This window comes from Muscardinus avellanarius (genome assembly GCF_963383645.1).
Source record: "Muscardinus avellanarius genome assembly, chromosome: 5".
Taxonomy (NCBI): Eukaryota; Metazoa; Chordata; class Mammalia; order Rodentia; family Gliridae; genus Muscardinus; species Muscardinus avellanarius.
This window is the reverse complement of record NC_137790.1, coordinates 124489369-124561457: the sequence shown is the minus strand read 5'-3', so window position 1 is coordinate 124561457 and position 72089 is coordinate 124489369.

Below are 72089 nucleotides of genomic sequence, written 5' to 3'. Positions count from 1 at the left end.
TTAGCACTACAAAAATAAATATATACATACATACAAACATACATACATACATACATACATACATACATACATACATAAAACCAGGGGAGGTGGCACACACTTGTAATCCCAGCATTTGGGAGGCTGAGACAGGAGGGTCGTGATTCACGGCCAGCCTCAGCTATTTAGTGAGGCCCTTTGCAAATCAGTGAGACACTATTTCATAACAAAGAAAGAAAAAATAGAGCTGAGGATGTAGTTCAGAGGTAGAACGCCCCTGAGTTCCATCTCCAGTGCCAAAAAATAAAAATAAAAATAAAAATAAATAAATAAATAAATAAATAGACTAAATGGCTTGGCTATTAAATATGAACCAGACTGGGTCTGTGGTCAGCCCAGCAATGATTCAATAAAATCAAGAATAGAGTAGCCACCAAGACAAGGAAGGAGGCCACTCTGGTTTGTGTTTGATCTCATCTGTCCTTTAAGTTTTCTTATGCTGAGATTTTGAGGTATTAATCCAACTATGGCATTCAGTGTTGGGGTCTTTGGAGGTGCATAGGATTAGAGGGGATCATCAGGGTGGAGACGCCATGACTGAATTGCTCCTGACTGCATAAGATGAAAGAGAGAGATCAGGAGAGATACGCATGTACATCCATGCTTCCTACCTCTTGCTATGTGATGCCCTGCACCATCTCAGGACTCTGCCAGCCCCAGAAATAGCCCCTTGACCTTGGGCCTCCAGAACCAGGATCCAAAGCAAACCTCTTTTCTTTGTAAGTAGCACACCTCAGGTGTTATGTTATAACGTGAAATGAAAGAGACCGATCCAGAACCCATGCATCAGGCCCATATCCTGTGTTTCCTTCAGCAAAGCTAACATAGCTACTGCTGTTGCTAAATCTGATTTTTAAACAACAGTATCCAACATTGAGTAAGGAGCCCACTTTTCACTCACTAACCCCTTATTATAGAGTAGCATCCTCTGAAGAAACCAAACCAGGCAACCACTTGGTAGCAAGTGGCTACACTGGACCACTCCCTCTTGAAAGAGCAATGGCTCACCCTTGCTAGGACTAAGAGTATGTGATCAACTGTCAGAATATTTCCAAAGAGATACCGTTGGATTGAGAGGGGAGGGATGAGAAAGCAACCATAGGATCCATTGATCCAAGCACACACCTGTACTGTCAGCAGTGGGATTGTTGCCAGGAGGCTAAGGAAGACACCAAGAAGTGGGATGTGAGATATAGGATTTATTGAGAAATGCTCATGGGGAAAGTCCAGTGATGATGGGCAGGATATGTGTACCTCGGTGATATATATTGCTTCCAGTACCTCTCCAGAATTTAATACCTCGTATCCCTTTTCTGGATCTGTCCTGGGGAGGTTGCCTGGATAAGCATGTCTCTGTCTGCCATGCTGTGATCTGTGCTGGTTTCCATAGGAAGGCTGGGTTTTATAGGTAGTTATGGTATCAGCATCAGTGTAGCTTGCTTGCACCCATTAAGTGGCCAGCATCCAAGAAGTAGCTGTCCTGGCATACATGCATAAGAACAGCTTTCTCCAGATAATATTACCTTGCCCTTATTCTCAGCATAGAGGGGAGAGTGCCAGTGTCCTTCAGGATAATATATATCTGGACATCCTGACCCAGACCAGGTTTCATTGGTCCCATTACCTGGCTAGGATTTGGGGACTAGAAATGGGCATTCAGGGACGTGGGATTTTATCATTTCTCCTTTTTTCAAGGATGACGCACTGCCACATAATGATAGCCTGTTAACATCCCAACTTGAGACATCTGCAATGTTGGAGCACTATTTCTCAAGATGTGAGCTACACTTTCAACTAATAGCCATTTCAAGGTGCATGTCCCAGATAGTCAAAATACAATGAATGACGAACCAAGGGTTGGCAGCACCAATGGATCTTCTCATCATCCCTCCTAGTGAACATCTTTGATAACAGGTGAACTCCTTCTTTCTAAATTTTTAAGTATTGTTAGATTAGAAAGTCTGTTCCCCACAATAGGAATGTTTCTTCTTGAAAATGCCCAAGTAAGGATTTATTGACTATAAAACTATATCTACCACCTGGCCATCTGGGATTCCTCATACTGATAGGTTAGGAAGCGAGAAAAACTTTGTATTATGTTGGTAAGCTAACTGACTAGGATTATGATAAACATCTAGGGAGGTGCTATACAAACGGCAAGAAGGTATGACCGGAATTTAGGAGATGTGCTGATGTAACTCTTCATATTCCTGTGCCTGGTGATTACTGTGAATGGACAACTGTAACAACCATGGTGTTATAGAAAAAAACCCACCAGATCTTGGATTTCCAAGGGATAGAACGTTGAGTTACCCATTGAGTAAGCAACCTAGGCCAGTAGTTCTGTCTGAGGGGAAACGGGATAAATACTGGGCTGTGGGGACTGAGATGATGAATAGAGATAACAGATCATGGCACAGGGACCAGTTGTGGACGTAGACAAAACAACAACTCCATCTTGGTATTTTCTTCCTATAATTGGTTAAGAATATTTAATCTTAGAAACAATAACTAACCTTTTTTTTTTCCTGGTGCTGGGGATTGAACCCAAGGGTATTCAATCTCTGGCTTACACCCCCAACCCTGTTTTTGCTTCTCCATTTATTTTTAATTTTGAAATAGGGTCTTTCTAAGTTGCTGAGGCTGACCTCAAACCTGCGACACTCTTGACTCAGTCTCTCAGGTGCTGAGATTTTAGGCCTGTGCTACCACACCTCAACTATCAACTGAAAGAATCGGTGAAAAATAGAGTGAAACTCAAGTGGAGTTTGAGTCTGAAGGGTGCAAGGGGTAGGCAATGGGAGATCCTGTCATTATACGGCCCTTTTTTCCCTCAGAGGCAACTGTTCTCATAGGGTTTCTTAGGCTCAAAGCATAGCCAGCCACAACACAGTGGAGGCTGGACTTGCAGGGAAATGAATGCTCCCAAGAGGAAATCTTGTCAAAAATAACTTGACAATATATGGAAGAATTTATCTCTAGGCTTTTACTTAACTCAAATGGTTTCTATATCTGCCTTTAGAACAGTACTACACTGTTTCAATTATTGTAGCTTTATATGGTTTGAAATCAGATAATATACATCTTCTAGCTTTGTTCTTCTTCGAGATTGTTTTGGGTATCTAGAGTCCATATTCCATATCAGGATAGATTTTTTTCTGAAAAATAAATAAATAAATGTATAATAGTTTCACCTAAAAAAAAAAGAAAAAATATTCTCTGGTAATAAAGAAAGCAAAAAGAAATATTGCAATGTTATCTTTAAGTCATCAAAAGCTTGGTATCAGACAAATGAAACTGTTATGTGAGATTATCATTGTTAATATTGGATAAATTGCTATAAAACTAGATGTCAACCACTAAGCCAAGCATGCGAAGGAGGGATGGGGAGGGAACGGGGTGGGGATTGGGTAGGGGCTAACTGGGTGATGTGTGCATGTATGTCTACAAAAGTATTTTCTTTATACCATTATGATGTATGAATACATTGCACCAATAAAAAATAAATTTTAAAAAAAGAAAAAAAAGAGTAGTCCTTTACTCCTGGTGGAGGACAGCTGAGGATGAATAACACAACTTTCTGGCCCCTGAAGTGGGACAGCTCTCAGGAATGAGTTATATGGTTTCTCAGGATGGAACTGTAGCCAACAGTAGCAGCACTCTGCCTATCAATGCATGTCTATTTCCTCTCTGACACACTTCCCTACTTTGCAGCCAATGGTTTTTTTGTGTGTGTCATTTGCTAAAAAACAATTTATTTTACTCAAATTTGTGTCACAGGTCTGTTTCTGTGCAAAGCCAACCTGAGACACTCTTGTGGAAAAAGAGGAGGGCTGCCAATGGGCATAAAAAATGCTGAAGGAAATATGCCAGCAAAGGCATTTTTCCCCCTTTGGGGAAGGAACAAGATAATAATTTCTACTAAGTTGGTCCTTAAATATAAAATTTTGTAGTTGATTATATAAGCATTACTTTTCAATATTTAGAGCAGTTAAAAGGGATATTGAGTAAGAAGATTTTCATGTAGTCTTTAATTAAAATTATCTATGCAAAGGAAAATACTAAATATGTTCACACTAAGAGAGTTCTCTTATGGAAAATAAAGCATGATTCAGTTACATATCTGATTTGCATCTTATTCTTTTATCAAATCAGGAAAATTAATGACTTGGATAATTGTTGATGAGGCATAAGTTATTGGCATTAATCACTGACATAATATGTTTCTAAGACTTGTTATAAACTTTTTTTTCAGGATTATCTACAGCCAACAGATTAGACATAAAACAATAGTGAAAATTGGACCCTATTAGCGACTGGTTAGAAAAGTCACTATTAATCACTCCTCATTCACAGATTTTTTTCAGGGAGCTTTTCACATTGGGACTATCTTTTAGAGGCTAATACTATTCTAGGAAACAAAGCTAGTTTTTTGAACTTGTAGAATTTGTCTAGGCTCAAGGTAAAAAAGGGGTACCCACACCTTGATCTCATATGCAAGTCTTATCCTAGTACATAGTATACCAGAAAGGAGGGACATGTGGAAGCACACACATGAATTCAAACAGAGGAAAAATGATGAACTTCAGAAATATTAGACATAAACGCAGGGCATGGTGACGCACACTTGTAATCCCCACGCTTGGGAGGCAGAAACAGGAGGATCGCGCTGCTTTGAAGCCAGCCACACTGGCTTAAGAGACTATTTCCAAATAAAAATATAAAAATAGGTCTGGGAGTGTAGCCCGGTGGTAGAAGGGCTTCCAGGAACCCCAGTACCACCTAAAAAAAATAAAAAAATAAAAGAAATATTAGACATAAAATAACTATGGAAGCAAATTAAGGAAAGCCAGTGTGTACATAATTACTCCACTGAAGAAAAGCACAAAATATTTGAGAATAACATAGAAAAGACAACTCTTCTGAAAATAAAAGTAATGGCTTATGTAGCTTGAAGGAACAAAATAAATCCCAGAATATTTTGATACATATATATAATACCAAAGCATACCCTGAGATTAAAAGGCATGGAGTGGGCAGTAGATTAGTCTGCTGGAGCCGTAACAAAATACCACAGATGGCTGGCCCTCACATACCTTTAACCCTGGTACTCGGGAGGCTGAGAGAGGACGATTTCTCAATGCTTCCAGTTTCTCACTATTTTTTTCCACGTAAAGGCTCCAGTCACCAGTCTGCTGGGGAGGAAGATCAGGGCAATAGAGCAAATTCTCTTCACAGTTCCTCCAAGACAGCAGCATATGAGTCAGTCTTGATTGTTGCTGGTGTTATTTTTCCATGGTTCCTAGAAAAGTTCTGAGATCCACTGTGAGGTCACTGGACTAAGTCATGTGTCTTCTCTAGATCAGTAATTGTTTATGAGAAAAATGTGATTCCTTGATGGTTTCAGCTGGTATTCAATACCCTGCTAAAGTACCCTGCATGTGGAGGTGCAGCCATGCTCAAACCTCAGAAATGAGTGTGGGAGAGATGTAAATCCTCATCCCCAAATCAGAGTTGCTGCTAAGTCAGCATCAAAAAGTAGGAAAAGGAGAAGGACAAATGACCGCTGTGTGGGGTCAGAGAGCTGACCTCCAGACAAGTAAACCCAGATTGTGAACATTCTTACACCTTTGTTCTCCACTCTAGCCCTGCCACTTTCTCTTTAGCATCAAATCAAAGCCACAGGTGATAGCTCACTCCCCTTCCTTGCATTTCAACACATGCACCTGCTCATTAATATTTGAACACTTAAAAATATACTCAGCAACTGATTTTCCAAACTAAGTAGAACGCATTTCATCGCATTTTTATTTATTTATTATTATTATTATTATTTGGGGTGGTACTGGGGTTCCTGGAAGTCCTTCTACCTCCGGGCTACACTCCCAGACCTATTTTATACTTTTTTATTTTTGGAAAAAGGGTCTCTTAAGCTAGCGCGGCTGGTTTTGTACCAGCGCGATCCTCCTGTCTCCACCTCCCAAGCACGGGGATTATAAGCGTGCACCACCACGCCCGGCTTTCATTGCATTTTTAAATAGCCATGTTAAGAAATGTTTGCCCTAAGTAGTTAACAGAACAGCCATAGGAAACAAATGCCCCCGATCCAATTAGTGTGCTTAACATTAAACACCGGTCACACAAGAAAACAACACTCAGCTCAACTTGTTATCTTAGAAGAAATGCAAAACCAAAGGGGTATTCAAAATGTCCCAATATGATGTAAAGAAAATCTATAAATATATGACCCCAAATAAGTCAGAGAATGTAACCATGTCCTTCAAGCAACACATAGTGCTATTGGTATCAATTTTCAAAGTTGATGTGGTTTTTCTCCACATGATTTTTAATTCAAATTATGAAACTCTGATCCCCCTCCTTTCCTTATCTTCCCAAGTGCATAAAACAGTTCCCTGTAAATAGATTTTAATTGCACTTAACCGCAAATTAATCCTTCCCTTTAGATATTCCGCATTGCCTCATCAAACCAGAAAATAATTCAAACCTGGCCCGCCTCTCATTGGAAGCCACATTTGAAGAACTTATTCCAAAGAGCAGGGAGGCCTCCAATAGGTGAGATTGAAGAAGGTAATTTAAATATGGTGAACATAAGAATAAATTCCCAGGCTCTGTGACTCTCTTTGTTGAAACTTATTCTTTTGGAAAATCATTTTCTTTAGCCATTGGACAACAAAATGCATTGTCAAGAAATTTTATAGCAATAATTATAAAAGATGTCCATTTGAACCCATTGAGGTCTCACTGATTTTATAACACCCAGCAGACCTCCCTGCAGGAGAACACTATATTTATGTGAGCAATATATGCGAGAATTGAGATCGTAAAATTAAATGACCACATAGAACTGTCATTTATATGATGAGCGCCTACATATGTGAAGGCTGGTTTATTTTGTAGCATCGGGTTGCGTTAAATGGTCCACTCTCGGAGAACGTTTTAATCACGCATTTCTTCACTCTTTCTGCAATATTACACTTGAAGGACTGGTAAGCAGTTTGCTATGAAATGCTAAATGGTTACTGGCACTGCTATTCTGACAGAGGAGCTCACTAAAATAGAAGTACAGTACATATTGTATGCAATTGTTTTATGAGACACATTATGGTTACTAGAATAACATTTCACCATTACCAACTGCTGAGCGAAAAGTCATTAAGATATTTGGCAAGCCAGCGCAATTTTTCAACCGAGCTATAGTACAAGACCTTAGAACAGTTTCCACAGAGAGGCTGGCTGTCGCACAAGAAGAAGAGAAAACAAGACTCAAGTCTTGTATGCTGTTTTATTTCTCATGGTTTATTTTCAGAGGCCAGTAAGGAAGTTGCAGGACAGGATCTCGCAAAAGTGTCAGAAAAAACTAAAATAAAAAAATAGGAATGCTTGTGTGAGATATATGCATATTTCTCATGTAAATATTTCCTGTAAAAGCATATGTTTGTGCATGGTGTTTTCTGTAAAAGATGAAACTTTAGTGATAAATCTTATGATGATGTTAATATGTTAAAACTTACTTTTCACCAAGGAATTGCCTTTGTCCAGAGATTAATTTGCATACTTTTAACAGTTAATTTTCTGATTTTCTTCTTAATAAAAATATTAATGAATAAGAAAGGAGTGAAGTTGGAGATATATCTGAGAATACTTAGTCCAAATAAAGGATAATATAAAAGGTAGCTATCTGTAAATACTTAAACATTTCCTGCTATGATTGTTGGTGGTAAAAAAGAAAGTTATGACAATTTTGTAAATGGTTTGCAAATACACATATACATACTTGTGTGTATAATATGTGTGTATATATATATGTGTGTGTGTGTGTGTGTGTTTGTATTATGCATATAGACATATATATGTATATATGTTTTTACAATATCTGAGGGATGTGTGTGTGTGTGTGTGTGTGTGTGCGTGCACGTGTGTATCTGGTGCTGGGGATTGAACTTGGAGGAATTCTACCTCTGAGCTATATCCCAGCCCTATTTATTTATTTATTTACTTATTTATCTATCTATTTGTTATTTTATTTTATTTTGAAACAGGGTCTCATTAAGTTGCAAAGGACCTCACTACATTGCTGAGGCTGGTCATGAACCTCCAGTCCTCCTGTCTCTACCTTCCAAGTACTAGGATTATAAGTGTGTGCCACCATGCCCAGCTTGCCTGAGTGTTTTGGTTGTTAAAGTTACAAAGCTTACAACTACTCTTTCCAATGCTTCTTTCTTAAAGTTACGTCTTTCCATCTCATTACATCTGTCAAAAAAAAAGCAACATTTACTAAAAACAAATATACCTTGGCCTTTGTCTAAAAATATCACATAAGTAGATCAAATTGCATTTAGTTAAATATATGACTAATATGTATGAATAATTTCAAAACCAAGACTCAACTATTTCATTCGAAGTGGTCTACTATCTACAAAGAGTTCCTAGTCAATAATTAGTTGAATGAATATTCAAAAAAGTAAACATCTTTTAAGAAATAATAGTGTCCAACTGATAAAGTTACACAGAAAACTGATTTCTATTCCTGTAAACTCAAAACATTTGTTTATGTGGAAAGTTGTACATATTGCAAAACTTATAAAAGAGAACAACACTTAGTCCTTTCAGGTTAAAACAAACAGTTGACGAACCAAATTTTTAATTCTTTGCTGGTTTGGTACATCTAGAAATACAAAAAGTACATATAAAACTTGTAGAATTGCCACGTTTAAATTGCTCATCATAGCCATGTCTTACTTCTTAAATTTATTTTTAGTTGACAAATAGAAGAATTCATTCTATGGGTTATTATGTGAAATTTTGATACATGTATGCATCATATAATGTTTAAGTCTGGTTAAACATATTTATCGTATCAAACACTTACCATTTATGTGTGGTAAAAACATTTAGAACCCTTTATTCTGTCCTTTGAAATATCCGGTACAGAATGTACAAATTTGCTTTGAAAGCGATAAAAAAAATCATTGAACATTAAAATGGTATCAGTAATAAATCCTGAAATAAAACTGAAATATCAGTTCATTCTTTTTATGTATAGTCCTCACACTGTGGAACTGCACAGAACTTCTTGTTCTAACTATGACTTAATACACATTGATCAACCTCTCCTTGTCCTTCTCTCCACCTGACTCCCCCATTTTCTAGTTAGACATTGTTCTAGGCTCTCTAGGCTCTCAACATAGAGAGCTGAGAGCAGAGATCTCAACATGCGGGTGCCAACATTGTGGTACTTGTTTTTTCTGTCCCTGTGTTATTTCGCTTAACATAAGGATCTCCAGTTCCATCCATGCCTCCTGTTAAAGGTATACAGATTAATACTTGAAATGTAAGTATTCCATTGTGCATACGGGCACATTTCCTTTATCCTTTCATCTGTTAGTGGACATTTAGACTATTTTTATTTCTTAACTGCTGTGCATAGTGCTGCAGTACACATGGATAGTGTATATCATTGATGTGCTGATTTTATTTCCTTTAGATATATACCCAGTAGCAGGATTGCTAGAACATGCAGTAGCTCTAATTTTAATTTTTTGAGAACTCTCCATAGTATTTCCCATGATGGTTATGCTAATTTACATTACTGCCCATACTTTTCAAGGATTTTTCTTTCTCCACATCCTAGTGAGCACTGGTTATCTTTAATCTTTCTGCAGGGAAAGTAGATATCTCACTGTGGTTTTCTTTTGCATTTCCCTTATGATTTGTAATGTTGAGTACCTTTTTATATTGCGGTTGGCTACTGCATTTCTTTTTTTATGTGGTACTGTGGATTTAACCCAGAGGCATTCTACCTCCAAGCTATACCTTCATCCCTATTTTTTTATTCTTTATTTTAAAAATAGGGTCTCACTAAGTTGTGGAGGGCCTCCCGATGTAGCTGAGGCTGGCCACAAACCTGCAATCCTCCTGTGTCAGCCTCCCAAATACTCGGATTATAAGCATGCAGCCACTATGCCCAGCTTCACTGTACATCTTATTTTGAGAAATGTTCACTTAGATCTATTGCCCTTTTTAAAAAATAAATAAAAATCGGGCTATTTGTTTTTAGTTTGTTTTTAATTTATTTATTGCTTTTGAGTTGTTTGAGTTACTTATGTATTCTGGATATCAACCTTTTGTCAAAGGTATAGTATGCTTATATTTTTTCCCATTCTGTAGGCTGACTCTTTACTTTTGATAGTTTAATTTTTTTGACATGCAGAAGCTTTTTGATTTCATATAATTTCACGTAATCTTGTTTATTTATTTTTGCTTTTGTTACCTGTCCAAAACCTTTTTGCCCATTTCAGTGTTCTGAAGCATTTTCTCTGTTTTATTTTAAGCACTTTCCCAATTTGTTACTTTTAAGTCTTCAATGCATTTTGGGTTGATCGTAATAACTGGTGAGATAGAGGCTTAATTTCATTCTTCTGCTTGTTGGTGCCAAATTTCCCAGCACCACTTATTAAAAAGACCTGTCCTTTCTCTAATATGTGCACTTAGAATTTTTATTGAAAATTACTCAGCTGTAGATATGTAAGTTTACATCCAGGCTCTCTGTTTTTTCTGTTCTGTTACTCTATATGACTGCAATTATGCCAATATCACACTGTTTTGATTATTATAGCTTTACAGTATATTTTGAAGTCAGATAGAAAACTTTCTCTTGCTTTTTTTCTTTTTCTCTCAAAATGGCTTTAGACATTCAGGGTTTGTTTTGTGATTTCCTGAAAATTTTAGGATTGTATTTTCTAGTTGTTTAAATGATGTCTTGGTATTTTAGTAGATACTGCATTCAATTTATCTATATGTTGCATTGTGTAGTAAGGGCATTCCAGCAGTATTGAATTCTTGATCCATGAATGCAACAGATCTTTTAATTTTTTGTCCTCTTCCATTTATCTCTTCCATTTATTCTTTTTTTATATATTTTTGTTTATACAGATCTGCCACATCGTTGGTTAAATTTATTCCCCAGATATTTTACCAGTTTTTAGTAGCTATAGGAAATGAAATTGCATTCTTGATTTCGATTTCAGATGTTAATGGTGTATCAAAAATCTATTTACTTTTGCATCTTTCCAGGATTTATTTACATCAAGCCCTCTATAACTTACTTTTCATATGCTAGTGTTTAATCTCCCCAGTTTCTGAAAATGAATGTCATTAAAGCAATTTTGACAGCACCAAGGTGACAGAAAAAGACACAGTTCTTGGCAGAGGTGATATTTGTAATATTTCCTCAGCTGAAAATAAAGCAAACCCTTACCTGTAGATCCTCCAAGAATCTCCTCCTTTTGACTCATGCACTTTGTTTCAAATATATAATTACAGCGCGTCATATATAGATAGTTTAAATATGATCCACTTAATTTAAAAATAACAAGTTTCAGCCCTGCCTGCACACTTGTAATCCCAGCATTTGGGAGGCTGAGACAGGAGGGTGGTGGTTCATGGACAACCTCAGCTGCTCAGTGAGGCCCTTTGCAAGTCAGTGAGACTCTGTTTCAAAATAAAGAATAAAAGCCAGACGTGGTGGCGCACGCTTGTAATCCCCGCACTTGGGAGGTGGAGACAGGAGGATAGGGCAGGTTCGTAGTCAGCCTTGCTGGCTTAAGAGACCCTGTTTCCAAATAAATTTAAAAAATATAAAATAGGTCTGGGAGTGTAGCCCGGAGGTAGAAGGGCTTCCAGGAACCCCAGTACCACCAAAATAAATAAATAAATAAATAAATAAATAAATAAATAAATAAATAAATAATAAAAAAATAGGGCTGGGGGTGAAGATCGGAGGTAGAATGCCTCTGGGATCCATCCCCTGTACTGCAAAAAAACAAAATGACAAGTTTCTTCCTTTGCCTACTCTGCCATTTATCATCACCACTGCATTTCTTCCCAGTTACAACCATGGGAGCCTTAACCGAGTCACTGAATTTCTGTGCCTAGAAACTTGGATCCTTAAGGGCAGGGAAGAATGAAGCATGATGGCCTTTGATCCTACTGCTCCCTTTCTATCACAGATGCAATTTAGGTTCACTCACATAGACATATGTACAGAATCTCAAACCTAACATACAGCCCATCCCAAGATCTTCTGTGAAAGCAAGAAGGAATCATCTCAACTGTAAAATGAAAGATCTAGGTCTCTCTTCTCTCTCTCTTTCTTCCTCTTTCTCTCTCTCTCTCTCTTCTCTTTCTCTCTCTCTCTCTTCCTCTCTCTCTCTCTCTCTTCTCTCTCTTTCTTCCTCTCTCCTCTCTCTCTCTCTCCCTCTCCCCCCTCTCTCTCTTCATCTCTCTCTCTCCCTCTCTCTAGTACCTCCTAGAATCACAAGTGGTACATATGGCAGGTTTTATTCAAATGAATGAATGAATGAATTTCAACACAGACAAATGAATAAATCAACAACTGAAATAAATAAATGAAACAAAGTTTTAATCACTGTCCCCTAATATATTTCCTATTTAAGGCATATGTCTTTAATTATCTAGTGGAAATTATGTAGTGGAAAATATGAGATTTTCATTATGCAGTTCCCATATATCCCTTATGTAGGTATTGAAGATATTATTCATGCTTGATAAGAAAAATATCAACATAGTGCAGAAAATCTTTTAAAATTAATCACAAAAGGCCGTCTTTGACAATGATTAAGGCTTTTTGAAATTTATTAATTTTAATGGAGGAGCCAGAATCCTAAAAATACTCAATAGCACCACATGGAAAAAAGATACCTAAGAAAATATTCATTTATTTTGAAGAGAGCTATAAAAACCTGACTATTAAACAAAATAACTTTATGTTTTTCAAAGTTTTCAAGGCTTGGGACCCTGGGGAAAGCATAATTAAATCATAAAAGTTGAATAAGTCAAAATATAAAATATTCAATTATTATTGCCTGTGGGGTTTGTTTGTAAATATTTTATCCATGGTTCGCACTTGGCTTCTTCTCCTTTCCATCTTTTAAGGGCTACCTGGGGAATAAACACACTCAGTTGCTTGACTTCCTTTTAGTTTCTTATAATTTATTAAATGATGTTTTTAGGTACATAAGTACTTTGGGTCTTCCTTCTTACTATCTTGTTGTTGTCCCTTTCACCCACAGAATTGCTGCAATTAGTCATCTAAACGGGATGCATAGGCCATCAGCCCATCCTTTGGGGTTTTGGCCACAACTGTTCCTGTCACAGTATTACATCACACCTACTGCTTTAAATGTCCCAATATGATATGACTCTGCTGTAACAGGGTAGATCTTGTTTCATTCACTATACAGAACCGCTCAGAAGTGGTTGTCTTTTATGTTAGCATTTCTAAAATAATAAGACAGGCACTATCACTCATCTTATTACTTTTCTATTCTGTACATTCCTATGAAATGTGAGTTCAAGGAGAATACTAAGGATTAATATGCATTATCTATGAATATACCTCTAAGGACAGAGACTATATTTCTTTTTTTGTTTGTGTGGTACTGAGGGTGGAACCCAGAGGCTTTCTACCTCCGGGCTATACTCCCAGACCTATTTTCTATTTTATTTGAAAACAGGGTCTCACTAAATTGCTGAGAGCCTCACTAAGTAGCTGAGGCTGGCTTTGAACCTACATGATCCTCCTGTCTCAGCCTCCCAAGTTTACAAGCGTGCACCACCATGCCGGGCTTCAGAGTCTATATTTCAATAAGTGGCCTGTATATTAGGTGTTTATTAAGACTGTATTGCTGTTTTTAAATCAACATCTGAGCAGTTGTTCACCAAAATGTCATGGTATCAGATGTATATTTTAAGATGAATAGAAACATTTCTGCATAGTAGTTGACATAAAATCTGAACATTGTTTTCTTTAATAATCAAGTAATATTTTAAAGGCCAATAAGAACCTGTTATTTTTTATAATTTGCTTTCAAATTCATATTTTTGATAACTTATTAACATATTTAACTTATTTAAGTAGGATGATAAGTAACAATTTTAATTTCACATTTTATTTTTCATATATTCATTTATTTTGGTTCTGGTGATACCATACTCGGCCTACATTTTATTGAGTATCCTTTTATATAAAGTAATCATTTTTATGACTGCCAGTAATCTTCTGAGTAGTTTCTCTGGATATGTGGAAATTCTCGCAATGAATATATCTTCCCCAAAGTGAAAAACAGAATACAAATTTTCTAAAGTTACCCCATTCACAGTATCAGACAAACTCATGCAAGATTCTTCTAGACATTGTTGACATAGTTCTAGGCACTGCACAGAACACTGGTTTTGTCAGTCAGTTAGAACAAAAATGTTCATCAAAATAAAATTCCCCCAGAAGAAGTGACATCTATGTTGTGATAGACATATTTGCAGAAAAATCGGATTCCCGGTCTTTGCTTCTCTCTAGTGGCTGTTGGCACCAGGGGGTTTCTTCGTTAGACCCTTGTTGCCTGAGTAAAAACAACATTCATGGAAACTGGTTTTGAACCTTTGACATTCTCTGTAACATGTAGTATCTTTTAATACTTTGAAAATTCTTTGAAATTATGAAAATTCTTTGAAAAGTATGAAAATACTTTGAAATTTTAATACTTTGAAAATTTAAAACTTTGAAAATTCTCTGTAACATGTAGTATCTTTTAATAAGTTAGTTTTCTGTTTAGACCAACCAGAGTAGATTTTAGTATTTATAACTACGAACTTTGATTGATATGTATAGTTAACTATATACATAAGAACACAAAAGGTTGGGGCACTTCTTTTCCTCTTATGATTGTAAGATTGGAAGAAAACTAAAGCAATATCCAGTAAACAAATCACATTCAATGGAAGCTTCTAAAACCCAAGATCTGATCAAATTTAATAAGGTATAAAATGGCTTGGTAAATCAGTGAATGGAGCATGACATAATTAAGAAATATTTCAAAAGTAATTGTGCAATTAGAAATAGCCACACATGATAAAATCTATTAGGATTTCAAATTACAGTTATTGAGGGGTACACTGAAAAACATATTTTTCTAAGTAGAGACTAGAATTCCTTGCTCAAAGATTAAATTAGTAAACCTGACATGGGGGTGGGGGAGAAATCATCTTAAAATATGAACAAGGTAAAAGTCTTGCAAAGGCCAATAAAATGTAAAATTATCTCAAGGAGCATGTTAGACCTTCTTCACTAAAAAAAAATGAATATTTGACAATCATTTAAATCATTGAAATGGTAAGCAAAAATGGCAAGAGAAAGTACTCTGGAGGCTAACTGAGTTATGAAATACTGTTTGATATGACAGGATAATAAAGTTGAAATACTAATCCAGTATGATCAATTTAATGATTTCTAATTTATACTCTGCACTTTTGTCATTCATTCACTAATGCTTGAAATACATAGCTAACTAACAAGATGGCTCTTGTTCAGCAGAACCACACTTGACACCAAAAGAGTAATGCAATTATCCCCAAAGCAATAGATGATTACCAAACTGATTTATGTGCTATCTCTAGGATACTTTTAAATTCATAGCCTATCACAGGAGTACAATACAACATTCAACTGAGAATTCAAAATTTAGCTCAAAACGAACATCCAGACCACAAACACAATTGCAAACAAGCAACTGAAAAAATGAAAAATATTTAACAGAGTAAATCAGAGTTAATTGAAAATTTATCCTCTCTGAAATAAGAATAAAATCAATATGCCTGCGTGGCTGTAAGGGAAATCACAGAAAGAGGAGACAAAAGTAAAAGCTGAGTTCTGAGTTTGAGCACTCACAGGATCTGATCCACTGTTCCGAACTGGATAAAGCAAGGCACGCATATTTTTTCTAATTAATCTAGTTGACGTTGGCTTCGCTGAAGTAGACTGTTGTTCAAGTATGGCGAGATGGAGAATCGACAGACATGTGATTTGAATACAAGGCACTTAAAATAACAATATGAAAAAATAGTTACCTGCTTGATGGACTGATAGAAATATCACATCTATTATGAGATACCATTCTCTAGATGTCTTCTTATACTTAATGATATGTTAATTTTTTTTAGTATTTAATTTAATATTTAATTCATTTATAGGGAGCTGCTATTGTGGCACTGTTCTCTCAACATTTGCACTCACAGACTCCTTCATTTCACCCTAAAATCATCTTTTAGCCCCCACCTCTTGGTGGTGGGTACACCACCGTCATCCGCAGAAGCTAGACCTAAAGGCCACTCTCTGGCTTTCTATTAAGCTGTATTACTGAGAAGGGTATACACAAGTGATAAAAGGTGCAGAATTTGGGGACCAACACTTTGAGCTCAAATGCCAGCTTCATTCAGAGTAAATGGGTAAGTCATTTAAATTCTGCATGCCTCAGCTTCCACGGATGCAAAGCAGGGCTGCATGAGTTGAGTTATTTTTTTTCTTCTGCACACGTTACCACCTGCCACACAGTATGCTTTAAATGTTTGCTACCATCAGTTGTTTATGTGCTCAAACTTGACTAATCCCAGTATCTACACAGATGAAGTTCCCTATAATTTTTCCCATTTGTAAAGACCAGATCAAAAGCTGCCATGTGCACAGTCAGTCACGCACAATCATGCAGAGAGCGTGGGCATATCAAAGTACGGAAACAACAGCATCCGCTAGCAGCTCCCAAAAGGAAGAAGTTGGAGCAGACTCAAGCACGAGCTCAGCGCATTTCCAACAGTCACCCAGTTTGGCCTGACATATATCTATTCCTTGAGATGCCATCCATGTCCCTAGTCTTTGCCACCACCCCACCCGGTATCAACAACTCCCCACCTAGCAGCAAACTCCTCCAGAGAGAAGGAAGAAACCTGGGAAAATTTTGTTTGTGCATCCAGGTCCTGGCCAATGTCTGAGCCATCAGGAGTCCTTGACACTTGAGCTTGGGCAAGGCTGTGGCTGGTGCTGGGCCACCACCGCCTGTGTAGAGATCCTTATTCTCCAAGCCTATGGTGTGGCCAGTGTCTGGGCCACCGCAAGTCTTTCTACTTATTGACATCCGGTCATGTATGGGTCCTGCCATGTGAGTGCATATTAAATACAAAGGTCAGTAGTCAGTGAGCCCCAGGGTCTGGCAAATGACCCAGGCACAGTCTATCCCCCAAATGACTCTGAGACCGTGGGAGACAATGAAACCCTCAGTCCTACACCCAAGGAGGGGGAGCGGGAATCAATCCACTTACTTGCCAGCCTGGGTTTTAGTGTTCTTAGACTTGGTCCTCTAGCAGAAGCACAGGTGCCTGGACTTTCTTGTCATCACAGTGGGTGGGGCCAGCCATGCTTTCCACTCCCCCTCATGGCTGAAACTCCCACTGTTCCAGTCCTCATGGGGAGGCTTGTGAAGTTCACACTCCCCCAAAGCCACCGCTGCCTCTTGTAGCTGTCTTTCACACAGTCAAGGCAATAGGGTGTGTCCTCAGGAACCCTGACTTGGGATGTTCTGGGTTTTCTAGACCCCAGAGCAGTTTACTTCTTAACTCTAGGATCCTTCCCAAGATGTGATCTTGTTACAGTGCTCTGAGAGATTGCTAAGTGATATAAATTGATGTAAATCATTTCTTCTTTAAAGCTGGTTTGTTGGGAAAGAGTCACATTCAGACCAAATCCCCAAATTGGACATCCATCTTATAAAAACAGTGCAGTTCTCTTGGCCTTAGGATTGCTGGTCCAGATTGGTTGCATCCTTTGGTTAACCTTACCTTGCACCATAAAGTAAAATTAAGGGAACCTTACTTGAAAAGGTAAGCTGAGGAGCCAAGGCTAAAATTGTGAGTTGCTTTGTACTTTTTTCTGATTTACCTTTCTGATTCTCCAGGCTGTTTGAGTTTCCTGTTAATATTTCCTTTTCTCTTTTTTGTGTTGGTTCTCAGACTGGTTCTTTGTCTCTTTCTCTCTTCAGAAATGTGGTTTCTCCTTTGTTACCCTGACTCTTCTCATTCCTAGTCACAAGAGGAGTGGTTTTATTTCGCCAGCTTGTTCTGCTCTTTCCTTATTAACACAAGAATGTCTACGTGGTGAACATACAAATGTCAAATGTTTATGTCATGAGATACAAAATTTACTATATATTACCAAACAAATCCCCACAGAATCTAAACTAGTCAACAGTCCTGCTGTTTCTCTTTCTCTAAAACTTGATATTATCCAATTGTTTTCTGGTTTTGCCAGCAATGGGATTAAAAAGTTCTCTTATATTTTTATTTGTATTCTCCTAATTACTGGTGCGAATGAACACCTTTCATTCCTGTATTGGTCTTTTGTTTCCCTGCGAGTTATCCATTTATATCCTGTGCATATCGTGCTTGGACAATTGATACTTCTGTTTGACTCCGGTGGGCTGCAATCTTCATTATGACTAGCTTTTCACTTGGTTTATGGCTTGTTTTGTGCAAAAAGTCTTCCTTATGTCATAGCAACTGTGCACAAATTTTTCTTATGGCTTATTCTTCTTGTGTTTAAAGTAAATGAATCATTCCTTATCTGAAGGTTTATAAAGATGTTATCCTATGCTTTCCTCAAAAGCCTTTACATGATCTAATTTAATTTTTTCAGATATACAACCAATTGTCCTAGCACAAAACATAAAGTGCCTTTATCCCCATTTATTTACAATGTCATATCTCTCACCTATTATTGTCATATACGAGTAGGTCATTTTCTGGGCTTTTTATTAACATTGATGCAAAAGACCCTATTTCTAAATAAGAGCATGTTCACAAGTACAAGGAATTAATATTTAAACATTTTTTGTGGGAAACAAAATTCAACCATCAACACTAGGCATATATTGCCATCAATTACATACTGAAGTTGGCATTTGATGCTACATATAATCACATGTATAATTATATATATATATATATTAAATGTTTATACATCCTTATATTCAAATACACACACAAATACATACAGAAATATATACACAGACATGGTTATGCATATGTTCCTAATTTTCTTGTACCATTTCATACTATGATATCATTTGCCCAGTACTTACCTTCATCTTTTAGTCCCACATATCATTGTCCTCTTGGTTGGAATTTAAGCTATAATCCCGACTGATTAGCCTAATGAAAAGAAGTCAGCAGAAAGAGCTCAGGTTTCTTATCCTAATATAAACAAAATTCCTTGACAATAGTAATGTCTCTATTTAACTTCTAAGTAATAGCAAACAAAAATAATATGGAGCTCTTTGGGATTAATAAGAGTCTACCTTATTATAATTTTTGGACATTTCTAATATTTTTGAGGTACTTGGAATGAAACCCAGGAACATTCTACCTCTGAGCAATATCCCCAGCCCTATTTTCTATTCTTTATTTTGAGACAAGGTCTCACAAAATTGTTAAGGGACTCACTAAATAGCTGAGGCTTTCTGTGGACTGCAGTCCTCCTGTCTCAATCTCTCAAGTACTGGAATTACAAGCATGCACCACCAAGCCTGATGACATTTCTAATTTTAAAAGCTCAGGTAGGCCGAGCGTGGTGACGCACGCTCGTAATTCCCGCGGTTGGGAGGCAGAGACAGGAGGATCGCGCAGGTTCGAAGCCAGCCTCGCTGGCTTAAGAGACCCTGTTTCCAAATAAAAATATAAAATAGGTCTGGGAGTTTAGCCCGGAGGTAGAAGGGTTTCCAGGAACCCCAGTACCAACAAAAAAAAAAAAAAGAAAGAAAGAAAAAAAGAAAAAAAGAAAAAAAAGAAAAAATTAAAAGCTCAGGTGTTTGGTACCAACTTAGAAGGAATGGGTCAAAAACTTACCTTGCCATGGCATGTCAAAAATTTCCAGTAAGTTAACAAACCAGGGAACACAGTTACTCTAGTATACCTGAAAGCAGGGCAAAATAACTGGGAAGCAGAACTATTGAAATCCATGGCTAAATATCCTAAAAATGCCTTAGGGAGCATAGCATATATATTTACTATAACAAAGTAGTTATTTATTAAATTAAAAATTCTACAGCATCAATACATATGCATGGAGTAACTAATGTTATATAAAACATTATACTAATTTTAGGTATATGACCTGTGTTAAAGGCTTCTTGTGTATATGTATGTGTGGCAAGTCCGGGAAGGAGATGCAAAGTGAATGTGTACATTTCCTCAATGACCATCAGATTAGTACATTGTTTTTCTTTTGTCCTTTGTGTCTCAGCCATGGGTTTGTTGATTTAACCGATAAACTGTTCATTTAATTAGTGATAGATAAAACGTCAAAAATCAACAGATATCAAGCTATATTGGTGCATCTTACTTGTTCCTAATGCTATTTTGTGGGTGTTTTTCAATATCCCTTTGTGTGGTGAATGTACAAACCCTCTCAGAAGACAAGACCTCCTTCTATTACCTCCTAATACCTGAGTCAACACAGGAGTGGTGGCCTATTTCAAGTCACCATTGATGGATGCTAGTCAATTTGCTTTCATTTTTACCATGACAAAAGTGCTATTTCTTTGCCTCACCTGCTGGACCACGCCAGCTGGAGAGGCACCAAATCTCTAAAAGTGCCAATTAAAATAAAAATAGCTAAATCTGGAATAAGTATCAAAGTGCAGCCTTGGAACAGTGTGATAATATATAAGTGATCATTATCAACACCTGCAGTCTACTTTGCTGTGCTTCTGATGACTCATTGACAATAATCTAGTGGTATCACAGGAGGCAGGGAAGGGAAAACAGAAGACTTCAACTTTCTTAGTGATAATTAAGCTCAATTTTTATCATTTATTTTTCTGAACTAATTCACTTGAATGATATGAATATTGAACCGCATCGATATCTATCTTCAAATCTTCTCATTCTTCAGCTGCTTCTCGATGATAATACCCTCTACGTGTAGTGGTTGAAAAGACTTTTAAGAAATCAAGTTACTAATTAAGTCAATCATTTTATCTCATCCTAAAAATGAGAAAAAATATGTCTAGCTGGGGACTGCACAGAGAGCGCCATTCTCAGTTCTCATTCCAAAGGTGGACATTAATTATGAAGATTGATGGAATGAGTGACATGCCCTTCTCTATCAAGCTTTGAACTTGGAAACTGTGGTCTGAAAGAAGAAAGTTATCTTTTTTATATACACAACATGCTATGGTATAACGAGGGCATGATAATTAAAATGAGGGTTGTCATTTTGTAAAGGGGATGGAACAGAACAGAGTGGTAGCTCATGTCAAGGCAGGAATTTTATAGTACAGGGAACTATAAAGGCCCCACTCTTGTTTGGGGGAATTTCCAGCATGAATCCAGAATCTATTATCTGGCTAGAAAACCTATGTCCACTATCCATTCTGGTCCTTGTCTTCTCTTCTGCAGGATTCTTTATTTTCTGTTATCTTGCTTATACATATTGGAAATGAATGTTGGAAAGTATGGCCTCTTGGGGCTGTCCACATGTCACAGCCCAATTCCTACTTATGAAGGGGTGGCAAATGTAGTTTTATGTTCTTGAAAGTCAAGATTTGGGGGTTGACTCATGATTTATACAGCAATATAATTTTCCCCCAAAACTTAGCTGTTTGCCTCCGGTCAGTTTTCTATACCAGTGATGACCCACAGTTCTTTCCAGACTTATTTTTATTTTATTCCTTTGTTTCCTGAACCCTATGAATTCCATTCTTGATGTAATTATGATGACTACAAGGCCATCTGGAATATACAGGTTGGAAAACTGTATCTTAATTTTAACTGTGACCTCAATTATTTTATCTATAAAGTTTGATTAGAATGGAAGAACTTTTCATTTTTCCTTTTAGAATTTTTTTCTTGTATAAATTTAAAATTTTAACTCTTTGTTTTTCATAATTTATTGGTGCATTGCAATTATACATCATAGTGAGGGTCCATGTGTTAAAAAAATGCATGCATACAGCTCCTTGTTTATTTCCCTTCCCATCCCACCAGCTACTTTTCCTTCCTCCTTAGATATCACTATGACTTAGCAAGATAGATAGTAATACAGTCACACACTACATCACATAATACACTCACATCACATTTTAATTGTTGCCTTCCACAGCCCTCCCTCTTCCCCTTCTCTAGCTCTTACTCCTAACCTCCTTCAATTAATGTGCTGAGCTCTCATTATATTCCAGCTCTTAAAACTAAGATTTAGAACCCAATTTTCCAACCTCATTGACCTTAAAATTTTGGACATTCTATAATTCCTCTTATTAATGCTAGCAAAACCTGTTAATTCTTTTAATTAATCTTAGCAAAACTACCAACAACAACCAACACACACTAAAGATTTTTTTCACAATCATATTCATAAGATTACCTACTGTCTCAGCAGATGAGAACTTTGCATCTCAGTTTATTCCAGGTAACAGTTTATCAAATGCTGAATACCAAACAACTTAATGTTTTTAATGTTGGTCATACTAGTTGTCAATGCCTCTACTTCTCTGACAAATTAACATTTGTTTTTTTTAAACGATGTAGCAATTTCTGGAGCTAAAAACTTTTAAAATAAAATTTGTCCTTATGTTAGTCAGATGTGAGTTTGGAAGCAGTCCCTGGGAAGTTGTCTAGAAGTTTGGTTCAGAAATTTGGTTCTTTACTTCTAGTTGTATAGGGGAAGAAAGGAACATAGAAAGTCGCTGTGAATGCCTGATGGCCAAGCCCAGCACTGCCACAGCATTTACACTCACTTCCTGTTGGTCATAACACAATCATCTGGACCCACCTAGGTGTCAATGGAGGGGAAAACAACTACCTTCTCATTTGATTAGAAAAAAAAACTTGGAGTAATTTCATAGCTTCTGAAAACACACATTTTTTAAATTGTGATTACTAATATGAGAGTGGTCATCATTTCACCTGTATTTTCAAAGGATGTTTTCATGGTTGCAAGATTATCCTGTGGAAGTTACTTACTTCCAGCAAATGGAAGCCAATATTCATTGATATCTGCCTTCCACTGTGACTGTTGGACAGATAACTGCCAATGTAACTATTTTCTTTTATCCCTACTTTCTATTATCCCTACTTCTTACTGTCAAGAATTTCTCTTAAGATTTTCTTTTATAATTCCAACATTCAGGAGGCTGAGACAGGAAGATTGTGTTTTGCAGACAGCCTCAGCTACTTAGTGAGGCCCTTTGCAACTTGGTGAGACCCTGTTTCAAAATAAAGAATAAAGAGTAGGGTTGGGGGTGTAGCTCGGAGCTCAGAGGTAGAATGGTAGTGGTCCCCATCCCTAGTACTGCAAAAAAAAAAAAAAAAAAACCCTGGTACTTTTACCAGGTTAAAGTCAAATAGGCATGTAGTTGAATCAATTTTTATACAAATCATGGCCAATGTAATTAATAATTGGAATGTTCCTCTTTACAGAATATTCCAATTAATAAATAAAGTTACTGGATTATATTCATTTTATAATTCCTAACCTACAGATAAACTTCAACAATGATTAATATCTGTTGCTATATTTAACAGACAAAACCAATCTCCAGTGGATTGAAACAATCTTTTATTATGTTCATAATTTTGTGACCCAGTCGTACAGGAAGGATCTGACCAGGAATTTTTCACTTGGAATCCTTCAAACAGTTGCAAGCAAAGGGTAGCTGAGGCTACAGTGATCTGAGGACTCAAGTGGACTGAATGTTTAGCTCACTCATATGGATGAAAGTTGACAGCTGAAAACTCAACTGTGAGCTTATGTGAGACCTGACTGTAAAATCCACAGTTGGACTCTCCAGCACAGTAGTATCAAAGTGATCATTCTTGTTATACAGCAGCTGGCTTTCCTGCACATTTCTCAGACTTGACACTATTACACTTCTGGCTGGAGACTTCTTTGCTGTAGAAATCTCTGTCCTTTGTATTATAGAATGTTTAGTTATCTCCCTGTCCTCTTTACACTATATGGTGATAGCATGACTTTGGATTTTCACAACCAAAGTTGAATCCAGGGGAGATCGACGGAGGTTTAGGATCTTCCCTGGTATGGAATGATTTGAGGACACACACACACACACACACACACACACACACACACACAAATGAAACAAAACAGATGGAAGTTGTGTGATTTTAATTTCTGAACTAACTTGAAAAGTCTCATGCATACACTCACTGTATCCTATTAGTTACAGGAAAATGACTAAAATAAGTTCAGATTCTCAAGGGGAGCGAAAATATACCCCATATCTTAGTGCTGGGGCCATTAAAAAATTCTCAGCTTCTCTTAAAATTATTACAAATGTCCACTGATATGAAAGAAGAAAAAGGAAGAAAGGAAGAAAGAAAGAAAGAGAGAGAGAAAGAAAGGAAGGAAGGAAGAAAAGAAAGAATCTGAGAAAACCTTTGGAACTAATCAGATGTTTATGAAAAATACAGAGAATGCACTAAATGAAACACAGGTCTTTAATAATGAGCAAAATCCAATGAATCCACATGGTGAGAAAGTGTAATAGTTAAAGACTCAGTTTGTCCAATAAATAAAATTCAAGTCCCCAGAAAATTAAGGAGAAGCCTATAAATTAAGTCACTGGAAGGACATGTCAAACATTACAATACATTCATCTTATTTGAATTCTGATTTAAACAATGTAAAAAAATAAACACCTGGTGTATTTGAAAATGCCTGGATAGCCGAGCATGGTGGCGCACGCTTGTAATCCTCACGCTTGGGAGGCAGAGACAGTAGGATCGCACAGGTTCGAAGCCAGCCGCACACGCTGGCTTAGGAGACCCTGTTTCAAAAAAAAAAAAAAAAAAAGAATGTAAAAATAGGTCAGGGAGTGTACCCCGGAGGTAGAAGGGCTTCCAGGAACCCCAGTACCACAAAAAAAAAAAAAAAGAAGAAAAGAAAAAAGAAAAAAAAGAAAGTGCTTAGATATTTAAAAATTATTTTTAACTTTTGACCTATCATAATGACATTGTAGAATTGTTTTTTAAATTCTTCATACTTTATAAACATATATAAATATAGTTGAAGTTGAAACAATATGTCATCTGGCATTTTCATCAAAATAATTCATGGCATAGGTAAGAGGAGAATTAATTTCTAATTCTTAGGTCATATGGGTCTATGAATCACATAATAAATATTTTCAAATTGTTTTATTTTTTCTATTATTTTTAAGATTTTTAAATTCAAATAATATAGCATGTGTTGACAATAAATTTGAAAATACAGGAATATTTGAATAAAAAAGAAATAAAACCTAGAGGAAACTAATATTGAATTATTTTGCTTCCTTTTTATGACATTTCTATTTGTAAAAACCATGCAAACATAATTAGAATAATACTATAGATACCAAATTTCTCAGTAAATATAATGTAATGTACATATTTCTATGTTATTTTAAATTTTTAAATAATTCTTTACCAATAAAACTTTAGACTTTTGGTCACATAGGCCATGAGAAAATGCAATCATTCGAAAGCCTTTTTCTGAATCCTTAAAAAATTATTATAACTTATCAAAGTCAATCACTATACTGACCATGTAAAGAAGGGAAGGGAAGAGAGAATAGGGTAGGAACTGGAGGAGGGCTAAGTGAGTGCTATGTGTATATATGCCTCTACCACCCAAACCTCATCAAGATATATGATTATAATGCACCAATAAAACAAGAAATACTAAAAGAATTAAAATGGAAAGCTTTATTTACCATTAAATCTCCTATTACCCATAAGTAGCATAGATTTAACTACTTTTTAGCTGGATTTGGTTACACGCTTATAATCCTAGTACCTGGGAGGCTGAAACAGGAGGATCTCAAATTCATGGCCTGGCTCAGATACTTAGTGAGGTCCTCTGTGACTTAGTGAGATCCTGTTTTAAAATAGAAAATAAAAATAGGGCTGGGGGTGTAGCTCATAGGTAGAATGCCACTGGGTTCAATCCCCAGTACTGAAACAGAGAAATAAAAATTACTTTTAAAAACTCAACTCATTCAGACTTCCAGGAAGATGGCGAACAAGGGAAGCAGCACACATCAGTCCTGCTGACACTCTATCTCTATGCAGTGAAAATAGCATCTGACAAAAGAAAGCAACCAGCAAAAATTTGGACAGAGCATTGACAAATGAAAGGTGGCAGACAAAAAGCTAGAAAGCCAATCAGAAAACAGAAAAGTACACTGCCCACCTCCAACAGCTGTGGCCATGGTGGCATCATCTTATCTCACCACACCAGGACTGCCAGAGACCCCACCCCCTCAGCAAAAAAGCCAACAACTTGAAACCAAGTAAACCACTGCAGTACATCAGAATTGTAAGCCATCAGCTCCTCCTGCATGGACCCTGGCTACAACATACAGCAGTGGCGGCCAAGATCACCATGCCCTCCAGAGATCCAGAGCAATGTTGAACAACACCGTAAGCGAACCAGCCATCCCCATGTGAGACTTCCCAGCACAGCTTCAGGGACTTGCACAACAAATGATAGACTCGCATTGTCTGAGAATTTATGATTCACCCTGGTGAAGGGGGGAGGGGTGAAATCTGCTGTAAGACATAGCAGAGGTACAGATTAGCAGATAGCCCCAAGAGCCAATCAGGCAAAAAGGCCCACAGTCCCTAGAACTCAGAGCCCTAGTAGGACATCTGGAGATCACAGACTAACCAATTGTGGTGAGCAGGGAGAAGTCAAACCAACCTAGCCCTAGCTATGAAGAATGAGAACTCCTATATATACACTGGGTCTGGTCCCAGGGGAACCCGCCACCTATGCAGGCAGGGAGACTCATGCTCAGCATCAGTGGAAAGTGTGGAGACCTATGCTTAGCACTAGATTCAGCCCCATTGATACTGGCTGCCTGCATAGACTGACAGAGTCTCAGAGACTCAGCCTTGCAGCAAAAATTTGCTTGTGGCACGCAACATCAGCGCAGAGAGAGACATCAGGCCAGGGTCCCAATTACTGAAGGAGTCCAAAATGCAGAGCTGTAAACTGATATTATTACTATAGATTACAGAGCAAATGAGAGTGAGTGGAACGTGTTCAAGAACCTATTGTAGAATGTGGACCTTAGACGGCTGAAAAAAAATCCAAGCAGACCCAGGCCAAGTCAGCTCAATACTCATATATTTGTAGAGTTGATTATTTTGTGTTGTTTTGCTTTGATTTTTGTTATTTTTTATTGTGTGTGCTTGTTTGTTTGCTATCTTTCCCACCCCTTTAACAAGTTCCTTCCCTCATATATATCTACTCTCTTCTCTCCATCCCTTTTGTTTTCTTTTCTTTGTCTTGTATTATACCCACTTCTGATGACTATACTAAGTACTCTACACTGGTTACTAAGATTCTACTACATATTCACCATCTTTAATCCCCACTATATATTACCTTACTAAACTCATCCTCTCATCCTATTTGATCCTATCTGTAACTTTACCCTATTCTTGCACTTACAACTTTATCATTTACTCTTCCCTCAACCATTACCATCGAATACAACACAACTTGTCCTGGCATATACCAGCTGACACTTATAGATTGAGAGAAAGCTATCAAAAGCAGCAAAGATACAAACTTAAGAAACCTGAAATCATAAGAAGGAATAACAATAAAGCAACAAGCTCCCACAACCCCACAGTAACAGAACCTAACAACACAGAACTTCAGAGATTGTCAGAAGATCAGATCAGAAATTCAATAGAAACAACACAGGGCTTCTGAAAAGAATTTAGAGAAAGCCAGAAAGAAATACAAGATGTAATCATTGAAGTGAAGGCATCAGCACAAACTATAAATGATAGACTTAACCACATGGAGAATAGAATCACACTCTTAGAAGATGATCAGTCCAAAACAGAATGCATAGTATATAATTTAGATAAAATAATTTGACAGCATGAGTCAAAGAGATATAGGCCCATCTTAGAAGAACTAATCTAAGAATAATAGACATAGAAGAGTGAATAAAAGTTAAAACCAAATGGATCAACAATCTTTTCAAAGAAATAATATTGGATAATTGTCCAATTACAGAAAAAGAGGTCAGTACACAGGTACAGGAAACTTATAGAGCCCTCTTTAGACAATATTAGAGAAAACGGCTCACCATGCCACATAATAGTCAAACTGCCCAACATAGAAGCCAAGGAGAGAATCTTAAAAGTAACAAAAGCAAAAGACTAAGTGACATCAGAGGCAAAACAACTAGAATCACTCCAGACTTCACAAACCAAGACATGAAAGCCAGGAGTAAATGGAATAACATTATCACAAACTCTGAAAGAAAACAACTGGCAAATTTTCTACCCAGAAATACTATCTCTCAAGTTCAACAGGGAAATAAAAAGTCTTCCACAACAAAGAGAAACTGAAAGAATTTGTCTTTCAAACCAACACTAGAGAAAATACTCAAAGAGACTCACTGCAAAAAAGAAATAATTAATAAATGCCAGAACCAGAGAAATAATAATTTCCATCAAGCAAACACCTAACAAAGATGAACAAACACTACCTCAAACAGATATTCAAACTCAAAATGTTAGGAATTAAAAATCATCTCTCAAAAATCACGCAAACATAAACGGCCTCCACTTCGCTGTATCAGACATAAAGTGGCAAAATGGATTAAAAACTAGAGTCCATCTATGTACTGTCTGCAAGAAGCACAGCCTACAAGTAAAGATAATAACAAACTAACAGTGAAGGACTGAAGCAGGGTAATCAATGTCAACTGCCAATGGGACACAAGGACAAGCAGAAGTAGCAACTATGACATCAGACAAATTAGACTTCACACCCAAGCTTATCAGAAGAGACAAAGCAAGTCATTTTTACTGGTAAGAGGAACAGTCAAGCAAGAGGAAATAATGATAGTCAACATTTATGGCCCAAACATAGGTGCAGTTCCTTTCATAAAACAAACTCTTTGTTACATTAAGTCTCACATAAGCCCCGATACAATAATAGTAGGAGACTTCAACACTCTTCTCACACTGCTAGACTTGCTAGACTGATATTCTAGACAAAAAGTCAGTAAAGATGCCTTAGACCTAAAAAATGCCACAAAAAATTGACCTATTAGACACATACAGAATATTCTATCCAGCTACAACAGAGTTCACATTTTTCTCAGCTGCTCATAGAACCTTCTCCAAAATCACATCCTGGGCCACAAGAGTGAACACTAGCAAATTAAAAAAAATGGTGATATAACCCCCCACCTGCATCTTTTCAGACTAGAAGGGACTAGAATTGGAAATCAACTATAAGAACACCCAGATTAATCACATAAACACATGTAGACTGAACACCACACTGCTGAATGAGGAATGGGTCATAGAAGAAGTAAGGATGAAATTAAGATATTCTAGAAACAAATAAAAATAGAGATACAACATATCAAAACCTCTGGGACACCTTGAAGGTAGTATTAAGAGAAAAATGTATAGTTCTTGGTGCCCACATAAATAATAAATAATAAATAATAAAAAATAAGAAAGAAATGCTCTACCTAATATGAAAAAGCTAGGGATAAAAAGGGTCATAGGGGGAATTCTAGATGAAAATGAGCAAATAAGCCAACCCGAGGGCATGGAAGGGAGGAAGAGGGAAATTCTCTAATCTTCTTGATGTACGTTAACAAACATATCAAAATCAATCACTAAGCCAAACATGAGGAGAAGGAAGGGGAGAGGGAATGGGGTGAGAATTGAGTAAGGGCTAAATGAATAATGTGTGCATGTATGCCTCTACCATATTGCATTCTGTTAAGATATATGACTATAATGCATCAATAGAAAATTTTTTAAAAATTTAGCTTATTTAGTTTAGAAGTTTTCAGATGCTTGTTTTCAATTTTCTGCATGTGTTTTGAAAATTATACATTTTTCTGGCAATGGTTACAACAAACTGTTAAATAATAAAGGTGTTATAAGTTTTCCATTAAAATACAATTTAAAAGCTATATTAAAATATAGTCTTCAGGGCTGGGCGTGGTGGCGCACGCTTTTAATACCCGCACTTGGGAGGCAGAGAGAGGAGGATCGCGCAGGTTCTAAGTCAGCCACTCTGGCTTAAGAGACCCAGTTTTTAAATAAAAATATAAAATAGGTCTGGGAGTGTATCCCGGAAGGAGAAGGGCTACCAGGAACCCCAGTACCACAAAAAAATAAATTAATTAAAATATATATATATATATATATATAGTCTTCAAAGTATCTGTATCAGATGATGTAAGTAGAATGCATCTAAACTCAAGATGTCGGATCAGGTTCTCTTAGTTCTCAGGAGATACAGATTCATAGAAGTCTCTGGTCTACAGTAGTATCAAGAATTTTGGCAGAGCAGCAAGCTATCTCCATCCAGAGGATATGATCTATTTTAGTCATGATATTTGGGTCAGTTACAGGGAAATTTGAGATTGATTCCAAAGGGCATAAGTTCAGAAAGTCTTTGGGGGGTTATTCTAATGACAGTTATAAATGATGTCAGAGACAGACAGCTAAGATGAATTCAGGAAATGAACCCAACGCCTTCAGGATATTGGAAGCTACATCAGCTCACAACACAGTTCCACCAAGGTCTTTAAATTATGAACATCTGAAAACAGTTTCTTATCTGAGGTCGGATCACAAAGAAGAAAACAGCTAATCTCTGAATAAATGATGAACTACATAGAAGCGTAGCTGTGGCTTAAAAAATTACCTATTTGGGACATCAAGGTAGATAGCCAGCTATGGGCACAAATAATAGAGACAGATGGCACTTTTGTACCTCATTAAAGGCAAAAGAACAGTGGCCCTATAAGTCCTAATATTTTCTTTTGTTAGTCAAAGAAATGCTTTCATACACTGAGAAAAATCAGTCAATTCTGACTAGCTATTTTTGACTGCCCGATATTTCATAAATTGAATACTGAACAAAGTGCCATTTTAAAATTGTCTTTGTCTTATAGAAAACAGAAGCTAAAAGCAAAAAGTACAAAAGCTGTTACACCTACTCTGATTCTATTAAATGTTTAAAAAAATTGAACCAGAAAACAATTACATACATTACCTCTTTTGGAAAAACTAGGTCTTGTCTATAGTAATGGAGAAGTTTTCAGTATTCCTAATTTTTTTCTTTTTTCTTTTATATTATGTCCTACTAGCTAAAGTAAGGGAGAAAAATATTATACTAGGCTGAATATGAATGTTTTTAAATCAAGAAATTGCTAGACCCGGACATGTTCATATACAGTCCGGGTGATGACTGACAATTTTATTTAGAGGGAATTCAAACATGGAAAGGCTGATTGGATTTCATGACCAGTAATGTCACATCCATTGCTTGGCTTTTTTATTTTTTTTTAATAAAAAAGTACATTTTCTTGATGTCCTACAGTGTTCCAATTATCTATTGTAAAAAAAAATCACAAACCACCACAAAAGTTATTAGTATAAAATAACAATTTTGTTATACTTGTGCATTCTGTGGACCAGAAAATTTTGATGTGGGCTTGCAGCCTTTAATGCACAATTTCTGTGTTCTCCATAAAAGGAAAACAATACAAATAGTATTCAGTTGGGATAATGAAATGAATTAGAGGCTAAACAACAAACAACTAAACAAACTCCCAACTTCCATAGGAAACTAATACAGTTCTTTCTGTTATAATTTTAAAATGTTTCTATAAAACAACTCTTAGGTTAAAAAGGGAAACAAAACCTGAAATTACAGAACTCTTAACATGTATTTATAATGAAAATACTACATATCAAAATCTTTGATATAGTTACAGCAATGATTTTAAAGAAAATACACTGGCTTACATTAATGTATTGAAAAATTATAGACTATTCTCTATCTTTTGTTTTGTTTTGTTTTTGTTTTTTTCTAAATATTTTTAATATTTAGTCTGGTCTGAAAATATTAAGTGGGAAATTCTAGGAGTCAACAATTCAAAGCAAGATTTCTGTTACTTGTGTTTGAGGAGTACAAAATTTGGTAGTTAACACTGAGGTACTATAAGGCCTTACCTGTGCAATACAAATGCAATATTTTTCTAAATATTTTCTATCCATACCTGATTTAATCCATGGGTGCAGAACTCACAGATATAGAATGTCCACCATATTGCTTTCTAAAATAGATATCTGGGCTACTTGTTTTGGACAGTTTCTTAGGCTAATAGCCAAAGTTAGGGATATTGTATAGACTATTCTCTATCTTAAAATTTGAAAAAGAAGCCGGGCATGGTGGCATGCACTTTTAGTTCCAGCATTTGAGAGGCTGAGACAGGAGGATTGCAGTTCAAGGACAGCCTCAGCTACTTAGTGAGGCCCTTTGAAACTCAGTGAGACTCTGTTTCAAAATAAAGAAAAAAAACAACCAGAGCTAAGCATGTAGCTCAGAGGTAGAATGCCCCTGGAGTCCATTCCCAGTACCACAAAAAAAAAAAAAAGAAAAGAAAAAGAATACAAAATTGATCAAAAGAAAGAACAAAAAGAGAATTATTATAATAATAAAACAGGAATAAATGAGTAAAAATTAAAAATAGAAATAATATATGTGGTTCCTAAAAATATACAAAACAACAACAACAAAATCCCATTGGCTAACCCATTTTCTTAAATAAAAGCACAAATCCACAAAATAACAAGTAATGAGTGAGAAATAACCACTGAAATATGCTCATGAGCACATGTGTGTTTGTGAGTATGTATTACTAGCTTTTACAATTTGGTACACTTATTTTTGAAAGTCAAGATTATTATAACTACGATAATTGTAACTGAGAAAGAATAGACGTATATATACCCTATAAAACTACAATTGATAAGTGGTGGCACATGCTTGTAATCCCAGTACTTGTGAGGCTGAGACAGGAGGGTTGTACAGGTTTGAAGCCAGCTTCAGCTACTTAATAATGCTCTCAGCAATTTAGTTCCAAATAAAATATAAAAAATAGGTCTGGAGTGTAGCCTGGAGGTAGAAAGCCCCTGAGTTTCATCCCTAGTACCACACACACACACCACACACACTACAATTGCTAATGCTCAACTTAGTCTAGAGAATCCAAGAAAGGAGCTCAGAATAAATGAGGAAGAGAAGGGAAGAAGAGGGGACATAGAGGAATCAGTCTGTCTAAGGCTCGAAGCAGCACAGCTTTCCAGAGACGTGAAAGCTAGCCCTGTGTGTCCATCAGCTCAGAACATTGAGAAAAGAAGATGTATTTGCCCACAGTTTCTTTGAGATCTCAGAGTTCAGTCTATATGAGATTGAGCTGGGGAGCTCAGGGCATGGCAGTAAAAACCAGAGAGAGATAAAGAGCAAGGGGCTGTGCTCTTGTGTCATGGAGACCTGAAGCAAAAAAGAACAATTAAGCAAAGGAATTCAAAGACACAAGCACACTCCCTAAGGCCACACCCACAGGGACCCACCTTCTCCAACCACACCCCACCTGCCTAGGTTACCATCAGTATACCCCACCTGTCTACATTATCCTCCGGTAAATCCATTACAATGGCTTCACCTACTGAGGAGATTGCAACTCCCTTAATCACATTAACTCTCTGAACTTTATTTTTTTTTTTAATTTATTTTTTATTGGTGCAATGTATTCATACATCATAGTGGTATAAAGAAAATACTTTTGTAGACATACATGCACACATCGCCCAGTTAGCCCCTACCCAATCCCCACCCCATTCCCTCCCCATCCCTCCTTCCCATGCTTGGCTTAGTAGTTGACATCTAGCATTATAGCAATTTATACAATATTAACATTGATAATCTCACATAACAGTTTCATTTGTCTGGTACCAAACTCTTGATGACTTAAAGATAACATTTCAATATTTCTTTTTGCTTTCTTTCTTACCAGAGAATATTTTTTTCTTTTTTTTTTTTTTAGGTAAAACTATCATACATTTATTAATTCATTTCTCAGAAAAAATCCATCCTGATATGGAATATGGACTCTAGATACCCAAAACAATCTCAAAGAAGAACAAAGCTAGAAGATGTATATTTTCTGATTTCAAACCATATAAAGCTACAATAATTGAAACAGTGTAGTTCTGTTCTAAAGGCAGATATATAAACCATTGGAGCTAAATAAAAGCCTAGAGATAAATTCTTCCAAACATTGACAAGTTATTTTTGACAAGGTTTCCATGAAGTTTTGGTGGAGGAAATACTAGTCTTTTAACCAAATATTGTTGAAAAATAATAATAAATGAAAAAGAATAAAATTGGACCGTTACCTAACACATATACAAATATTAACTCAAAATAGATAAAAGACCTAAATATAAATCTTAATACTATAAGCTTTTAGAAGAAAATCTGGGTTATAAAACCTCACAACATTGAAATTGGAAGTGATTTCTTGGATATGATTTCAATTGCACAGGCAACAAAAGGGTAAATAAACTCCCTAAAAAATAAAAAAAATATTGTATATCCAAAGACAATGTAAACAGAGTTAAAAGTATGACCCATTTCTCCCTAACTCTCACATATTAGGGAAAGCATCTGATTTCTTATTTTTTGTGCCTGACTAATCTCACTTAGCATAATGTCCTCCAGTTCCATCCATTTCCCTGAAAATGATGTAATTGAGTTTTTTTTGATGGCTGAGTAAAATTCCATTGTGTACATATCCCACAGTTTTGTAATCCATTCGTCTGTTGATGGACATCTTGGCTGGTTCCATAGTTTGGCTATGGTGAATTGTGCAGCTATGAACATAGATACACATGGATTAGTTTGGTAGTTTGGTTTCTTTTCTTTTGGGTAGATACCCAACAGTGGTATTGCTGGATCAAATGGTAGATTTGTTCCCATTCTTCTGAGGATTCTCCATACTGTTTTCCAAAGTGGTTGCACTAATTTGCAATCCCACCAACAATGTCTTAGAGTTCCCACTTCTCCACATCCTCGCCAGCATCTGTTGTTGTTCGTGTTTTGAATGATGGCCATTCTAGTTGGAGTTAGGTGAACAGTATCTTAAACAGAAATAAGATCTTAACATGTTGGGAATTAAAAATTATCTCTCTATAATCACACTGAATGTAAACGGCCTCAACTCCCCAATAAAAAGACATAAAGTGGCAAAATGGATTAAAAGTCAGAATCCATCCATCTGCTGCTTACAAGAAACACACCTTACAAGTAAAGATAGGAACAAACTCAAGGTAAAGGGCTGGAGCAAGGTAATCCATGCTAATGGCACTCGAAGACAAGCAGGATTAGCAACTATGATATCAGACAAGTTAGACTTCAAACCCAAACTTATTAGAAGAGACAAAGAAGGTCACATCTTACTGGTAAAAGGAATAGTCCAGCAAGAGGAAATAACAATAATCAACATCTATGCCCCAAACATAGGGGCAGCTACTTTCATAAATCAAACTCTGTGATATGAAGTCACACATAAATCCCAACACAATAATACTGGGAGACTTCAACACACCTCTCACAATACTAGACCGATCGTCCAGACAAAGGGTCAGTAAAGATGTCTCAGAACTAAAGAACACCATTAACCAAATGGACCTGTTGGACACATATAGAATATTTCACCCAACTACAGCAGAGTTTACATTTTTCTCAGCTGCTCATGGAACCTTCTCCAAAATAGATCACATCCTGGGACACAAAATGAGCACTAGCAAATTTAAAAAATGTTACATACTTCCCTGTGTCATTTCAGACCATAATGGAATGAAACTAGAAATCAACTATAAGAAGACCCAGAGAAACAACATAAACATGTGGAGACTGAACACCACACTTCTGAATGAAGAATGGGTCATAGAAGATGTAAGAGGTGAAATCAAGAAATTTCTAGAAACAAATGAAAATAAAGAAACAACATATCAAAACCTCTGGGACACTTTGAAGGCAGTATTAAGAGGAAAATTTATAGCACTGAGTGCTCACATAAGAAAAACAGAAAATTCTCAAATAAATAGCCTTATGACACACCTCAAAGCCCTTGAAAAGCAGGAACAATTGAACCCCAAAGCCAGCAGAAGTCGGGAAATTATTAAAATTAGAGCAGAAATTAACGAAATAGAGAATAAAAAAACAATACAGAAAATCAACAAAACCAAAAGCTGGTTTCTTGAAAAAATTAACAAGATTGATAAACCACTAGCCAACCTAACTAAGAAAAAGAGAGAATCAACCCAAATTATGAAGATAAGGGATGAAAAAGGAGACATTACTACTGACAGCGTAGAAATCCAGAGGATTATCAGAAACTACTTTGAAAAACTATACTCCAACAAAATGGAAAATCTGGAGGAAATCGACAACTTCCTAGATAAATACAACCTTCCTAAACTGAGTCAAGAAGATATAGAACACTTAAACCAACCAATAACAATCAAAGAGATTGAAATAGCAATAAAGAGCTTACCATCAAAGAAAAGCCCAGGACCAGATGGTTTCCCAAGTGAATTCTATAAAACCTTTATAGGAGAACTAATCCCAATACTACTCAAACTATTTCGGGAAATAGAAAAAACCGGGACTCTCCCAAATACATTCTATGAAGCCAACATCACACTAATACCCAAACCGAATAAAGACAGTTCAAGGAAGGAAAACTACAGGCCTATATCTCTGATGAACTTGGATGCAAAACTATTAAACAAAATACTAGCAACACGCATTCAAAACCACATCAAGAAAATCATTCACCATGACCAGGTAGGGTTCATCCCAGGGATGCAAGGCTGGTTCAATATACGAAAATCAATCCATGTAATTCATCATATAAACAGAATCAAAGACAAAAACCACATGATCATCTCAATAGATGCTGAAAAAGCATTTGATAAAATTCAACATCCATTTATGATAAAAACACTGCAGAGAATTGGAATAGAAGGAACATATCTCAACATTATTAAGGCAATCTACAATAAGCCCACTGCCAACATCATATTAAATGGGGAAAAACTTCAAGAATTCCCCCTAAAAACTGGAACGAGACAAGGATGTCCACTATCACCACTTCTCTTCAATATAGTACTAGAGACTCTAGCCAGAGCAATAAGGCAAGAAAAGGAAATCAAAGGAGTACAAATAGGAAAAGAAGAACTTAAGCTTTCACTATTTGCAGATGACATGATACTATATTTAGAAAACCCAACAAACTCAACCAAAAGGCTTATAGAACTGATCAACAAATTCAGCAAAGTATCTGGATACAAAATCAATCTTAAAAAATCAGAAGCTTTCCTGTACACCAACCATAAATCCACTGAAAAAGAAATTCAGAAAACACTTCCACTCAGGATCTCCCACAAAAAAATAAAATACCTAGGAATAAACTTGACCAAGGAGGTAAAAGATCTCTACAAAGAAAATTATAAAACACTGAAAAAAGAAATCGAAGAAGATCTTAGAAGATGGAAAGACCTTCCATGTTCATGGATTGGCAGAATAAATATCATTAAAATGGCCATCCTCCCAAAAGTGATCTACAGATTTAATGCAATGCCCATTAAACTACCAAGATCATTCTTCACAGACATAGAAAAATCAGTCCTTAAATTTATCTGGAATAACAAAAAGCCCAGAATAGCCAAGGTAGTTCTCAGCAACAAAAACCATGCAGGAGGAATCACAATACCTGACTTTAAACTATACTACAAAGCCATTGTAATAAAAACAGCATGGTACTGGCAAAAGAACAGATATATAGACCAGTGGAGCAGAATAGAAGACCCAGAAACAAGTCCACACACTTTCAGCCAATTGATTTTTGACAAAGAGGCCAAAAACATACACTGGAAAAAAGATAGCCTCTTCAACAAATGGTGTTGGCAAAACTGGTTAACCATATGCAGAAAATTGGATGTTAATCCCACTTTTTCACCCTGTACAAAAGTCAACTCACGATGGATCAAAGACTTGGAAATTAAACCAGAGACTTTGAAGCTCCTTGAAGAGGGCATAGGTCCAACACTACAACACATAGGCACAGACAAACATTTCCTCAACAAGACCCCAAAGGCACAGCAAATTAAAAGGAGAATCAATACATGGGATTGCATGAAACTGAAGAGCTTCTGTTCAGCAAAGGAAACTATCAAGAATCTCAATCGAGAGCCAACAGAATGGGAGAAGATTTTTGCCACCTACACCACTGATAGAGGACTAATATCTAGAATATACAGAGAACTCAAGAAACTCAACACTAAGAAAACAAAACATCCAATAACAAAATGGGCAAATGAACTAAATAGACACTTCACAAAAGAAGAAATTCAAATGGCCAATAAATGCATGAAAAAATGCTCAACATCACTGGCAATCAGAGAGATGCAAATCAAAACTCTCTGAACTTTAATACAGGAGCTCTTCAGGGGATACTCCATAGCTGACCAAAGTACCCTACAACTGGGGCACGGAAATCTGTGGCAGGGTCTGTAAGGCTCCCTGTGCCCTGTCTTTCTGTGATCTTGTCTCCAAGTCTTTAATTTTTCTAGATCATGCCCACTATGGTGCCACCCCAGGCCATATATGTAGGCTGTTCCTTCTACCCAGAATTCTCCATGTCCCAGCTATTAGCACACCTATGATGTGAGTCCTTCAGATCTTTCTGTTTATATAGCATCTTATTAGTGAGGCTTTTCTGACACAATCTTAAAAAATCTTCCCCTTCCTTGCCTCCTCCCTTGCTTTATTTCTCTGTTTGTTACTTTTTTCTTGATGGCACATCACTTACTCCTGTTTTGGTTGATTGTATTCTCTCACAGAATACGAACAACTTATAGGGGTTGAGGTACCCTTCTATTTAGTTCACTGACATATCGCCAATGCATAAAAGACTATCATATATGATATCTGACAGCACCTCTGCTCATTTGTCAAATGAAGGAATGAATGAATGAGCCTTTCTGACCACTTCACCATCTGTTCACACCTGACAGCTCCCAGCTCTTAACGTGTAGTAAAACATGAACTGCAACTGCTTGCCTTTCCACCCTCTTCTTTAGTTCTTTACTACAAAGTCCTAAGTATATTGTATTACTCATCTCACACCTAAACAACATTAAATATGTAGTCAGTACTTATTTTCCCATTTGTCTCCTATGTAACTCTTCCTTTAGTAAATTTTTAAATACTTTTATTGGTATTTTTATTGGTGGAATGCCATTATGCATCATAATGAGATTCAAAGTGATGGTCTAGATATACATGTGATCTAGATATACATGATGACCTAGATATACAAAGTGATGATCTAGATATACATGTGATCTAGATATACATGATGACCTAGATATACAAAGTGATGGTCTAGATATACAAAGTGATGGCCTACATATACATTGCTATGAAAGCCTCACGTAGCCATTGGTTAATAGAATTTTAAGTCTCATTTAAATTTTCCACTGTATTTCCTTTTTAGATGATACTCTTAGCTTGTAATCTTTCACTGAAGAAAGTAGTTTGTTTTCTTACAGAAGTGGATACAGTTTCTGGATTTCACTGATTACACCCCTTGATGCTCTTTGAAATGTTCCTCTATGTTCTGTTTCTTTCCTATAAGTTTGCTGCTGAGTTGAGACTCCAGATTTACTCCAACTTAGAGTCTGGTTATTTTTGGCAGCACTATTTCAGCCATGGTGCAGTGTTCTTCCATTAGCCAGCACATAACATTTGGTTTTCTTATTTTCTTTTTGTTAAAGATACAGTTCACGTTTTTTGACCTCTTTTTAAATTCTTTGCACATTTTTTTTTTTGTGTGTGTGTGTGTGCGGGTCTGGGGATGGAACCCAGGGGCATTCAACCTCTGAGCTTTACCCTCTGCCCTATTTTTTATTCCTTATTTTGAAACCGGGTCTCACTGAGTTGCAGAGGGCCTCACTAGGTAGCTGAGGCTGTCCACGAACCGTGATCCTCCAGTCTCAGCCTCCTGAATGCGGGGATTACAAGCGTGAGCCACTATACCCGGCTTTTGCACATTTTTTTAATCAAGGGGGTATCTTTCCTATAAGTATTTTTATATAATTCTTTATATAAATAGCATCTTCCATATTAACATATTTTTGTTATCATATTTGTATCTAATAATAATTTATACCTGAGTTTTAATTTTTCTTATTAATTTATAGGAATTATTTAAGTATTCAGAAAAACATAAATTTCTGTTGGTTGTTGCATTGCAAATACCTGCTGATAGATTTTCTCACCGCTTATGTTGTTTATTGTCAAACAAACATGATTTTTCCCCTTTAAAATCTGTACTTTTATAGTTTGTTTACAAAATCAATATTTCCCACAAACAGATTAAAAATAGTTCCTATATTTTCCCGAAGGATCTTAAGTTCTTTTATACAAATTTCAATTCTGGTTTTTTATTTTTCACCGAGGATGTAACATACAAATCTCATAACTTTTATCCATGTAAATAAGAAAATCATCCCCATATTGAAACTGGAGTCTTTTCTTTCCCAAGCGATTTCTGAGCCCACATCTGAAGCTTACCAGTCTTCTAGATAAGGTAGGTTGACTCTGGGATCCTTATTCTATTCCATTTTTCTAATTGTTTGTTCTTACATGCAGGCACTAACCAAGAAAAGACTTTCTTAACAGCTTACTTTATTTCCAACCATCTACGGATAAACTATCCCAGCTTGAACAGATTACTTTGTCTGTTGTATATCTGAAAAATATATCCTAGCCAAATTCATGGAATAGCTGCAAGCAAACACATTTCATATTCCCTCTCTCTTGGAAAAATGTCCCATCTAGCATTCCTCCCCACACCTCCGGCCTGGCCAACCCTCCTTACATATTCATGGATCACATGAGGCCCACACAAGTCACAGTTCACCAGCTTCCCGGATTATTCACTTCGTTTTCTTCCCCCATGAACATTTTTTCCCCTGTTGCCTTGTGAACTCTGAAATACATGTCATTACTAAAAAAAAAAAAAAAAAAAAAAAAAAAAAAAAAAAAAAAAAAAATGAATATAACATATATCACCAATCTAGACATATGTATGAAGGCATATCTGATAAATATTGCACACTGGTTTAAAATCATATCTTTGTCAAAGGTGAATTTACATCCATTAATTTAAATGTGAAAAATCTAACAGAAATAAAGATCACTATAAATATTTCCTTTCAACTCTTTTTGGATTTATCAATGCGACCTCTTTTCTTGTCTCTGACATTTTTGTTATTTTTTTTGGGGGGGAGGCAACTTGATCCTAATATGTCATCAGTCCAGCCAGTGGCAACATGGAAATCCTATTGTAAGAAAAAAAATTAAAGGCTTTAAAATATTGTTGATTGAGGAACATAGAAAACATCATTTAAAAGCCTTTTAAATTACCCTTCCCTTCGTTGCTGCTAAATTTCCCTTTGTCTCATTTCATGCAGCTGGTCGGAATGATGACAGAGTGGTTTGTGATTATGTGGGTGACATTAGGCGCCAGCTGAAATGGACACTAAAGGAAGAATCCAGCATCCTGAATTTATAATTCCTGCTACATTTGGCACTGCACCAACTTCACAAATATGCAGCCCTTTTCCCCCCTCTTCCTTCCCTGTAAACCCAATGGCCAACGAACGCTGCTATGGCAACAAGCACTGGGAAAGCCAGGGGGCCTTGGCTATAAAAAGAGTTTTTAGAGCATCATGGTAACTGGGAGCCTAGTGGCAGACTACCAGGCAACCACACACTATTACACATCCTGTCTAGAAGCAAAAGCAAATGCTTCAACCAAATTTATTTACCTGTGTTTTCGGAATCGCTTGCAACAAAACCCTAACCGTTCCTATTACTCTCATGGTTTTCATTTTCAGTTATTGTATGGTTCATTCAAATCACACAGGTACATTTCCACCACTTATAAGAAGCTTCCTAAAATAGACTCTTAGAAACCGAGCACAGCTGTCAAAATAACGTTATCGTCTTCAAGAATCTGTTTCGGAGATAGTTATTTCAAAGAAATTTAAAAGTTATATTCCTATATTAGCACACTAAGTCGTTCGTACCAGTTTAGTAAATCAAATATTCCATACTGCTAGCTTAATAAGATGGGGAGTCATGCATGAAATGACTGCCAGGTTAATGACACAGGGAGCCATGCATGGCATGTATTTGCATATAATAGCACAGAATGTTCTCCTAAATTCTTTAAATTACTCATCAATTCTTAAACAGGCATTTAACTAAATTCTCATTCAAAATCAGGAAGAAAGTTAAAAGAAAAAAAAAAAACACCTACATATTTGAAGTGATTCGATGATAGCTAAACAAACCCTAAAGGGATATTTTTTGGCTGGAAATTCTAGCCTTGGGGAAAGGGTTACAGATCTGAATAAAGAAACAAACAAATTTCCTAGGCGAGAGGAGAAGCTCACACCAGAATCAAACCGTCTCCCTCAGCACCCTCTGTATCCAGTGTACAGCCAGCGCAGATCAGAAGTTTCACTTCCAGCCTCAGAAATAGGAGGCATCGCTAACGCAGCATTAAAAAAATTTTGATGAAACCTAGAGTTTCTCCTTGTGTACACGGTTTTCACAGTCCCAATTATGAATAAAAAAAACAGGTTTTCTTTTTGCTTGGTGACCTATACCTTCAAGGTATTAAGGAGCATATTTATCCCTGAATCATATTGTGTCTACTGGTTATGTAATCATTTGTACAGACTACAATCAGAACAGTTATAAACCCCAACTGTTACTCACAGAAAGTCAGCAAGCACCCATATCACACAAAGGCTATTTTCCCAATTGCTAGTGGCGGTTTACGAAGAGCATCCTATGTCTTAAAAATACTTCCATGAAGTGGAATTCACATATGGCTCTAAAAACAAACGCCCCGCCAAAGATGAAAGGGAAAGAGAGAAAATGCAATGATATTAGCAGTTGGATTCTCTCCCTATCACATCTAGTGACAGAGGTACTCACCGAGCCCACACTTTACTCCAGTGTGCCAAAGTGCACTGTGTAGCCCTAAGAATAATGTACAGAAAAGGTGCTATTTTCTTCATTTTATAGAAAGAGAAACAGAGACTCCCAAAGGTTCAGTAACTAGCTCAAATAGCAGGCTGAGATCAGCATTCAAATACATTCTGTTTCAATTTAAATCTCATTACCTTAACACCAACTACATTATCTTTCTAAAGTATATCTATCAGCAGAAAAAAGTGTATCTTGTGAGAATATAGAAAAATAGACTCGAGGCTTTTTTGAGTATTATAGATTTTCTAGGTTTATTATACTGCCATCATTCATATTCCATGCCAACATAGAAAAATTTAACCCAGCACCACAGTGTAATTACTCTCTCTGGGAGTTTTGGATTAAGATTACAAACTAATTTGGCAATAAGGTATTTGTTGCTAATTAATACCTAAAAAATTCTAAAGCATGGCTCCAGAAATATAAAATAAATCCTATCAAATGACAACAGAGGCAGAAATTATCTATTTGAGTGTTTACATATGGGCAACGGGTTCACATAAGCTCCATGAAACTTATATTTAAGTTCATGTTAAATTTAAGTTTTTAAGTACGTGCACTTCCCTAAGGGTTCATTATGCCTGATTGGAAAATGAACTCCTTTCCAGTGAGATGGGCAGCCCTGCTGTCAGATAGTAGCCAGGCACCCACAGACTAACACGTGGGCCTCTGGAATGGGGAGAGCATTCAACCACTTATAAGAACAGAAATGACTTGCAGCACTTGCTTACCACCCTTCAGGTAAACATAACTGCAAACATTTCATAAAATGTAGTAAGACAAAAACACAAGATGTAGGGTGTTTACTTCTTCCTGATTCATAAATTGCACATGAATAAATGTACTTACAAATGAAAAAGAAATACAGGTCTTTGATATGGAGTTAAAGGAAAGAGAGAGAAAGTGAACAGAGCATAGATATTTGCCCTCCAGAAATCCAGAAGTTCACAATGTAATGGGAGGGAGAGCATTGGGAAGTATTTATTTAATCTTCCATATTCGGAAACACAGAGAGTCAGTGGAGCACAAAGAGAGAAATTTAGCAGAGGTAGAGGTATATGGCAAAGGGCAGGGCGGCTGAGAAAGTTTCTCAGGTGACATTGAAGTTTAAAAATACAGGATAAAAAGGACTTAGTCAGGCAAGTGTGGAGGAGGGAGCTGAGCATGTCAGAGTGAAATCCATCCAGGAAGGCAAAGCAATCGGACCATGGTTCTGGACATTTGACAGGTGATGGCCACCTCAAGTCCCAGATGCTATTCGCCTCTAGAATATTCTGTCCTGGTATGCATGTTGAAACTCAGTGCTCAGTTTTGTTAGATGTACTTATAATGGCTTATATTCTGGTTCAAAAACTTGAGATAAATTTTCTGTCAGGACTGATTGTGTTCAGTGATATGAACTGTGGATATCTGATTTTCTTAAAAAAAATCTGAATCGCCTAACCACTATCAAACAAAGGTAAATTTAAGCCAAGATAAGTAGCAAATTATACGTAATCTCTGTGCTTTGTAGAGACTACAGATACTAGTTTATTGTTGGTTTATTTTTTTTCTTAGAACACAATCATACAAAGTTGATAATTGTGTTTCTGAATTGGTCTATGCATGTTCTGCCTTCTTTGTTTTACATATTTATTAATTTTAGGAATGTAATAAATACCTAAAAAATCACAATCTCCAAACAAAGTCTATGGTGGCGAAGATCTACATCTAATTGTACAGTACTCCGTACCACCCAACTGTCACCTCAAGCCAGGCAGCAACCTGAAAATGACTCAACTTGTCCTGCTTTCATTTTGTTTGGTAGTATTGCTTCTAAAAATATAAATGTACATTACCATTTTCATATGTTATTTTAAAAAATATTTTACTACTTATATTTACTTATTGTGCCTATATTGAGTAATGTTAATTTATTTTCTTCTTGATTAAAAAGGGTACGATGCAGCACGTAGTTTATCTTTGGGAATTGCTTTTCTCACTCAATGCTATATTTACTATATTGCTAAGATTCACTCATAATTTTTATAGCTCATTCATTGGATATGAATATATGCATAGACCATACTTATACTATTTATGTACTTTCAATTTTTTTTCAGTTTTGCTGTTCTGGAAGCATTACTATGGATATGCTATATTACATGTCTTTCATTAAAGACATGCAAAACTCCTTTGTATCTAGATCTCTCTTGGTTATTTGCCAAAGGCATAGATTTACAGGGTCCTTGGGGCAGGTAAGTGTCCCACTTTAGTAATGCCAAACTATTCTCTAAGTAGTGACATCATAAAAATCTTGTTTGATGAACTTCAATGCAGCTTTATTACTTTATGTAGGGATATTAATGTATTTTGTTAGATTTGTTCCCACATAATGGTAATAGCTCCTTTTTGTATTTATTATTTCCAAATCTCTATTTTTGCTCTTAATGTTCTTTGGTAAGCCAAAAACTTTTTATTTGATAAGTTTCTAGTAATCAACCTTTTATGCTTTTGTAAAAAATGTGTTTTTCAACTCCAGATCGTGCAGAATACTTTCTACATTACATTACATTCACTTTATTTCCTATGTTAGTCTTTAACCAACCTGTAGTACACTGTTTTAGATAGCATTAACTAGAAATCCAGTTTTATTTTTATCTACATAGTGTGCTACTAAATATTCCATGTTTTCTGCATAGATTTGTGGTGATACTTTAGACACATACTAAATTTCTATAGATATAATACATAAACATTGACTTATTTAATTTTTATTTTCCTAAAGGTTTTATATTTATGTTCTGATTGGTTGCAAGCTTAAAGTGACTGCCAAGGGCCAACATAGACATTTTATTGAAATACATTCTAATGACTTATCTATAAAAGGGAGTTACATGTGTCCCTATTTATGACTATCAGTGCAGATTAATCAATAATAATATATTCATTTATTCTCAAGAGAGTCCTCATTTTGAAATTAATGGTGAGGAGACCAATCCTTTATAATTATTTTATTTTTTATTTTTATATGGTACTAGGGATGAAATTCAAGGGTATTCTACATCCGAGAGATACCCCCAGCCCTATTTGTTTTTCTTTATTTTGAAACAGGGTCTCACTGAGTTGCTGAGGGCCTCACTAAGTAGCTAAGGCTGTCCTTGAACCGCAATCCTCCTGTCTCAGCCTCCCAAATGCTGGAATTAAGTGTGCGCCACCACGCCTGGCCCTTGATTAATATGCCCACTCTTTTCTCTGTGCACACACCAATGCCATGTCCATTGCTACCTTGTGAGAGATGCGAGACCATCAGAAGAAAAGTCTCACACTGTGGTTTTGACCTCTCGTCCATGTCCATTCACAACAGAAGCTCTCCCACTAAAAGTCTCTTGAGCACCAAGCACATTATAAACACCCACACCTAGATGCACTGTGGTGACATCTCAGAACATCAAGGGGAAAGAAAATATAATTGGATAGGAAAATAAAATTGACCACAGATTCCTCTTCATCAGTCTTAGACAATGGAAGATATTGGTATAAGGTTTTAAAATAATAGGGAGAGTTAACTTTGTAGCTAGAACTCTATACTCTGCGAAACCATCATTCAAGAGTAATGATCAAATAAAGACTGATTGGACGTACAGATTCAGGCTTTCACAAGACTAAGACTCTTTGGAAAAGAAGGAGTGAGGAGGTGGAGGAGCTTGGGACCTAAGCTAAGCTGAAAAGGAAATACTCTGCCAAAGAGAAGTTGAACCCAAGAACAAGAAGCAGACCATAAAAAATCATTGGTCAAAGAAATCAACTATATTTTTAAAAACTAATAATAGTGATATTTATTTGGTATCTTTACTATCTAATAAAATTCCTGAGCATTAACAGTCTAACTCTGAATTACACCCCTAGCTCTTTTTATTTTGTTATTTTGAAACAGGGTCTGGCTAGGTTACTGAGAGTCTTACTAGGTTGTTGAGGCAGTCCTCAAGCCTGCAATCCTCCTGTCTCAGCCTTCCAAGTAGTAGGATTACAGATGTCTACCACCATGCTCAATTCTTAGAAATTGAATGATTTGGCTCATATTATCTTGATATGACCCTAAAAGCCAGGTGTCATTATTGCTTTCATTTTGCAGATGTAAAACCTGAAATACATTAAGCCGGGTGTGGTGGCACATGCTTGTAATCCCCGGGCTTGGGGGGCGGAGACAGGAGGATTGCACAGGTTTGACACCAGCCTTGCTGGCTTAAGAGACCCTGTCTCCAAATAAAATGGATTCCCTATGGCAACAACGGCAAGTGAAAGGGGCAGCAGCATTCAGAACGGAGGCCTGTGACTGTGAAGATGTGAGCTCCAACAAGAGGTGTTCAACTGAATGGTGGTGACTTCCTAGGTGATCTGGAACCGGATTCAGCTCCAGTCCTAGCTGTCCTGCATTCCTTTGCTCTGCTTTTTCCACTACCTTAGTAGTCTAGTCTTTTTGATAAGTTTAGGAGCTTCTCAATATTTTTTTTCATTAATATCTTTTCTGCTCAGGTTTGTTAGAGTTTGTACTATTTCAAAATAAAAATCCTAAATTAGTACAATTTTAAAACTATAGAAGAAAAAAATGGATAAAATAAAAGTTGAGAGATCTAATAGCTTAAAACAAAAGAAAGAAAGAAAAATGGCAGGAAAAAAAATAACCAAGAAACAGAAAATAGCATCCAGAAATGTGTTCAAAAACATTAGTAAACACAATAAAATGATGGGTTTACACAGAGGTATTAAAAGGGTAAGACTCAAAAAATGTTTTTAAGTTCACCTTTATGCTACTTTCATTTACCAGATTCCAATCAAACATAAAATAATATAAAAGGCTTGGAGATAAAGAAATGGAAAAAAGTGTTCCAAAATTTTTTAGATAAAGTGTAGTATTCTTACTTGCTTTTTAAAAGCAATTACTAAACTTGCATTCCATTTCTTCTTACTTTTGTCCGTAGTTTTTCATTCCACATTGAATTAGTATTTCCATCATTCATATTCAATAATAATTTCTTTGTTAACTGGAACAGGAACATTTTTGTTTCTAAACTTCCAAACACCCATTCAGGTTGAAATAGTAATCCTGAAACTGGGCATGATGGCCGACACCTATAGTCCCAGTATTTGCGAGTCAGTGGCAGGAGGATCATAGGTTTGAGACCAGCCTCTGCAACTTAGCAAGGTCCTCAAAAATGTAGTGAAACCTCATTTCAAAATCAAAACTATAAAGTGCTGGGAGAGTAGCTCAGAGATAGAATGCCCCTGGTATCAATTCTCCTTACCCCTCCCTTTCCACACACAAATTAATATCTATCTATAAAAAAATATAGCACATGAAGAAGGAACTCCTAAGAGCTGGGTGTGTAGCTCCCTGGGAGAGCATGTGTTTAACGTCCTCAAGGTCCTGGATTTTATCTCCAGCACACACAAAAAAGAAGGGGGAAGCAGGTACACCTAAAAATGTAGCATTAAGCTGATCTTAGAATCCTTTTGTCTTCCATTTGGAGTACTAGCAAAAGAGAATTGATACATATATTAAAAGAGTGTGGGTAAAATATTATAGACTCTGAAACCAGAAGGACCTGAATTTCGATTCAAGCTCCTGCTTAGATATTTGACATTGAGTAAGGCTTTTGATTTTGCTGAACCTGTGTCCTCTATACAAAATGAAGATGAACATCTCTACTTGCAAGGTTTTTATAAAAGTTTAATGAGACGCCGGGCGTGGTGGCGCACGCTTATAATCCCCATGCTTGGGAGGAGGAGACAGGACGATCTCACAGGTTTGAAGCCAGCCTTGCTGGCTTAAGAGACCCTGTTTCAAAAATATAAAATAGGTCTGGGAGTGTAGCCCGGAGATAGAAGGGTTTCCAGGAACCCCAGTACCACCAAAAAAAAAAAAGTTTAATGAGATAATTAATCAAAGCAGTTGTTATAAACCTAACTAGAATGAGCTGAGGGAGCTTCACGAAGTACTACTGATGCTAAGTCCTTCCCCTGGAGATCTGGATGTGATTGATTTTGAAGACAAACTGGGCATATTTTTTAATAGTTATCAATGTGATTGTTATGCATGGCTAAGGTTGAGAAGCACTGGTCTGAAAATAGTCCATCCCATTTTATGGTATATAGAAGGTCAAAAGTAGTATGATCATGATGGTGTTTATGTAAAACATCATCAGTTCAAGCTACAAAATTCAAGCAGTGAAATTGGTCAAGTGTAATTTTTTTCATAGAAATCAAAAGAGAAAGAAGCAGTATAGAATGAGGATTGTAAAAACTTTATAATACATAATACTATCATCAAAGCTTTGAATTTCTGATCTGCTCTACAGCCTATGAGATAAGTATCACATCAATTTTAGAAATAAAAAATAGCCAAAGTTTAATTGCTTTGAAAAAGTTGACAGATTAGAGAGTAGCTAAGCCAGAAAGCAAATTTCAATCTTTTTATTCCAAGTTCGGTACTATTTCTATTATACTACAATTGTCCACAGTAGGTAAAAGTAAAAAGTTCTGCTTTCTTGTAGATAGAATTTACATGAAATTTTCTAAGCTTGGAAACTACTCCAGAAACAACATGATGATCAGAGCAAAGACTAAAATTGCTCTAGTCACTAATGATCTCATTAGCTTGTGAGTCCTTTGAAGCTAAAGACCATATTTTACTCATCATTATATTATCTCTGGTAACTTGCATAGTGATTGGCACTTAATAGGTGCTCAATAAAGTTTACTGAATGAGTACTTGAATCCACTAAAGCAAATAGGATTTTAGAAATCTAAGGAAAGTTAAAAAAAATGAAAGTGTCAACAACACCTCAGAATAAAAACTCTTAAATTCTTTTTTTCAATTAAAATTGATAACCATAAGGATTTTGTCCAAATATATCAATCAGATTTTTTAGAAAACAGAAGTTGTTGTACATGTGCTCTCGTGCTCTCTTTCATCCTTTCTGTCTCTATATGTACACATAAAAACACACACATAAGCCAGGCATGGTGGTGCACGCTTGTAATCCCCGCGCTTGGGAGGCAGAGACAGGAGGATCGCGCAGGTTCGAAGCCAGCCGCGTGCTGGCTTAGGAGACCCTGTTTCCAAAATGAAAATGTAAAAAATAGGTCTGGGAGTGTAGCCCAGAGGTAGAAGGGCTTCCAGGAACCCCAGTACCACCAAAAAATAAATAAAAATAAAAATAAAAACACACACATATATATACACATGTGTATATATGTGTTTATGCATATATATGTATATATTTGTGTATATATATGTGTATATGTATGTGTATATGTGTTTATGTATGTGTATGTATATGTATATATGTATATACATGAAGACTAAATGAAGTCAAGAATATTAAGTGCATCACTCATGTATTATCTTTAATTTGTTTTGTAAACTTTGTGTTTTAGCAACAGACCATGTTCTTTATGCTGTCCTTCAGCTTCAATAAAGCTGGTTGAAATTAGATATGTAAAGTGTTTTTTTAATTTCAAATACTGTGAGACTACCTAAGACTTTGTCTACACATGGGAAATAAAAATTAATTTTACTGTCTACAAAGATAAGGTATAAAATTGTTAGATGGCTGAGGTTAGAAAAACTTTTAGTGGAAATGAAACATGAGAAATAAATTAGTTATCTTAAAAATATAAGTGCATATCTAATTTTTACTAATAAACATGTGAGTGATTTAACATAACATTAAAAACCACAATAGTGTTAAGTATACAGAATATAGATCCATTGTGAAAATACTAAATGTGTGATAACTACATATTAAGCTGGCATTATTAACATGCTGCATTGATGTGGTGATTATTTTTTATTTTTTTATTTTTGGGGGGTACTGGGGATGGAACCTAGGAGTATTCTACCTCTGAGCTACACCCTCAGCCCTATTTTTTACTCTTTATTTTGAAGCAGGCTCTCACTAAGTTGCAGAAGGCCTCACTAAGTAGCTGAGGCTGGCTGAGAACCTAGATCCTCCTGTTTCAACCTCCCAAGTACTGAGATTACAAGTGTGTGCCACCATACCCAGTTATTTCCTGATATTTTAAAATAGAAGAATGTGAAAATTTATTTCTCAGTGAATAGTGATATCAGGATTCAAATAATCTTGAAACTCTATTTCAGAACAGAGTAGCACTACTTTCTGTGGGTCTGGAACAGAAAGAATTGTGTTGTATACTCCATTAAGTGATGGGTATTAAGTAACTTTATAGTTTCTTCTCATCACAATACCTTCAAAAGACCATATGACTCCAGAGTCTTTGGCCCTTGAGGTAGTCGGAGAAAGCTTTGTGAAAAAACAGAATAAGTTTGCCTCAAATAATCTAAATGGGAGACAATATGGGGTGGGAATTCCAATGAGCAGAAAAATATATGATTGGAAGCAAATCTACAGTAAAATATACAGAGGAAATACAAGGAGATCAGACCTATAGAGCTGCAGTCTACGCAAAGTGGAGGAGCTGGCATGGGGAGTAGAATCCCAGTACTTGGGAGGCTGAGACAGAGGATTGCAGGTTGAAAGACAGTCTTGTCAGGTAGACGTGGTGGCGCACGCTAGTTATCCCAGCATTCGGGAGGCTAAGGCTGGAGGATCATGGTTCAAAGATAGCCTCAGCTACTTAGTGAGGGTCTCCACAACTTAGTGAGAACCTGTTTCAAAATAAAGAATAAAAAATTCGGGCTGGGGTATAGTTCAAAGATCGTGAGGGTCTCCACAACTTAGTGAGAACCTGTTTCAAAATAAAGAATAAAAAAATCGGGCTGGGGTATAGTTCAAAGATCGTGAGGGTCTCCACAACTTAGTGAGAACCTGTTTAAAATAAAGAATAAAAAAATCGGGCTGGGGTATAGTTCGAAGATCGAATACCCCTGGGTTCCATACCCAGGCCTGCAAAAAAAAAAAAAAAAAAAAAAAAGACAGTATTGTCAACAGCAACTTAGTGAGACCCTGTTTCAAAATAAAATTTCAAAAGAGCTGGGAAGATAGCTCAGAGGTAGAGTGACTCTGTTCTTAATCTCCAGTACTGAAAAAGAAAGGAAAGGGAGGGGAAGGGAAGAGAGGGAGGGGAGGGGAGGAGACTCTTGATCAAGATGATTGCTAAGAGGCCGACATCTGGAGGTGTGCTCAGCAGCTGGATCACAGGGGAGATGTGGAGACTAGGGATTGAATTTGGGGGCATTCCACCTCCAAGCTACAACCCCAGAATTTTTTTTTTTTTTTTTTTTTTTTTGGTACCGGAATTAATTGAACTTGGGAGCATTCAACCTATGAGCTACACCCCCAGCATTTTTTTTTTCTTTTATTTTGAAACAGGGTCAACCCTTTTGTTTTCAACCTCCTCAGGACTGGTAATTACAGGTGTGCACCATCACACCCAGATCTGAAAGGGCTGACACTAAAGATGTGGAGATAGAGTCTATGGGGTGCTGGTAGATAAGACTTGAGGGAAAACATTGTTTAGAATGACTCAAGAAAATATCAACATTGGTGAAGTTAACCATTTCCTTCAGTATGGTGTCGTCATAGGTTAAACTTTCATGTATCTAAGCTAACCCGATGTGTAATTCGCAAGCATAATGCTCTCTGGGGAGATATCATAGACCAGGGGCTCCCTCATCAAGCAGCTTAAGAAATCTACTGGGATTCAGGCTGTCAGAACTTCTTTTCATTTTAATAGCACACCTCTGAGATTTTTAGTCACGCACCTATATGAAACAAAGACTTACAGGTTGATTATATTAAAATCAGAGAAGTAGCCAGGCTCTCGCCTATAATCCCAGCACTTGGGAGGTTGAGATGGGAGGATTGCAAATTTGAGATCAGCCTCAGCAACTTAGTTATAGCCTGTTTCAAAATGAAAAATTAAAAGGGCTGGAGGTGTGACTTGGAAGTAAATACCCACTGTGTTCCTTACTAGCAAAAAATAAAATAAAATCAGGAGGAGATATTTCTAGTTCTTGGATTATTTAATAACTACCTGACATTTAGTGTTAGCTGGGAATTCAGGAAATACGGATTGTTAAAAGCAATAAACAATATTTGGCACACACTTTCAAATATTAGGTGTTCTAATCATTACACAAAGGTGGGGTCCAAACCAGTAAAGCAGATTTTGTTTAAAATGTAAGGGAGAGATGTACAGCAGAATGAGTATAGTTAATGAATTTTTGTTATTTGAAATTTTCTCAAGGTAGATCTGAAATATATCCACCTCAGAAACAAAAATAAACTACGATGTGAGATCATAGACATTATAATTAGTTTGCTTACAGTAATGATTTTACAATGCTTCTGTACAGCAAACATCACATTGCACACACTTATGTATGTACAATTTTTATCAACTATACCTTAATAAACCTTGAAAAGGAAGTGGGACATAGATGTGTTAGACAAGCCAAATTAAGGAGCGTTAAATCTGAACCAAGAAGAATAAATGCTAGTCTAAATAAAATCAAATGAGTTTGCATATTTGTTTTCATTTTTGTAAAATATATTTTTCTACTCAAATATATATATATATTCAAGTAGAATATATATACATAGATGACTACCTATTGATATATGAGGTTATGCATGATGTATTAAGTTAACAAAAGCAAAAGAAAGGGGAAAAAAAGCATAGAGACGATGCTACTATTTTAAAACCAAAACAACCAGCAGAAATGATACCATCGTTTCTGCCTTTATGTGCTTGTATTCGTTTGGGTTAGCAAGTAGGAGAGTAAAATTGGTAATCTGAGAGTCAGAGTGAAAAGAATATGTGATAATTGACATTTTTATCACACCTTGGTTGTATGTTGTTTCACTAATTACAATAAGAAAGTATCCACTTTGTAAGTTGAAAAATGTAGCATCAAGAAATGCATCCAAATGCTCCCCAAAAGGTAGAACAGTACATGAATCCTATTCTGAAAGCTGAATTTTAGATCTACTTTCTAAAAGCAAACATGGGAGCCATTTAGAAGAAACAGAATACCTCACAGGAGCTTGATGTGCAGGAAGAAGCAAGCATATATAACACAGGAATAAATAAAGGCTCTTTTGTCTGCAGCAACCAACGCAGGCTTGGTTTAAGGTAGCAATCTGAGCTTATCACCCTGTCCTAGCCATGGGACCATTCAGAGTGGGCTACAATTTTTTTTTCTTCCCAAAAATGGTACAATGACTAGAGGAAATAGAAATTGATTTCATGAACTGCCAGGGTTAGTTCTGATAGAAAGTATTTGTTTTAGATTTTGTCTTATCCAGTTGTTCAGTCCAGTAAGTGTTATCCTACAGCAGATACTTAGAGATCTTTGAAGCAAGGTAAGGAGATTAGAAAAATATGAAAAAGGAGCTCTTCCAGATAGGAAGCTATAACAGAAGAGGAAAATTATAATTGGAAGTAGAAAAAGCAAAGATACTAGATATATAATTGGCTAATTTAAAAGACCCTAAAAGATGGCTATTAAAATTCCTTTAAGGTTTCCCAAATGCATCCAGTCTGGTAAGTGGAAAAATTGGGCATCAAAACAATGTTTGGACCAAGAATTACAGCAAAACATTTTAATATATTAGAATAAATTAAGAGCAAATAAAATTAAAAGCCACATATGTATAGACGCCACCAAATTTCTCCCAAGATTCATTAAAGGTAGACTTCATAATAATATTTTAGTGTGCCCAAATATTAATTTTCATAGTTTATAGCTTAATTCAGTGTAAAAGTTTCTTTTATAAGTAAATTGTGCATAACCATATTCCATAGAGCTTTGTGTGTGTGTGTGTGTGTATATATATATGTTTTTTTTAAAGGTTACTACATTTAAGACTATCTTATTTACCTGGTTTCTAAGTAGCCAGACCTCCAGTTTGTCTAGGTGGATTTAGTGTACGAGTAAACCTATTTTCTTAAAAATGAGGCCAATACATAAGAAGAAAATTCTATTAGGGAAAAGCACCTATAATCTTAGCTGAATGATCTAAAAAAATTACATCCACTTTTCATGAAATGAAAACCACAGGACTTCATAAATTCTTCCTTTGTGAAGGACAACTTGGTGTATCCGAAAGCATGCTTCATCTGAACAAAATATGAAAGCAACTCAGAAACAGGCCGGGTGAGTCAGCCCTGCCCGGAGAGATCCCACTGTGCACACTGAATCCCGTGTAGACAATTCCAAGATTATTTATTGCACCTTGGTGTTACTGGGAATGGAGGCAACTAATTATGCATAATCATTTTTCAAATGGCTTCCACACCAAAAATACCCATCAAATTCAGCACTACATGTGTTTTTCAGCTTCCTGTCTATCCATATCTCCAGCTTCTGTTTGTTGATTTATTTTGGGTATAGCTACTGAGTCCACCAGCACTCTATGTAATTCTCCCTCGCAAGTACTTTTCTTTCTCCCGACATTGCAAATGAAGACACTGAAGCAAGAAGCTTTCAGCAACCTGTTCAGGGTCAAATATCTCATTAGCCAGCAGAATGGGTTATGAGCCTTACTACGTTGAACAGCAGAGTCTAGATTATTTCCATCCTATGATGCTATATCCAGGAGAGATCGGTTTAAGCTACCTCTTCTATTTTACATCCAAAATAAAAATAATTAGGCTGAATTCTTAGCTTCTCTTTCTTCTGTTCAAGAAGGTAAATAATGAGCTGGAATTACCAATAAATGAAACAACCGGTGATTCAATGTGGGAGCTGTGGAGACATTTAAAAATATGCCCATGTTCGCTATATTTCATTGCATTTAACATTTTTATAAGTATGGATGTGTAGATACTTTTACATAATTATTTCATGAAATTGTCCTCTTCATCAGCCACTATTAGACCCACTATCTTTACCTGGGAACCTCTTCCATATTCATTCTCGAACACTTGAAAAGACATTGTTGGCTTTTGAGGAACTTTATCCCCCCCCCATTTTTTCTTCTTTTCTCTCTCATTTTCTTCCCAGAGAACAATCCCTCATGCTAACAACTTTGTACATATACTTCTGTATTTTCCATGTTCACATAGTTATACAAAATGCATAGAACTGTGATTATCCATATCTATCATCACTTAGTTACCAATAATGTGCCTCTTCTACCAATATTGGATTCTGTCCTGCCTACTCTTCTCCATCCTACTTTTCTCTCACTCAGCAACACCAATACTTAGGGCAAACTCCTCCAAGTCAACCAGTAGAAGACTCTGATTTATTATTTCTTTTTTTTTTTTCCTTCTTTTTGGTATTAGGCATTGAATCCAGGGGCATTTTACTTTACTCCCTGCCCTATTTTTTTTTATTTAAATTTCTCAGAGTCTAGTTAAGTTGATGAGGCTATCCTTAAACCTGTGATCCTCCTATTTTAGCCTCCCAAGTACGAGGATTACGGGCATGTGCCCCCATGCCCAGCTGATTTTTTTTATTTTTTTTCACCATAATTACTAACAGCAATAAACATTCTTGTAGGTATATTTTGATTTGTGTGTGTGTGTGTGTGTGTGTGTGTGTGTGTGTGTGTGTGTGTGTGTGTAGTATTGAGGATTGAACCCAGGGGCATTCCACCGCTGAGCTACACCTCAGCCCATCTTATTTTTTATTTGGAGACAAGGTCTTACTGAGTTAACACACACTGTCCTTGAACCTGTAACCATCCTGTCTTAACCTCTTAAGTACTGGGATTATAGGCACTGCACCTGGCTAGTGTTTTTATTTTTCTGGAAAAAAAAAATCACCAGGAATTACAGGGAGCATTCATAGTCCTAACTTTAACGGGTGTTGTCAGGTTATTATCCAAGAAGGTTGTTACCTTTCACATTACCAGCTACAGCGTACAAAGGCACTCCCTTCTCTGTGTTCCCCGCAGCAATAGTTCTTTCAAGTTTCATCTGTTAGCAGGAATGAAAAGATATGTCACTGTGGCTTTAATATGCGTGTCCCTGTTAATAGGATATTTGAATATCTTTTAACAAGTGTTTCAGCCACATGGATTTAGTCTTTCCTCATTTTTCATGGAATTGTTTTTCATCTACTATAATCTGTATTTATATATTACAGATGGTAACCTGTTAACTCTTTCTTAAACAGTAATAGGTGTATTTGTTTTTGTTTCCTATATACTAACTGTTATATGTATCCTAGGAGAAGTTTTAAATATCATTTAATCAAATAAATGTATTATTCTAAAATTTCTGCATGTTTCTTTCTCAGTTAAAAGGTCCCACATTGTTGATATTTTTACCTAGACAGCCCTCTAAGATTACTGTTGCTTTATTTTTTAAACTTAAGTATTTAGTCTGAAATTTTAAAAAATAGCATAGGATTAGGAACAAATTATTTTTATAGGCAGCAATTTATTGGCATCATTTATTAAAGCAACCATTATTTCTTGCTGAAATGAAATGTTCACATTTCTTATGCATTGAATTCATAAGCACACTGGTGATGGGGGACAGGAAAAGGCTCCCTCTAAAATACAGCACCTTGGAAACTGGGTGAACAATAGGATGAAGAGGACCACTCCCCCCTCCTTGCTCTCTCCCTCCTTTCTCCTCTGAAGTTCAACATGTGATGGGACAGGTGTCCTCTCTATACCAAAAGACAATCAGTGTTACTCAAAGACACAGAGACGAATCCAAATACGCAGGCCTTGTTAGGTAGCCCCAGTCTGTTTCCATTAGGATATGTTCTTTATTTATCTAATCAGATTTTTATTTTTTATCAAACCTAAGCAGAACATGACAGTTTTTCTGTTTCTTTGGATCTTGGTTTCTGAAGGATCTCATGTTTGGCAAATTTACATGAAATACATTTGTATGCTTTTGTCTTGTTAATCTGTCTTTTTTTTCCCTTTGGTAATACTGGGGATTGAGGCCAGGGACATTTTGCCTCTGAGCTACACTCCTCAGCCTTTCCTTTTATGTTTCATTTTTGAAACATGTCTCATAAGGTTACTGAGAATCTCACTACATTACTAAGGCAGTCTCCTCAAACCTTTGGTCCTTTTGTCTTAGCCTTACCACACCTCGTTAATCTCTCTTTTATTAGAGGGTCTAAATCACTATGCTAGTATTGGTCAAGGAAAGAAATATTTTCTCCAAAAAAACTGGAATCTCTTCCTGGGCATTTTATAACTTAAGACCTGTATTATCCAAGAAAGACAAGTGGCACCAATTTTCTTGCTACCTTTTATTATTTATTAATTATAGACAGTATAAATGAAGCAAGAATATGAAAATACAAGAGTGTGGTAATTCCTGTCCCATAAGGACTTAGCCATAAGGATTAATTGAATGATATGGTTTCCACATATATAATGTTCAGCAAAACTAAGCAATAATACCAGATGTGATCCATGATAGCTCTGACAGCCTGGTAAAAAATGTAGGGACAGTCAGTAAGAGATGGTAATATATGGTAAGTAATACATGCCCTTATATAATAAGAATTGATCACAGTATAGAATTAATATGAAGAGTAACTTTGGTGGAAGGAGGGTAGTCTGACAGAGCCCTAAAAATGATGTTAGATCATTAATATCAGAATTTCGAACTCTGAATATGTCAGCACCCAAATACATCCACCTAATTTTGTTAAAGTAGGAATATAAGAAACCATTTCATGATGGTATCATGACTAATAACTGTTATCAACTACCAATGAGAAATTCATATCAAAATAGTGTAAAATAATATTCAACAGTGATTGCATCTTGATCTTAACTATGCGTACGCATGCTTTTAAGAATTATGGTATTGCTCCGGAATTTTTACTTTATAACATCATGAAATGCTTATCTAAGGGAAGTGTAGGCATCTCTCCGAATGGTGAGATACAGCTACATTTTACCCATTTATGTAAAATTCCTGCAATGCACGAAAACAGAAAAAGATAGAGATGGAGCTTTGCTTTTGTTTTTGTTTCTTTTCTCTTGTAACGTGTAAGACTGATGCCAACTAGCAGGAGAGGTAGTCCATCACATCACCATTAGCAGAACTGACCAGAACAAGGTTTCATTACCGTGGATATTGGATAAGGCCCTGCCAGAAGGCTTTCAATACCCGAAGGATAAGATGTGCTAGGCCCCCAAATGAGGTGCAGCCTTCTTTGAGCAAGAATTTAAAGTTTGCAGGGGTGTTTATGCTGGGGTTTGAGGAGCCTTGATCAAGATATTTCCCCAGGGTGACAAATCCATAATTGGACATATCTGCTGTAGGCCATCTTGATTAATGCAACCTTCTGTGATTTATCACCCCGAATATTTTTAAACAGGTACTCTTCTCATTGTAACAGACGAGCTTTTCAGGAAAGACAACACGGGCCTATTTCATTTATTTTTTTGGTGTGTGTAAGATTCACCAAGAGCATATTAAAAACAAAAATATGAAGTCAGTTTTAGCCACACGGAGTTAGTATAGTTTTTAAGAGATTTGAGATTGGTTGGTTAGTTGATGTCAGATTGTGATGAATTCCTCCTAATATTTTGACATTTTAAAAGGAAGTTGCTGCTTTAAATATATATTAAATTGTATAACATATGTATGTGTCCTGTGTGTACATATATATATGTGTGTGTAGAGAGAGACTATATATATATGTGTGTGTGTGTGTGTGTATATATATATATATATATATATATATATGCATGTATGTATATAGTCATTTCTCCACCACCATAAACCTAATCAAGGCAGTGTATACAGAGTACCCTGCCCTGGGGTCTCAGATCTTTCTCCCCTTGAGGAATTTATCAGATCCAGCAAGCTTGCCTGTGGTGTAAGAATAAAATGTAGCACATAAAGGAGATTCAAAAGAAAAATCACAAACATATGTTGGCCATCATATTTTTAAAAATATAAGCTATGAAAAAATATATCATACATCATACATGTTTAAGCTAGGTGGTATACAGATATAAGCTAGGTGGTTTAAGCCATGTGCACCCAACATTACCATTTTGGAACTAAGCATAGCCTAGGCACTGCTTTGTTAACAACTTCTATGTCACTATTGTAAGGTTTTTCCCAAGTATGTTTATACAGGGCGGCAGAACATTAGTTGGTCAGATAATGAATGGTACTGGCATAAAACAGGCACATAGACCAATGGAATGGATTGGAGGATACAGGGGGAAAAAAAACCCACACAGATATAGTCCTCTGATCCTTAAAAGTAAGATGCCAAAAAGTACCTTGGAGGAAAGATAGCCCTTTTAACAACTGTTGCTAAGTTAATTGTACATTTCTATGTAGAAAAATAAATTTAGATCACTCTCTCTCTCTCTCTCTTTCTCTTTCTGCACAAAAGTCAATTTGAAAATTTAGGAATTAAAAAGTCTGCAACTGCTAGAATAAAACACGGGACCAACTCTCCAACATTCAAGCATGGGTAAGGACTTTCTCAATAAGACCTTTAATTCTGAGGGAATAAAGTCAAGAATTATTAAACAAATAGTATCAAATTCAAAAGCTCCTGCATAGCAAAGGAAAAAAATGAAGAGTACTAAGAAAGAGCCTAGAGAATTGGAGAAAGCTTTTGCCAGCTCAGCTACTCTTTGGATACAAAAATAGTATATAAAGATAGTATATAAAGAACTCCAAAAACTTAATTCAACAGCAACAACAACAACAACAACAAAACTCAATAAATGAGCAAATGAACTAAACAGATATTTCTCAAAAGAAAAAAACACAAATTGTCAACAAATATATATAATATATATAATATAATGTATAATATATATAATATATATATATTATATATTATATATTATATATTATATATTATATATTATATATTATATAATATATATAATATATATTATATATATACTATATATATATTATATATATACTATATATATATATTATATTATATATGGAAAATAAAGCCCAACATTGTTAGCAATCAGGAAAATGCAAATGAAAACTATATAGAGATTCCAGATAACTCCAATTAGAATGGCAATCATCAATGATACAGATAATAATAAATGCTGGTGAAGATGAGGGGCAATAGAAAACTTAGACACGGTTGGCCGGACTGTAAATTAATACAATCACTATTGGACTTAGTGAGGAGGTTCTTCAAAAGATGAGGAATATGACCCAGCTCTACTGTATTTATACAAAATACTGTACAGTATTTTGGGGTAAAAAAAAAAAACTCCTCAGTATTTTTAAATTAATTATTTAAATTTAAAATTAAAGTCTAGAATTAAAGTCTAAATATTATAGTGCTACATGGATATTTGCATTTAAGCGCCATACAATTCACAATAGTCTAGTTATAGAAATAACTTGCATATGTGTCAACAGGTGAATATACCAAGAAAATGCGGTGTGTATACACACAATGGAGCTTTACTCAGCCATAAAGGAAAGTGCAATTACATCATTTTCAGAACAATGAGTGGAACTGGAGAATACCATGCTAAGTGAAATAAACCAGACTCAAAAAACCAAGTTTCATCTTTTTTCTTCATATGTGGAAACTAGAGAGAAAGCAAAGGAAGTACATGAATTGAAGAGACAGGATGAGTAGAGTAGGGGAAGGGGGCGAGGGGACAGAGAAAGAGGAAGGAGAGAAGGTAAAAGAGAGTTGGGGTTAAAAAAGAGACCAAATGATGTTATGTGCATGTAAGAATCTCGCTATTACATAGAAGTGTAATGCACTAATAAAATTAATCTGAACGAACAACTTACTCTAGAGCTTATCTGTTGATTAAAACTGGTAAGATGAAAAGTACTCAACAGTGTTTTGATAAAGAGTATTAAAACCTTTAGTTGGAAATAAAGCTGGACGATTTAGCCTAGGCTTTCTGTCCTCAGCTGGACTAGTTTCTCACAGGGAAAGGGCTGAGTTTAAAATAGACTGGGATTTCATTGTTCAGGAACCTTTACATTTCAACTTGTGCTTTTTCCGAAGACAGTAAAATTGATGGGTGAGCAATACAGTGAGAGAAAACCTGAGACTCCTAGAAAAAAACCTAAGACTCCTAGAGTAAACCTAAGACTCCTAGAACACCCTGTAAGCTAAGCTAAGAAGTTATTTTCTGCTTGTGAGTGAAGAATGCAAAGGTCCCAAGGCTCGAGTTGCCTAAAAATTCCAGGGATAGTGTGCAGTCTACACGGTATGATTTCTAAAACTGACAGCATAACAGAATCTCCAGGACACCATAAAAAAAAATGCAGCTTCCTAAATTTGCCAACCAGCCAAATCAGTATCTACAAAGACATACATCTGAAATACATGATTTTTAAAGGTTCTCCCAGTAGCTTCTATACAGACAATATTTAAGAGTTGCTATACTTAGATGTAAAATGTTCCCTAAAGAGCTAACCTATTAATATTTGGAGCTGATATAATTGAGACATAAGGGTTGTAATCCTAAAACCAGATAATGGATTTACCTGGGTGGTACCCAATAAGCCTGTAGGGTATGGCTGGGAGAGGTGACCCCTGGTGGGGTGGCCTTGGAGATTATATAAAGGGTTCCTTCTTCCCATCTTTCTTTCTTGCTTTGATCTCTGTAATACAAATAGCACAGCTTCTGTACTTTCCCTCTCTCTACCTCCTGCTTTAGTGTCTTGAGATCCAGGGTCCCCAGCCACACATGGACTAAGCCTGAAACAGTAAGAAAATAAATCTTTTTTCATCTAAGTTCTGTGGTCAAATCTTTATATTATGACTGCAAGAATTCTTATAAATACAAGCACCAACAATCAATAAGGTAAATTTTTTTTGAGGGAGGACATTTTTTGAAAATTATGAATAACTTTAGATTTGCAATTGAAAAGACAGTACTTAGAGTTCCATATACCATGATTCAGCATCTAATTATGTTACCGTTTCATATAAAGCCACAGTTGAAAACAAGAAATTAATATAAATTTCTGTTAACTAATCTCCAGGCTTAGTTCAGATTTCACCAGCTAAGACTCCGATAAAGGATACCATCCTGTGTCCTTTTAGATATTATGTGTCCTAGTCTCTGTGTTAATCAGCTTTCTGCCACTATAACAAACTACCTGAGGCAATCCACTTGTCAAGAGAAAAGGTTCATTTTGGTTCCCCCTCTTAGAGATTCCAGTCCATAAACAGGTGTCTTTGTGTTTTCAGCCTATGGTAAGGGCTGAACTGTGTCTATACAACACAGTTTAGGCATTAAAAAAAATAGTAACTTCTTGGTGGGATGGTCTGGTAGACACTTCCTTAATCAAATGATGTAGGTTAACTAATATCACCAGTGATAAGTTCATCATGATGGCAGCTTGTGGTGGAGCCAAATTTGTCACTCACTGCCAAGAAGTAAAAGAGAAAAGAGGACGGGCTGGGGGTCCTACAAGTCCCATCAAGGGCATGGCACCAGAGACCTGAGGCTCTCCCACTAGGGCTCTATCTCATAAAGGTTCCAACCAGTTCCTATTAGCAACACCCTGGGGGCTGAGTCTGTAACTCAATGGTCTTTCAGGGACATTAAAGGTCCAAACTACTGCAGTATCTTCTAATCTATAATATTTTTTCAGTGTTTTATTATTTTGGTAACTCTAGTATGCTAGTCAAGTTTCTTTGTAATATGGCCTCAGTGTAGAATTTCTCTTGTTTTTCCACTTAAACTCGGGTTTGGGGTTTGGAGGACAGTATTGCAGAGGCCAAGAGTCCTCACATCACATTCTAGGGGGGCTGCTTGATGGCCACACAACTTATCACTGGTGACATTAATTAACCTACATCATTTGATTAAGGAAGTGTCTACCAGACCATCCCATCAAGAAGTTACTATTTTTTATGCCTAAACTGTGTTGTATAGAAGCCAGTTTTTAAACACTGTCACATCTTGCATGTGTGCTTGTTATGTTTTTGTGTGTGCAAAGGGAAGATTAAGCTCCCTCAAGGGAGGGATCAGTGAAGGTTCATGGTCAGAGCATTACTTCCAGAAAATGGTATTAATTTTATACACCGGAAGGAAGGAGACAAATTGCTAGGAGATCAGTTACAAATTTCAAAAGACAGAAAGGAAGTTGAGATACACTATTGAGGTTCTGTTCTAAGTCACTGGGAAAAGGAAGATAAAACAAAACGCACAGGCCGAGGATACCTGTGCTTGGAACATAAGGAGTTTGAAATTTCGGGGAGCTGTGTCGATCAAGTTGTTGGAATGGAATTACAAAACAGCTTACCTCCTTGGGAAATATGCTACCTTCTGGGCCGATTGCACAGCACCTGAATGATCTTTCAGGTTCCCCAATCATTCTTCTAGGAAAATTACCCACACTTAGAGGCAAGGCTCAAGATACTTCTGTGTTTGGGATAGAAAAGAATACATTCTAAAATAGTCTTGGACATCCCGTCTATCCTTTATAAATGAGACTTGACACCTGCTTAGTTGTTACCACTTCTCTTTAAAAATTATGAGTCTGTCTTCACTGTAAATATTTTGAGCCTATAATTAATAAGTGCAGCTACCATATGTATAGAATTTTCAGAGTCTTTTTCCATTGACTATGTGAAGAGACAACTCCAAAATAGCTGAGATGGAGCATCTCTCAGCTTGGGAAGTGATTGACAGACAAAGACACCCTCACTAGCATTTCCATTTTGCATTTCAAATAGAAGAGATATCTGTTAAAAACTGAGCCTGCTCGAGCTTTAAAGCTTCCTTAATTATATGTTTGGTAATGTCTGAAAGCAAAGGACTCCCTGGGGGAGGGAGCGAGTGTTGATTAAATATGTTTGCCTATTGAAGGTGGATGCGAAGAATTTGGAAATCTCTCGGGGTAGAAGAAAGGGCAAAGGTGATTTATTCTTTTCTATATTCTCACTTTGGTAAGAATAGAAGGGAGGTGATAAGAAGGGGAGGCAGAGGCTCAAAAATAATCCCAGGGTGATGGGGTTCTAACATCTTGTAAATGGCGGTCTCCCTAGCAGACCCTCCCTGTCAAGCTGCTTCAGCATCTGTGGCTGATCTCTGGACTGCATTTATCTCAGTGCGCCATCATAGCTCAGGGTTTATATGCCATTTCTTTTATGCTTCTAATGATAAAACATTTATAAACACCAGCTTAATTTCTAAAAGGAAAATGCAAAAATATGAGACAAGTATTAGGCACCTAGATTTTAATATTTTATATTTCTCTTTTCATTCTTTTTTATTTATAAGCCTTTTTTATTCTTTCCTTTTTCCTCATTTATCTCCTTATTTTTCATTTACCATTTTGCTTCTGTCTGTGTTTATCAGTAGGATCATATTCATTTCAAAGTCTTTAGCAATAGGCTGTATTGATTCCAGAAATTAAAAAAAAAAAAAAAAAAACTTTGTTCTGGTTAGCTTTTCCTAGAAACATCTAATCTTAGAGTGCAGTTTACTATTACAAAACCTTTCATATAAATTAATTATTTTAAAAACAAATTAAGCTAGGTGCAGTGGCCAACGCCTGTAATACCAGCACTTGGGAGGCTGAGACAGAAGGATCTCAGCTGAGAGGCCAATCTTTGGCAACTTAGACCCAATTTTTTTTTTTTTTTTGTGGTACTGGCATTCCTGGAAATCCTTCTGCCACCGGGCTATACTTCCAGACACCTATTTTTTATATTTTTATTTGGAAACAGGGTCTCATAAGCAAGCAACTTAGATGCTATTTTAAAAATAAAAAAAAAAAAGAAGATTTGGCTGGGCATGTATCTCAAGGGTAGAATGCTCTAGGGTTCAATCCCCAATCTCTCTCTGTCTCTCTGCCTCTCTGTCTCTCTCTGTCTCTCTGTCTCTGTCTCTGTCTCTGTCTGTCTGTCTGTCTGTCTGTCTCTCTCTCTCTCTCTCTCTCTCTCTCTCTCTCTTACACACACACACACATACACACACATACACACACACACACACACACACACACACACACACACACACACCTTAACTAAGAAAATGATCACATTCGATGCTGGGCGCCCATGTTCTCTGGCTCTTCCCAACACAATACAGTTTCTCCCGTTCATCCTTGCCCGCCCCCCCCCCCCGCCCAGCTTTCCAGGAGGCACTGACTTCTCATCCAGCCATCACCAGGCACCTACCTCCACCTGCCCATCTCCTTCACATTCAGCCTTCAGTACAGGGAATCTCCCATTGGTTTTCTCTTTCCTCTCATTTCTGTATTCACGTGTTGTTATATTTTACTGACCCCTGCCCCTTTCTGAGATGTGAAAGCCGAATTCTGGTTTATGAGCTGTAGAGTGCAACTTACCACCTAACAATAATTAAAAACTAATAAAACAATCAATGTTTAGATCTGTTGTTTCAATCTTTTTTGCAGACATAGATCCCTTTGAGAATCTGCTGAAAACTAGGAACACTTCTTCAGAGAAATGCACATGGTTGCACACACATACACATCTGGGTCTGTGGATACTCTGAAACCAGATGAGATACTCCTTTTCAGGATGGCCACCTCTTGGGCTGAGATGGACAAATAAAAATCATCCTTTGGATTATTCCAGAACTATTTGTAGGGAATCACTTCTTAACGTTAATCCCCAAGATATATTGGAAGATGCATTAAAATGCACAATAAACCATTAACATGGTTTATTATTATGGTTTGTTATTATTCTCTAAAGAAAGAAATGTTGGAGAGTTTGCCCACTGACTTACAGTGCAGCCGCTCCAGAAATCCTTTCCTTAGAATCTATGCTTAAAGTGGATTTCCCAGTGAGGTCATCTTTTAAATTGCAGATACCTTTGCCCTCAGCGTGGTCACGTTTCTCATTCTTGCTTCCTTTTAGCACTTTTCAAGTCTAGAATTCTCTGAAGTTTATCTGTTTTTCTCACATATACAGTTTTGTTGGTGCAATGTAATTACACATCACAGAGTGATTCAAAGTGATACAGAAACACATGCACACAGCACTTGGTATATTTTCTTCTGCATACCCATCCCCATCCCCTCCTTCCCCATACGTTTTAGTGAGGTTGGGAGTAAAAATCTTATATGGATGTAACTTTACTTAAACTATTCTCTTCCTCAGCCCTTTTTCTGCTCCTCCTTCCCCCAATCCCTTTCCACTCTTCTGCTATATTTTCTCTCCTCATCTGACTGAAGTCCTTTTTGTTTGCTATTTTCCCTCTGGTTTTTATATATAAAAGAAAACATAGGACTTTGACTTTCTGAGACTGTCTGTTCTCAGCATAATCTCTGGTTTCATCCATTTTCCTGCAGATGACAAAATTCTATTCTTTTTTGTTGCTAAGTAAAATTCCATGCGCGTATATACTACAACTTTTTATTGGTGTGCATTTTTCTCTGCCCATTTGTCTGTTGATGGAACTAAGTTAGTTCCATACTTTGGCTGTTATGGTATCTTCCCAAAGGAATTGGAGATAGAAAACGGTAGTGAGACACGCATACCCATGTTTATAGCAACACAATTCACAAGTCATTTTTCTTATTTGCTGTTGTCTTCCACTAGAAGGGTGTCTTTCTGTTTCCCTTATTGATCTATTTCAAGCCCTAGAATGGTACAGAGCACAGCACAGATGCTCAGGTATCTATGGAAATATTGAGTGAACGAACAGGTGCATCTTGCTTTGCCTACCAGGAGGCTCAGCTCAAAGTTCTCCATTGACCACTGGAACTGAGTTGCAGAACTTTTACCATACTTTTCCTATATTTATCTTAGTTCAGGGTTCATCCTATTTTTCAACTTTTTTGTGCTCTTTTGTCATTTCCTGACACATATTTTGTAACTCATTATGTTGTATGTAGTCTGGTAAGCCCCTTTAAATTGTTTTTGATAGGAATCGTGGCTGAAGGCAATCGTTTTATCTTTTTTCACTGTATCATTCTAATTTTTTCCTTTCATATATATTAAAATACATCTTCCTCTAACTTTTGCCTTTTCATATTTTTCACCATATTATCTGACGTGTATACACAGAAACATACGTCCTAACATGAATAAGTGGGTGTGGTGATCTGTACATTTGTATATAGAGATATCCCTGCATCTGTGTTATTTTGCACATATGTGGATTATGAAGAATAAATTTCTGAATATCTTTCAACAGAGATTTTTCCAAACATGAAGACAGCTATGTTAATATATAATCACAGCCATGCTATAAGTTCTACACATGTAAAACTTTATTTCTACTCTTAGCTGAAAGAATATTCCATTTTCTCATATTCTTATGAACATAACAATCTGAGTACTCTCCTTCTTTGACTCAGTAATGTGCATTTATAAAACATCTGCACTGAAGTGCCCATAACTGCAGAAAGAGAGCGTGAGTATATGCCATAGGAGGAAAAAGTTATGTTCTACCCTCAGCTGGGCCCAAGAACTAACCTGACATATAGATGAACAAAAGCAAAACATGCAAAATTCAGATAGCAAACTTTTAAATGTACATGGGTTTTCTAACATGAAGACACACGAAACATAACCAAATATTTCTATACTAGGTTGGACAAAGTAGTACGTACGGAAAATGAGGCATGGCAAAATATCCTGGGCTACCACAATTGATGATAAAAAAAAAAGTAATTTAAAGGATACAGGGTAATTTAATAAGGTTTGTTTATATGGGTTTTTCTGGGGCTCCACACCCCATCTCTGGTGATCACCATGTCTTTCTGCCTTGGTGTAGAGAGTGCAGCTTCAACACAACTTTCACCTCCCGCTTTTAGGAAGAAAGAGGAAAGTTACAGCACCCCTTCTCCCTCTGTCATCTGCTGTTTTTTTAAAGTTCTTTAATTCAGAATATTTAGTCTAACATAGTGGCATCTTTTAAGAGGTTGTGTTTTGAGCTCCTTCAGTGCCAGCAGAAATTGTGTTTTCTCTTAAAAATACATGCGAAGTTAATTTTCTACTTCATTTACTATCAAATTGTACTTTTAGAATTCCTTTTTCAACCATATAAAATTGTACATGTTTGTAGGGTACCATGGGGTATTGTGACACATGTATATATTGTGTAATGTTCAAATCAGGGTAAATATATCTATTTCCTAAAAACTTATCATTGCTTTGTTATAAAAAATACTCAAAATACCTCTTCTAGTTTTGTGAAATGTACGGTGTATTACTGTTATCTGTTGTCAGCGTTCTGAGCAAGAGAACACAGGAACTAATTCCTTCTACATGATTGTAATCTAGTATCTGTTGAAATGCTATGGAAATGGTATTTAGGTTACTTACCATGGAGAGAAATGAATTGTTCATAAACATGTGCCAGGTAGGTCCAGGATTCTCAGTAATGACATTTATATTTCTAGAGATGATGCCTAAGAGTAGAAAATCTATGGAGATAAAGAGGATCAGCAACAAACTATCATGGGCTCTTTTTTTTAAGTGACCACAGAGGTTCTTTTTATTTTTATATACTTATACTGGTATATCATAATTATACCTTATAGTGAGGTTTCACGTGATATGCACACAGGTGTGATGTTCTCAAGACCCTACCTCACTCTTTCATTCACACACGAGATTAGTAGTGATACCTTCTTATATGGACATAGAATTATTTGAGCTGTGTCTTTCATCAAATTTCCTTTTCCTTTTCCCCCTTAGTGGACTAATATCACTGTTTCCTTTAACTCTTGATTTAAATTTTCCAAAATATTTCACACAGTTTTTTATTTCATCTCTTTTCCCTGACAAAATCCTTCTAGACCCAGCACCAGGGTTATTTCCTCATGGCCACACCGCATTCTTTGATCCCCACAACCAAAAATGATGGAAGCTTCTAGAAAAAGTAAGTGAACCAATATTTATTGAGGTTATAAAATGTAAAACATTGAGGAATGTGGAGTGGGAGAACTAGAATTTATTGAATTTTCATAATATCCAAGCATATTATTAAACTATTTATTTAATGTTACATCAATTTCATGCGATATCTATTACTATTCTCAAATGAAGTCACATAACTAGATATGTTGTATAACTTGTCCTAACACATACTGCTAGAAAGTAGCAAAGAGAGTCAGAAATGTTAGTTTAGATTAAAAAATTTATAATTCTTATTACTTTCAGCTCTGTCCTCTAAAATCTCTATAGCATTTGCCTCTCATAAAGAAGAGAAAACCAAATAGCCTTCCTTCGTTCTAACGAATAGAAATGCCAATCTGTATTGATATTGATTTTGTATTTTAAGTATGTCTTTTTAATGAAGGACTCACTTTGTAAGAAAGCTTTTACTTACTTACAGCAATTTTTCTCTATACTGTTTTCTACCTTTCAAGAAATAGCATACTACAGAAGAATAAAAATATAGAACGGAAGAAATTGCAACTTCACAACCTTCATCCACAGGCCCCCTGTGCAGCCTCAAAGTTATGCCCAGAATCCTTAAATCTGTGTGTAGGTTGTGGATTGTCTATGAGTTAAATAACATGTCTCATAGAATCACATTAATTTTTACATTGTTTGTAATGTATGAAGAGAATATTTCTAGTTATATAAACTTAAAGGAATTTTTTACTGAATTCAGAGTAACTGTTGGACCCTGAGTAATTTTTCATTCAATGTATAAAGTGTAACGCATAACAACGACACAACCAGGAATTTTTTTTTTTTGAGAGTGGTTTTAGGGCTGGTAATAGTGGAGGACTACTAGAATCCTAAAAATGAAAGTCCCATATGGTTTTTAGAAGTAAAGTAAATTTACTTCTGCACAACCCTGCATTTTATCTAGCTCCAGAAACACTTTGAAGAGCAGGTGGTGGATTTAATCCCATCAATTTTTGGAAATATGAGTGTCTCAATTTCTGATTTTCATAATCGGCTGTTCTAGCTGAAAGATATTATTGCCTTATAGGGACATCTGCTGGCAGATAAATAAAGGTCCGGAACAATAAAAGACGGTCTTCTCCGTGTTTGCTAGAGCATCACTCGGAGGCTGCAGCCTCAAAAGCATCTGCTTTGAATACTGTTTGGACTGTTAAAATTCTAAATATTGTATTATTTCAGGGTCCAATATCTCAATATCTCTCAGGTCACATAAAAGTTGCTTCACATGTGCCTCATTCCCATGACATATTCATGCCTGTAAATTAATTATTTTTTCATAGACTGGCCATGTATTTTTCTAAAAATCTCAGCCTTTCTGGAAACTTATGCAGTCTAGAGCAGGTGGCAGGGAAATCTCAGTACTTGGAGAACACTCACTACATACAGTAAGCCATCTCCTGCTTGGTGATACATCTTAGATTTCCAGATCAGCATGAGTGCATGAAACATGAGAAAGAGAAAGAGTAAAGAAAGACAAGAGAGGAGAAAAGCCAACCTGTTTCAGCTTCCAAATTGCAAACTCAAAGGACAATACATTTGATCACTTTACAAATTTCTTAAATTTTGGGCCTCTGAGTTTTTTTTGTTTGTTTGTTTGTTTTTTGTTTTTTCTTGAGAGGAGAAAAGGAATCTTAACTTTACCACTAAGCTAAAATGCCCCTCTTCCACTCGGCTATGCAGAGTTGATCAGTAATAATTAGCTACAGTTAATTAATTATAACCTTTCACCTGAAAAATGATTACTTGGTGAATGTCAAGAAACCAGGCCTTGCTATTTCTATCCACTTCAACCATCGCCAAAAAGACAAAATAATTCATTTTCTTTTGGTGTTTTATTGAACAAAGATCACCTCAGACTCCATCTTTGGAAAAGCAGAGCTATGTTAAATTATATATTATAGACTTAAAATTAAATTGCCCAAAAAAATCAATATTTTCAACACTACAGTGTAGCGGCTTATTCATGCCACTTCTTTAAACTCACCACACATTAATGTGCTAATGTGATGGAAAAATAGAGAATTGTCACGTGCCTTCCCAGAGCTTTTTCTTCTATTGTTTATGTGTGTATTTTTTTAAGTGACTAGAAGAATCACTTTTCATCAGCTAAGGCATTCTCTGCCAAAAGAAGCGATATCATCATTAACTAATTACAACTAGATAATAGCATTGCACATTTGACAGGGGAACCCACGTTCTGTTAAGACTTGAAAGCTAGAGAGAGAGAGAGAGAGAGAGAGAGAGAGAGAGAAGAGAGAGAGAATAACAAAGCTAATCTTTCACAAGCTCCTCAAATGCCAACATAGAATATAAATCCTTCGAGGCTTTTCAACCAACCATGCATCTTTCTTTATC